Consider the following 51,492-nt stretch of genomic DNA (forward strand, 5'->3'; position numbering starts at 1 on the left):
GCTGTCAAAAGCATATTGTCCAGCAAAAGGGCAGAGATTCTGATTACGACGTTGTTCATGAGTTCAGTATCAGAAGTTTCATTTCTCTGGCTACCTTCTGGATTTTAACTGCAGAAATGCAAGGCAAGGTGAAAGGAAATTTTCATACACATTGGTTGAATAAACAGAAGGATGGATAAATAGATGGACAGACTTAGAAGCCCAGGCCTTGTTTTAATTTTCAAAACCCTTGTTTTAATTCTCAAAACCCTATACAAGCAAGCATTGTTGCTAACCTTGTTTCACAGATGAGGAAATGGAAACTACTACAAAGCAGTTAATATTCTTACTCCAGTCTTTTTTATTCCAAAATCTTTGTGTGTGTGTGTGTGGGGGGGGGGTGTCATGCTCACTCTACTGTTATTCCTCATATTCATCAAGAAATTGAAATAACTAGTCCTAATGGGCCCGAATCTATTCCCAGTGATGTAATAGAGTGAGTAGAGGAGATTAAAAAGCAAAAACATTTTGTCTTTCTGATCCCCAGCCCCAAAGTACTCCTAGGAATAAAGAGAGTGGAGCATCATGGCCAGTATTCCTCTCTGCATCCTGGATTTGGTGTATGTGATATAATAAGAAAAATATTTAAAAATATGGTGCTGGGGTAGGGGTTCTATGTTCAACTTAGATTTTTCCTGTACTCATGATTTAGTCTATTTCAGACTTCATCTCAGTGTAAGCACTGTGTTTATGGACGGTACAAAAGAGTCTCTCTTACCTTAGAAATGACTCAGCTATTTGGGATTCTAGAATCTTTAACTAGAGAGCCAATTCGAGGGAGGGAGGGCAGTACAAGTGAGGAAGTAAAGATAGGAATGCTGAGAAACTGGATGGTTTGATCCGGAGGGGGAAAAAACTCAGGAAACTATAAAAAGTAGTTTCTGGATTCTATGCAATTAATCGTAAGAAAGATGCTGTCAAATCTTTTCACCATTTTTCTTTCATCAGACTGAGAGTGTAAGCTTAGGTTAATACAAGGAACTTCCTACCTGTATCCCTTTGCCACTGGGAAAACTACAATATGTGTCAAGTTCCTGAGCTACAAGACTGATTTAAATCAAGCACGTCTCTCCATCTGCAACCCTTTCCTCCAGGAAGTGTGGGAGTCTGGGGGAGAAGCTCAGTTCCCCTAGATTCAGCCCAGAGAGAGGAGCACTAGCAGCTTTTACCAGGATTCTAGACAATGTTTGAAAAAGAGAGAAACAAAACAGGGACAAACGATACCCACTGAACTCTACTGTAAATGTCACCGGGCAGAATGACAAGGTGGTTGCCACTTATTGACAGTGTCCAGTTAAAACCTCTAATCACATTATCTCATTTACTCTTTATAAGAACCCTACTGGTAGGAGCTCTTTTTATCCTTGTTTCAAGAATAAACAAGAAGGTTCAGAGAGGTTACATAACTTACCCAGGCGTATACAGTATGGGGCAGAACAGTAATTCAGGATGATGAATCCAATGTCTCATCCCAGATACTCACATCTAGGTCTAAATAAATCATTATTCAATCCACCTAAGTTTTCTCTTGATCTATCTTCTTATATTAGAAAGAGCAAAACCAAATCACAAGATAATAGGGATTTAACTCTAAATAGAAATTAAAATACATCTAAGCTGTGTTCTCAGAGTGTTACAAAAGTCAACTGTGTCACTACCTCAGTTCTGCACTCATGCCTTCCACCAGGCAGTCCACACACACTTATTAAGAATTTCTATTTAGCCCTGGTTGGCATAGCTCAGTGGATTGAGCATGGGCCTGCGAACCACAGGATCGTGGTTCGATTCCCAGTCAGGGCACATGCCTGGGTTGCAGGCCAGTTCCCAGTAGGGGACGCATGAGAGGCAACCATACATTTATATTTCTCTCCCTCTCTTCTTCCCTTCCCCTCTAAAGATAAATAAATAAAATCCTTTAAAAAAGAATTTATATTTAGACTGTTTAAACAAATATTCTGAATAGACAAGTAATTTGTCATATATTATATGCTATATGCATATACTATATATGTACTATAGATTTGTTATTTTAATGATAAATAAGAAAGTTATACAAAGAAATTTAAACATAGTATTAAACCAGAGATATGTTTTTAAGGGGGCAAGGGAATATCTGTTTTACCACAGTTTCAATCAATTAACCATTCCTTCACCATTAGAGCTCATTGAGGTTTTACCATAGTGTTTTATATATACCTAGGCGATCTACTAAAACAACTAAGAAAATGTGTAAAGCTAGTTCCCAGAGTTCAGCTAGCTCTAAGCCTCTATTAAAACCCAGTGTTACACCAATCAATATCAAGGCAGGAAGACAGAGGAAGATCCAAAGTGTGCCTTGAGAAGACATCTTCTTTTCGTATGCTGGACAACTACTTTCTACCTCCTATGTAGCTCGTCAGAGAGATGTTTTTGAGGTGTGGAGGCTGCTGAGGAGTGGAGGATGTTTAAGGACATACAACTGGCCACTAGTCAGCTACAATACAACTTCAGGTCCACGCATCAGGCTAGAATAATCAAGCTCCTTCAGCAGAACCCAGGGAGGAATTCCTGGAAACGGCAATCCCATTAGATTTCACATTATCCAACAACATAAAATGGTGTATTAATGTTCTCTCTGAGTTCAAAGTGTTTATTGATTTTTTAAAATCTTAGATAATTTAACTACATTCCATTCGCATTATGTAGTATAAGATAAACATTTCAGGTTATTTCTGCTCACATCACAGACCATGTTGTCCAAAATATTTCCTCGTTGCCTGAATTTACAGTATGAACTGAGGTGGGACAAGTTAAGCAAAGTTAGTTATCCCATATTTATGTGTGTTTGATACTATAGTTATTCAAAGTCAGACTCCAAAATAATTTTTAAACGGGAGCGTGTCTGATAGTCATATCAAATTGAGAGAAGTTTGTACATGATTCCGTGGCATCTGATAACTAAGATGATTCCAATGTTATGTAAAAGACACAGGAAAAAAGTTCTGCATAAATGTCAAGGTGAAGAACGATAGAAAACAAAGAGAGGGAAGCAGAATCTTGGTGGTCTGAGCTGTGACGCTAAAGTATTTGGACTCTCTGTGGGCCAGATATTTTAGACAGGCTGCTGTAATGCAGTGTGGTGGATTGCGTAAACAGGAGCAAGATGGGAGGGAGGAAGTCTAGTCAAGAGACGAGTGCAACCATCTGGTGAAGAGATGATAAGGGGCTGAACAAGGTGCGTCCAGGGACAACTTTGTATCCCTGGTACCTTGTCTAACTCCTGTATAAGGAATGTGCTCAAATAATATTTACTAATTGAGCTAAATGTGTGTTTCCTCATTCACATTTCAACAAACTCTCCATATCTGGGCTTTAAAACCACAGTTCTAGTGGTTTTAAAACCACAGACTCCATGAATATGTCATAAAAAATATAACAGGAGTGTATACTCTTGCAAAGTAAAGCAAGAGTATTGCTAAGTATTTACTTAGCTAGTGTTGCTAAGTAAAACAAATTGGGAAATCTGCCTGTCATGATCCTAATTCATCCCACAAACACTATCAATCCTTCCCCGACTTTGCTTTCCTCTTCCTGAACCACAGGGATGAGGATATGCCTATAGATTATAGATTCTAAAGGATCATTTCAAACATTGCAATAAAGACACTAAAGCCAGGTAGCCAATCAACCAAGCAATGCTTAGTACAGGAAATAAGCAAATCGGCAGCTCTCATTGCCTATAAAAACTCATACTTTTCTGGGTACATGATACACACACAATAAATACTTGCTGATTGGGAAAAAAAAAGTTCTGACAGAAATTTTGAAAAGGAAAAGTGAGACGACAATTTAAGGAAGCGCGTACTAATAATATAACTCTTTCCTGGAAATCACTTTTCCTGGGAGCTCGATTATCAGGAAAGGCAAGAACCAGAATAAGAAAAGACTTCTACACCATCAAATAAATATCAAAAACCATCAGGTCAGACTGGCCTGGCTCAAAGCCAGGCACTGCCAGGTATGGGCTACGGTTCACCACACACGTTACTTCTCCACTTTGAGCCCATCTTCAGGTGCACCTACCTGACGCACAGGGCTGTTAGTAGGGTTAGTGTTAATGGGCATGTCTAGAAAGTGCTGACACATAATAGGCTCCCCATAGGAAGTAATTACTATAGTGTTAGAAGTTGAATTATCTGCCCCACCCGCACACTCCTCTGCCAAAATGCACACACCAAAGGCCTGAACTCCAGCGCATCAGAATGTGACGGTATTTGGAGACAGGACCTTTAAAGAGGTAATTAAGGTAATATGAGGTCATATGTATGGGACCTAACTCCATATGACTAGTGTCCTTGTAAGAGAGGAAATTTAGACACACGGACATCAGGGCATACATGCAAAGAGAAGACTCCATGTGAAGAAGCAGCAAGAAGGCAGCTACCTTCCAGACAGGGAGAAAGGCTTCCAAAGAAACAAAGCAGCCCACACTAGGCTCTTGGGCTTCTAGACTCTAGAACTGTGAGAAGATGTTTGAGCCATCCGGTCTGAAGCTATTTGTTATGGCTGCTGTAGCAAACTAATACATGAAATCATCGCCATTTTCTCTAAAGTAGCTTCATCTGAGGTGGGAGAGAAGTCTGGCATTTGAGTGACATATGATTGGTACTTAAGAGCTTATACCTAAGCTCTTAAGCTTCCAGTTTTGTTTATAGATTCAGCATTTATGCCCACATCTAGTCCAGTGGCCTGGCACACGGTACATTTTTGATAGGCATTTGTTGAATGAATGAATGAATGAATAGTAATAAGATATGCCACTAGCACCAGGTATGCTACAAAAGGCAGCTGACAGATTCACAAGAACAATGGCTAAATGCTTAGTATACGCCAGGCACTGTGCAGCAAAATCTACAAAAAGCAAATGCAAGAACACAAAACCTCAGGAGTCTGGGAGACTTTAGAGTAAGAAAAAATGGTCCATGTTACCACTTCATTATCTGTGCAAAGACAGCTGTGTAATCACTGGTCCAGAGAGGCGATGCTGTTAAAGGGAGGGAGCCCTAGGCTTGGAGTCAGAAGTCTCTTGTTTGCTTTCTTGCTCTGCCAGTTACGAGTGATCCTTCAGAAAGTCACTGAGCTCCTGAGCCTCGGCTCCCTCTTCTGTAAAACAGGAACACTGATACCTACCCCACCTATGGCATAAAGCTGTGATCAAATGAGAAGGTATGTATCTGAGGATGCCCTGTAAACCACTAGGTGTTAGGTAGATTGAAGGCATCCCCTTCATAATGATAACCTTGAATCATTAGTAAATATTAGCTTATGTTCTGCATATTGAAATTTTATATAAAAGAAAGTTTTATATAAAATTTTACATAAATATTTTTAAAGCATCCCATTTAAATTGGTAATCTCCTTTAAAATGTCAGGACACTGAAATGATTTTCTGGAAAATTTATCTGTGTGGCAGAACTCATGCCTGGGAATGCTGGGTAAAGGTGGTCATTCTTCATGTTTTTAAACTGGTATTTCTGATGATAATTATTTAAAAGCTTTCTGATTAGGGCAGTTGTGATTCTTAGAGTCATGATTTTCTAAAGCATTGTAGTACTTCCAATTAGCAGGTTCCAGTGAAAAAATGAAATGTATTCTTTTGAGTAATAAGGATACAGAAAAAATATACAAGATGGATGCAAATAGTGATGTATTTTAGGTTTACTCATTGGTTTATTTTTAATCTATTTATATTTCACATATTACTTTTAAAATTTAATACAGAAAATATAAAACTTTATTCCATATACACAGCCAAAATACACTTTTCTCCTGCATTACACAAAACTAATTGCAAAGAAAACAAGAAACAAGAGAGGAAAGGAAAAAGAAATATAAATAAGTAAAATCAATACTGAGCAAACCCTGAGTTTTAATGATCTAGTCAATGTTTTAAAACATTGCCAACCCTTCCATTTTTCAATAAATGGTAGCAAAAAAACTTAATAAACATTTGTATCTTTGTTTAAATATTGCAAAGCAAATCTCAATTTCTCCTTTATTTTTAGTGGGGGAAGAAAGCTTAGCCTCATGCCTGGGTCCATGGTCTGTTGTATTTGTTCTTACAGAGACAATAGATCAACTTTAATGGAGTCGCATCTTACTGTCATAGTCTACTGAGACACCAGAACTAGTAACTTAAATTCAAGTTGCCTTTTTACAACTATAAGCATAAAAAATTTCAAAATATTTTAGTAATTATATAGAAGATTGGATGACTTTTTCCAAGGTACCTTTGTCCAGTAAAGCTGGTACAAAAATGGCCCTCATTCACCTGAGTGGGAGTGACCATCTGTCCTCGTGACACATTTGCAACCCATGTACCATCATAGATTAAGATTCTTCGTTAACACATTAGGACAGAAATCCTTGACTTGTTTGCCTCCCAGAGTTAATATGTGACTACAGTCAGTGATTGGCTGTATTTGGTGGGGATGCACTGTCCATGCTTTCAAATTAAGAGCATAGGAACGCTCTGCAAATGCAATGTCTGCTGTATATTGCTCCCGAGTTTGCCCCAAAGCATAATTATTTAGATTTGTCTTGAGACCAGTAGAATGACAGGCCAATTTATAAATCTAATAAAACTTGCTGCACTCAAAAAGAAAACTATTTTGTATATTTCCCAGGTGTTTGACAGTCTTTGACCTGTTTCTCTCTCAATCTTATCTCCTTTTGGGATCAGTTTTGTTCCTGTCCTTCTCAACATCAATAGATTAGTCACAATTTTTGTGTTATTATAGATACATTATAGATATTGCTGGTGTTGATATATTAATAATAGCTTATTTTTCATAGATTTATAATTTGAGTATCTTACATATATATCCCTTTTCCCTAACTTATGAAAACTTCGAAACACAATACTAACTCGAAAAAAATAACACAACAAACACTCATATAGATTCCACTTAGAATCAACAATTGTTAGTAGTTTTTCATATTTGCTCTATTATTCTCTCTGTGCAAATATATATGCACATATATGCTAGAGATATTCTCAAATATACATCATTCTTATACCTGAGAAAATTATAAAATTATTATTGAAATTTTATAGAATAAAAACTATTGCATAAATAACATCTATATCCAGTTGATATTCATATTTCTCTAATGGTCCTGAGCCCCACAGAAATGTCATTTTATAGCTTCTTTAACATTGATGTTATTGTTGCTATTTTACATATTTCACCTAGTTGTGATAGTTTCTTATTACCTTTTAATCCAGATCAGTCCCCCTCTTTGCCTTTTTTTTCATGATAGTGAACTACTTTTAAACATCAGATCCAATTGTCTCATATAGAATATACTACGCTCTGGATTTAACTAGTCATTTTCTCATGGTGCGCTCTAACTTGTACCTCCATCTCCCCCCTTAACCCATGAGTCAGATTAGAGGTTTGAATAGATTTACATGTGTCTAGGAGTCATGGGAAAGGTGGTGACCCCCTGACCTTTCCATTGTAAACTTACTTTTTTCCCATTTCATTTGGGCCACGAACACCCCACGCCTCAACATCCCTGCACCCAATGCTTTAGTACCACCGATCGTACCCACCTGAACCAGTTAGGACACTGAGGACCATACAATAGTGGTTTTCTAATCTCATCACTCCTCCACACTTAGTAGTTGACGTTTTTCCCTAAAGAAGAATCTTGCTCTGTTTTGTTTTGTTTCTCCATAATTTATTTTTAATATTTTATATTTAATCCTCATAACTTCTCCAATGTAGATAATACCATCCCTAGTTTATAAGTGAACACTAAAGCAGAAAGTCATTTAGTGACCCGCTCAGTGTGGCTAGTAAGTGTGGCTAGCGGAAACCAATGTGGAATTCAGACCTCTGACCCACATTTCTACACAGGGGCCAATGTATCACAATCGCCTCATAATGTACAGCCTCAGTGGGTGAGAGGCATCTGCACAACCCCTCAGTTACCAATGGTTCCCTCCTGAAGTACCTCTGCTGTGAAACTGTGACTAAGCCCCCCGCTCAGAAAATTCCAGGAACCAGTATCTACATGTCACCAGTATAGGCTGCAGGGTTTGGGCTATTATAAATGAAAACTAGAAAACAGTGGAATATGCTGGCCAGGAATCAAGGTGGCATTTCTCACCCTGCACTTCAGTAACTAAGAACCCCACTGAAAAATCTGGGGAGCTCTTGGGAGGGGCAAGGGTGGGGAGCAGTGTATGGGCTACCAACTCAGCCACAGTTTTTAGACAAAGTCCCTGGAAATCAGCAGTTACATAATTTCCAGATAATTCCTGATTGGTATTGGCCTTCTCAGGGTTTAAAAGAAAGATGATTTTTTTTCTCAACTAAAAGACAACTTTGTTTTGGACACATTTGTGCCTGGGGAACCTGTACAGTCTCCATCTACCTTTTCCATCCCCTTCTGTTCTCTGCCTCTTATTTTTTTATCTACAAAATAGGGTTATTAATAAGAGCATGAGAAGTTATGTTACATCGTGCACGTAACACTTTCCCAACAGCATTCAGACACTCCTCCTTCCTTCAGTTGTTTGCTTTTCTCCTCTTTATCACTCTACTGTTACTACTCCTTTCTGGAAAGAAGCAAAAAGGTTGGCCACTTATTTTTTTAAAGTGACTTAATTTATTCTTTAATAAACAAGCATTTCATACTAACTGGCTATGATTAGACATATGGTGCAAGATCTCTTAGAGACAAAGTAGTAAAAATTTTCCTCGAAGGTGCCAGAGAAAGCATCCATTATGATGTTGTAAATGCAAAAATAAAGGTTCGCGCAGTGGCTTGGGGAGGAGCTCAGGGAAAGAAACATCCTCGGCACCAAGGGTCCAGGAGCCTTTGAAGATCCCCGTCTCCCATAAGCACTGATTAAAGAGGAAGAGTTGCTTCACCTCCTTGTAACAAGAAAAAAAAATGTATGGTGTCCTCTTTATTTTAAATAAAATTCTAAAAGAGGGATTGATAGGAACATAAGCTGATCCCAAAGAATAGGTTTGGAGGAGAAGTTTTCCTGGGAGATTTGTTGGAAACTCAGAGCAAACACCCGGGAACCCTGGAAATTGTCTTCATGCACAGAATGTGCATAATCACAGGCCAGGCCAGGCCAGAGTAGTGCGTTCCCAGGTTACTCTCCCAGTCATGGGGCCACATTCACTTACATCCTCCAGGAGGGGGGATCTTAGTGCTCTTTTCACTAGAAGACCGCAGACCCACATCCAGCCATGTTCAGATTCCAGAGCCCCAAGGTGGGCGGACTCCCCCTGGGAAGACCCCATCCCAAGACTTTCTGAAGTTCAGCCAAGCCTCCTCCTCTGTGAACTTGCTGTGCGATCCTGAGTGAGTCATTTAACACCTCGAGTCGCAGTGTCCTCATTTGTACAATGAGGATGAAGATGCCCACCTTCCTCTGAGGCCCACTTTGAGGAACAGCTCATTAATGATCATAAAGTACTTTGAAAATGTAAATGCTGAATTATAATTTTAACCAACAAATTAACCTTGGTGCTTCTCACTCAATCACTCCTTCCCTCCTGGGTAAATGATCAAAACTGTTGGCTGACCCAGGCGCTTCTGAGCCCAGAATTCAGCCCCGCACAGAACACGCTCCCCCAGAGACCCACAGGGAGCCCTTCCTGCCCCTGTCACCACACTGCAGCTGCTGTCCTCCCACTAATCAAGACACGGAGATCCAAATGGGAAGGACTTTCAAGCCCGAGCTTAACAGACACTTCAACTCCAAGGAAATTCTGATAAAATAATAGGACTAACCCTGGGGACACATGGACTCCATTTTCTCTGTGTTCGTGAAAGTTTTCAATTATGAAAGTATGTGTTTATTAATTTATTTTTAACAAAAATTCGCTGGACACCTAAAATGTGCACATTACAATTAAATTCTTCACAGTTCAGACAGTAGGAATCCCGTAGCAATAAGATCAATGTGCTGTGGGCCAGCAAACCTTGCTAGAGGATTCAACCACAGCCTCAAAGCCAAGTAGTCACCGCACAGACACATCCAACCCCTGATAAGGGCCAGCTGGTGGCCAGGGTGGGGCTGCACACGCACCAAATCTCCAGTTGGCTGCTGACCTTGCCTGGCCCTCAGATCTCTCAAAGCAGTTTGTGTCAAGTGCAGCTTTGTAAAAAATGGCTCCTTGTTCCAGATAAAGCAATCAATCCAGCCCTGGATTGGGTTTTAACTGGACATTCTCCAGTATAGGATAATAAGTGTGCCAATTCCTATAATACTAAATATACTTAGGGCTGAGAGCAGAGATGCTTCCCTTATTACTCGTTGAATGAGTTGGGTCATACATTTAGGTAGAAACAAGCGCCAGGAATATATCCCATTAGCTGAACTTGAATATTTTTACTAAGCTTAATTAATAATTGCATGTAGAGTAAAACAATGCAATCTTAGTTTAAATGGTTACATTTTTTTTCACACTTAATCTGAACCAGAGTTAATACACTTATCTGAGTCATTCAGCATTTCAACGCCTATTATGAGTCATAAACGTGGTAGGATTGTATTTTTTATGAATTTATGAGTAAAACCAACCTGCAGAATGAGCACTGGACTAGGGGTGAATAGACAGATCCAAGTATGCCACATTTTAACCACTTGATTTGGAGACTCACTTAAATTCTCTTAACTTGAGTGTTTTAATTCTCGTAGCTTGAATTACCTCCTCTATAAAATGAAAATAACAACAAATGTCCTTTCTACATCCAGGGTCACTGTGAGGCACTACTAATGGAATGAGGTGTGTGAAAACATTTTGTGAATTAAAAAGCACTGTACAAGTTACGTGCTGATTCCTTCTAGTAAATCTTCATGGAACAAGTAAATTTGGAAACCCATCACTGAATGTATAAAAAGGGCATTCGGTTAGTAGTACAGAGCCTACAGGTAAAAATAAATATATACTGATTAGTATGAGGAAGAGAATAAGATGAAAACTATTTTCTTCTGATTCTGTCTCGGATCAAAAATTATATACCTGATTTCAGTGTGCTTTTCACAGCTACCACTTTATGACCTTTGTAATTAACTTCCTAAATATTCATATTAAAATGGACTGCTATAAAAATAATAGGTTCAGAAAATTATAATATGTAATTACCATATGTGGCAAGAATAAAGAACAAAACATTTCTCTCCATCTCAAGAAGTTCTGCACATTCGATAGTTCAAATTCAATACATTCTCAGTCAGGTCATACAAACAGAATATCATTTAGAAGGTAATTAACTCTCTAGTTTCACCAAAGCCTGAAGAATACTACTATTTACCATGATGAAAGACAAAATACAACAAATGAGGTACAGGCAGGTGAAATGCAATATGGATTCCAATACAGAACCATGAAACAAGGTCACAGATATTAGCAAATATTTGTAATTATCATTATAAGAGAATTAATTAGCCCTGGCTGGTGTAGCTCAGTGGATTGAGCACAGGCCTGTGAAGCAAATGGTCGCCGGTTCGATTCCCAGTCAGGGCACATGCCTGCGTTGCAGGCCAAGTCCCCAGTAGGGGGACACATGAGAGGCAACCGCACATTGATGTTTCTCTTCTACTCTTTCTCCTTCCCTCCCCCTCTCTCTAAAAATAAATAAATATTTTTAAAAAGAAAATTAATTAAAATATTAAATTGACTAAAGAAAATTATGTAATACATGTTATAACAGTGTAACTTTAGTCTTTGTCTCACTTTTTAAACATTTTTACATTTATCTAAATATGTTTTTAAGATTTTATTTATTTACCTTAAGAGGTGAAGGGAAGGAGAGAGGGAGAGAAATATCAATGTATGGTTGCCTCTCATGAATCCCCTGCCGGGAACTGGCCTGCAACCCAAGCATGTGCCCTGACTGGGAATCGAACCGCGATCTTTTGGTTCACAGGCCCGCGCTCAATCCACTGAGCTACACCAGCCAGGGCTATCTAAATATTTTTGAAAATATTCATGCACCATCTGTTATAGATTTAGGATACTATAATTTCTGAATAGTTTTTCTATTATTCTATATAAACAGCCTTCAGATATATGAAGACATATCTGAAAGCAAATACACACTGGATTCTGCTCCGCAAGACTGCTCTCTCAGGAGACTGGGGAGACACGGAGTCGGAGTCCTTGCTGGGGTAGAAAGATGGAGTCACACTCTCTTCGCCCACCTACCCCCTTTGATCTCTCTGACTTCAGGGCCTCAGCAATAAGATCAGTAAAGCTGTTAGGGAAAAAGCAACTCAATATTTTTCAGACATTTTACCCAAGCATTTTTTCTTTTATTTAGCATTTTTTTATTTGATACCTATTGCTACATAACAAGTCACCCCCAAACTTAGTTTCTTAAAATAACAAACAATTATTTTTCATAGTTTCTGAGGGTCAGGCATGTACGTGTGGTTTCAGCTGGGTCTGTCCAGCTCCAGGTCGCACCTGAAGTTGCAATTAAGTGGTCAGCTCTTGTTATTTATGCTCATCCCAAATCCCAACGGGCACTGAAGGGTTAGCTTTTAAATTCACTCACAATGTCCACTCGGGCTGAAGATCCTCACCTGTTGTCAGACTGAGGGCCCCAGCACCTCAACAGGCCATGTGGGCATCTCCACGGGACTGCTCACAGCACGGCTAGGTGCTTCCCTTAGGAAAAGTGAGCCCACGGAGAGGGCAAGACAGAGCCCCAAAGGAGGTCGCAGTCTGTTTGTAACCTAATCTCAGAAATGACATCCCAGCACCCTCGCCATATTCTGTCTCACAGGAGCAAGTCACTACTAGGTCCAGCGCACACTCAAGGGGCTTAAATTGCATTTGCATGTCAGACTTAAGTCACTCAAGGAAACGCAGAGCAGTGACAGATGAATGTATCTTTCATGAGAGGAAATGAAATTAACATGTTCAGCGTGACTGACTCCTCTCATAAAATGCCTTTCATGAATCCAATTTTTCCCCCCCAAAGAAGCTAAGTTAGTCACTTTGAAAATGGTTTCTCATCAAATCTCCAAAGAGTACAGAGTGCCTAACACATGCCAGGCACTGGGCTTGAGGCTGACCGCACAGGGAGACGGCCTCGGCCTTCTAGAGGCTTTTCGTTTTGAACTGTGTTGTTTATTTCCAGGTCTTTGAAAATATTTTTTTTAATTTCTTAGTTATTTGAGATTAACTAAGTTTGGTTTGGTTGAAATAAGGAACAACACCCCACTAGATGAGTATGCACTTACACATGTCCTTCCAAAAAGTTTTGTGGACCTTAGACTCCCTAAACAAATAGGAAGAGACTCAGTTTACAGTTACACAGAGTAACATTAGGTTGCCTGTCCTAGGCCACAAAGGCAAAGGCAGATGATAAAATAAAAGAATCCAGGTTACCGGAGAAACTACCATGTTCGCCAGGGACCATGGCATTTCTCTGTGCTCAGCAAGCCAGTTTAGAATAATCGTTGATTTCACAAACCTACTTATGTAATTCGTTCTTTCTCTTTAACCTGTTAATTGCTTGGTTGACTGGACAAAATCACTGTGCTCTGTAATTCTATTAATATTAATCCCTTGAGCTTTGTCCTGCCCTTGTCCTTGGCATAAAGCTTTGAACCATTTCACCATCCAGTTGTCCCACACCCCCTCTTTGCATTCCGAACACACTGTGCTTAACCCTAAATCTTTGAGCCCATTTTCAAAAACCCACATCAGATGTGTTTTTCCTCTTCGAATTTCTTGTTCTTTAATGGGCGTGGTTTTGAGTAAGTCCTTCTTAGCTGACGACAGCACCCTTCCATCTGAAGGACTTTGAGCTTCATCTCCACGCACCGAGCCAAACCACTTCAGCCATTCACATTAGGATGTCCACCATCTCCTGAAGGCGGTGTGTCCCTGTCTGAAATGAGATAATGGAAGAGTCTGCAAACAGAGTGGAAGTCGAGGAGGCAAGAGACCTGGGTCCTAAGTCAGAGTTCGTTCTTCAAAGTAATTTAAGGAGAATTACAGTAACAGGTGCTGATAGCCCACCTACACACAAGTGAATTCAGTTATGTTCGTATCATAGGATGAAGCGAAGGTTTCAAAGCAAACGATGAAAGAGTACTGCTCCATTGATAATGCTATTTATTCAACATTCCCATGGTGATAAAAAATCCTCGTAAAAGATGCATTTCTGATGTGTGTTAGCATATCTGCCCAAGCCTCTGATATATCAGGTGTAATTTATATGAATAAGTAAGCATAGTAAGCATTATGACACCAGGAACTCTCAAAAACTTAAAATGTAAAACATTTCTGAAGAAAGAAGTATAAAACAAACACAGTTGCTCTCCCAACTGAGTTACAGAAACACGACTGGAACCACGGGTTAGTACCGTGAAATCTAAATGTGCTGTAGCAGTGAGTGGTCACGGGAGCGAAATTGCTGTCGCTGACATCAGGCAATCTGGGACCTGCAGGGAGACTAGATGCGTTCGTGGCTTCTACTGCAGTTAGCAACACGCTGCAGAAAAGCAAAACTGGGCCTCCGGAGGGAATCTGCAAAAGGTTGTAGACAGATGTTGTGAATCTCAGAGTCCAAGAGGAGTGTATTTAGGTCAAGGAATAAGGTTGAACAAGGAGAGAAAGAGCAGAAACAGAATTTGTTGTGTGACCCCTAGAAGCCATTTCCACAGAAAATTGTCTTGATACGTGCTTTCGAAAAGAGAAATGAGACTAGCTCTGAACGACACTTAAACTAACATAAAAAATCTGAATCTAAATGAAACTACACTGAAAATGTCTCAGTATTTGAGAATTCTATAGCATGGTCTATAGAAAAATAAATTATTTTAATACAGAATTCGAGGTACCAGACAACAGTATGGTTTTCTTATATGAGGCTTGTTTTCTATCAGTCACTCAGTTAAATTAAACTTTCTTAGAAAAGTCATTTCAATTCTTCTACATAGCCTTTCTCTTTCTAATATTCAGATTAAAGTATAAAATTGATGTATTCAATAAGAACTTAAACCACACTGAAGTTACTGGGATTTCTTTTTTCATATATGTATACATAATTATATTTATTTAGTATATATTTTATATAATATATGCCAATCTTATCTCTAGTTTATTTATTTATATTTATTATGTTTTATATCTTTTTCCATATATACATGTAAAATCAAAATTATATTTGATTCTTCAATAAGAACAAGAAAGACAAGAAAAGTAGAATCCTATGTCAACTCAGCCTGTATCCTAGGTGTAATCTTGCTATTCCTGTATTTTCTTCCACCTTCAACATTAAAATGGCTACATGAAAATTCACCAGTTTTGCTAAGTTTTTAAAAAATGCACGCTGATATGACAGCTGTCACAACACAATCTAACAAAATTGTTTCAAGTGAAGTTAAAGACGACTAAGGGCTACTAGTGCCATCTTATGGGAAAAGGCCAATTTTTTGGCCTACCCAATATGTCTACACATGTATGCTACATTCCCACTTCTGTGTTTGGAGCCCTGGAATTCAGGAAGATAAAGAATCATTTAATATATCATTAAAATATAAAATGATGGCAAAAATAATAATCAAGAAGGGCTGCTTACGTCTCTTTTTTACAATGAGTTTAATAACTTAGTTTTTACTTGGAATTTTTCTAAAAGAGTGGCAACCAAAAATGCATCAAATCATATGAACATGTTTAAAGTATGAAATATTTGTAATTTAGATATAAAGCTAAGGACCACAAAATCTTTGAACATTTAAGAGAAAATGAATTTAGCCCTGGTGGTGTAGCTCAATGGAATGAGTGCTGGCCTGTGAACTTAAGTGTTGTCAGTTCAATTCCCGGTGGTCAGGGCACATCCCTGGGTTGAGGGCTAGGTCACCATTTGGGGATGGGCAAGAGGCAACCAACAGATGTATCTCTCACACATTCATGTTTCTCTCCCTCTCTTTCTCCCTCCCTTCCCCTCTCTCTAAAAATAAATGAATGAAATCTTTTTTTAAAAGAAAGAAAATAGCCCTGGCTGGTGTGGCTTAGTGGATTGAGTGCTAGCCTGCGAACCAAAAGGTTGCTGGTTTGGTTCCCAGTTAGGGCACATGACTGGGTTGTGGGCCAGATCCCAGTAGGGTGTGCAGGAGGCAACCACGCATTGATATATCAATGCCTGTCTTTCTCCCTCCTTTTCCCTCTCTAAAAAAAATAAGAAGAAGAAATAAATTATTTTTACAAAAAGAGAAAAAATGAATTTAAAAAAACTATTCCCATTAAACACCAGAGCTGAGTTTGTCCTACTTACATTGCACACCCCCTTTCATGGTCCTTGTTTGCATCTTCTGTTCATCTAGTTTACAAAATAGTTTCTTTTCTTTGGTAATAAGAAGAAAGCCCAAAATAAAAACCAGAGCTGAGCGGGTGCTGCATCACCCCATCTGGTGGGCAGGGTGGGTTGTGGACAAAAACTCTGTGTCTCCGAAACAGTGAGTTGTGCACTCGCTCATTTTCCTGCTGAATTTGTCTTGGGCATAAGGATGTTCAGAAGGTTCCGATACACTCTTCTTAGTCTAACTCTTGGACTGACATTCACAGAGAATTTTTCTTGCCACGTAATACATTAAAGGAGACATTTTAATTTAATTGGCACAATCAATCCATAAGCAAGTGGTTAAATGCATCTTTGCTCTAAGTTCACCTTTGGCACCGTTGAGATAGCTAAAGAGAATAAAGATGACCTTTGCTTTTCTATTGTTTAACATATGACTAAACAAAAAGTACAAAACACAAATTATGACAAACACATGGTACTTATTCTAAATATGCCCCATACTAAGTGTTTTAATGGGATTAATATATTAATCCCATTAAATTCTCCTACCACGCGAGGAAGTAGAATGCATTACCTCCATTTTACTGATGGGGAAAGTGGAGCACAGACAATTTACATAACTTCCCTCCCCAAGGTTACACGGCTAATAAATTGCAGAGCCAAAATACAAACCTAGGCATTCTGGTTTCCCAGTCTACGCTCTACCAATATGTCCAGTATTATACGAATTCACAGAAATTCATTAATTTATAAATAATAATGGCTGAAGAGGTTGCAGAAGGCTTCATGGAGAAGGTGGGATAGACTTGGAACTTGGCAAATGAAGATACCATGGCCAAGCCAGGAGCCAGGGTTTCTGGCAAGAAGATGAACCAGGAGTGTGGAGCATCGGTGGGGAAGAGAGAAGCCATCCTGGCCAGAGCGAGTGGGAATAAGGAGAATACAGATGAGATCATTAGGACAAGGAAGATAATGGGACTCCAGACTGAGTCAAAACTGAGTTCCTAATGGTAAAGTTAAAATTGGGTTAAAAGACATCATGTAGAAAATGAATCTGATTATGTCCCAACAGAAACAAAGCTTCTCAGTGGTGTACAGGTGTCTAAATGCTTGTCTCACTAGTGGCAGATTTGAGCAGGGAGATACCGACTCAGGGGTGTAGATCAAAGTTGATTTTTAGGCAGCACCGGCGAATGGTATCCAGAAGGCCAGAGTTTCCAGTGCTGACTGACAGTCCATTCTCGCTTTGTTCTCCGTCTTTGTGATCTGTCTACTAGAGATGTACATCAAACTGGCACTCAGCTGAAAGGTGGTTAGAGCCAGGAGGGCCGCCGGGAGGAAGAGCAGACTGAAGGGAATTTTCTCAGTGCCACCTCCTCCTTGGAAGATCTCTTGGAAGATCCTTAAAGGAAACTAATCAGGGAAGTGAGGGAGAGGAAATGGAAACACTGTCATTCCCCATGGGGAAATGTGATACTAAGGATGAGCTGGCCAAAAACAGAGTGACACTGGAGAAATCAGGGTGTCTGAATTATGTCACCAGCAAAGTTAAGAAAGTGGGTGAAGTAGGCTAGCTCAGGAACATGGCAACTTACTGGAAGAAGCACAGGGAGAAATTTTATAACCTCTTAATCTTTCCAGCTCCTTACAGTGTTCCAGAAAAGAGAAAATGTGCTTGATGAGAATGATTTATTGAGCAATTATCTCCTTCCACCCTCAGCCCTCTGGAACTGGACAGCAGACAAGTCTGGTGAGTTATAATTGTGCAGTCGGCGGAACAGCTTCCTCACAAGGCGGCCCATCTTTCCCATCCGTCCTGAGGCAGCTCTGCCTTCTTCAGTTTCTGTTTCTTTCATGTTCCCTGCTCCGTTCCTTTCTCTGGCCCGGCTCATTCCCCACTGATTAGGATTGCTTACTGGCACTTGTCACTCTATCATTGTTTCTAACCCCTGGATTTTTATGCAAATCCTCCCTCCTTTTTCTTATCCTCTCTCCTTCCTTCGTGCTGGTCCTTCTCTGGACTGTGCTGCCTGAGCAAACGTGACCTTTACGTGCTGCTGCATCCTCCCTCGCTCCTTCTCCAGCCATGTTATCTTGGTTTCCCCATTTGCCAATACACTGCAAGAGAGATTTTCTCTCCTCCACTAGCAGGACTCTTTGCTCCCCAGCATCCCAAGTCTCCTCTTACTCCTGTCCTTGTGACTGCTGTGGTCACCACAGACAATCATGAGACAGAAGATCTGAGGGAAAATTGTGCCTCGGGTAAAGTAATTTTTCAGATTCTATGTGGGTAGCCTGAGAGTGCTGAAAAGTCCTTTTCAACTGAACATCCTTTGGTCCCCAGTGTGGTAAACTGGTCTCCTTTCTCCTCTGTTGTGGATAACTGGCAACCTTCAGGCATGGGAGTGAGGGTCTGGCATGCAAGCACACTGGAGCAGACAATTACATGCAGAATGCCAACAGATCACAGAGCGGTGAGTCACATTTTCCAGAGTTCTTCCAGCAGGAAATATGTATCAGTATCTTAGAGCAATTTTGGCACCGTGTTTATTTTTGAAGCTTTGTTCCAGAGCTACTGGACACCTGATTATTCCAGTGCTTTCTGCATTACAAAGCCAAAGAGAAAACAAGTTTGGGCCCTGCTCCGCTGGCTCAGTAGATTGGAGCGTTGTCCCATACACCAAAGCGGTTTTGGGCTAGATCCCCGGCTAGGGGACCTACCTAGGTTTTAGTTGTATCCTCAGTCAGGGTGCATTGGGGAGGCAACCAATCAACAGATCGATGTTTCTCTCTCACATCAATGACTGTCTGTCTCTTTCTCCCTTTCTCATCAATAATCAGATCCTTAGCTGAAGATTTAAAAAAAAAAGTTTGGGGCTGAGTGTTTTCACTGACTTGGTGGAAAACAGCTTTCAACTCATTTCACTCAAGACTGTAAATTGAACTCAAATTGAGGTCTCTTGGGGACGGGGGAAGACAGGTCCTTTACTCAGTACGTTAAAGAAAGCATTTTTATTTCTATCAAACACCCATAAAAGGACGAATCGTGCAACAGCTGGAAGAGCACTGCAAATATCAGGGCTACCAGGAGTCACCCAGAAACCTTTAAAGTAATTTAAAGTGCTGATGGAACAAGTAACACTGGGCTTCCGCCGACGCAGCGCCCCCTAACCGCGGAGCCTCACTCGCACCCGTCCTTGCCTAACGAAGTCGGTGCGGCTGTTCCTAGTTGATCCGCCCAGGCAGTTAGTTGCCTGTGGTCTGATTGATTGGGAATGGCGCTGGTGATTTTCTTTTAAAGTATCCACAAAACACTAAAAGCATGCGACTCTCTGCTGAAATTACTCTTCTATGGGAAAAAAAAAGGAAAACTACTTTTTAGAAATTATTTACAAAGAATAAATGGATCAAGACAATATCGCGCTTCGAGATCCAAATGCGTCAGAGATAAGTGGAGATCCCAGAACTATGAATTCTTCAGCTCTCTGCAATGTAACCAAAGCAGCCCCAAGAAGCTTTAGTTGATTAGAAATCGGATTTCTTAAGTATTATCTATCCTAAATTTACAGTGTGAGTAGACAGCTACCTTAGACGTGAGGTTATGAAAGTAAAATTCAAAGGTCTAAAAATAAATAAAGGAGAAGCAACATACTTTAAATCATTAACAAATGATCATCACTACACATGCACAGAGAGATACGAAAACAGCTGAAGAAGCAGGGACACAATTAAACAGCAGTGACGACTTACGGCTACATACTCGAAGACATGGCAGAAGTCTCAGTACACCAAAAGGAAAATCTTGTTTGCTCAAATTATTTGTTTCCTCCGTCTAATGAATGCAATTCTAATGTACAAGCGATAACACTGACATTTCTTTGAAATGTTGATTCAGTTTAATTATGAAAATCACCAAGGTATTTTCTAGCTGCCGCATCACTCCCTGTACTAGGATTAATCACATCAACATCATTCATTTAATCTTCAAAGAGGAAGCAGTTGTCCACAAAAGCCTTCAAATAGCTTCATTAGTGCAATTTTTCAGTCTCGAACACTTAGCTGGCAGCTTATGATTGAGAGTAAGGTCATTATATTCATCTATTTCCTAATCTAATTTTTAATGTTTCTGCATTTACTGTAGAAATGTGTAAGTATGAAGTTTTCCCTTCTCTTTGCCTGGCAATCAGTCCAAAACAAGAAGCACATATGGACTGTGATTAACAAAATATTTGTTCTCTTTGGTGGCAATTCATGAAATATACAGGGTCATAACTGATGTATTTCCCTTTTGGGGTTTGTTCAACGTGAAAAGAACTGGACCTAAAAACTGTCTTTTCTTGTCTCTGTAGGAGACAAAGAAATATTTGGAGCATGAGAAACATCCCCTCCGTTTAGGAACTAGAATTAAAACAGTGGTATTTGCAACACTGCAAATATAAAATATATTTGGTGTTTTAAAATGCAAGATGGATTTGATATTTGAAAACAGAAATGGTCAACCTCTCTTATGTTTCTTCACTAAGGCCACGTTCAGCACCCTTCCCTTCGTTAACGGTGTTAATACTCCCTTCCAATATTGACAATTAGTAAGTATCAAAGTCCTATAAAATACAACTGGAATGGAGTTGATGCCCTGGTTAAATCTCAGTATGAACCATTAAAAATCATTTAGTAGCACCCTCAGAAACACATAGAACAGGGCCCGGCACAACAGGGTGTGGTGGTGGTAGACTCATTTATAATTACTGTACCTATGCTGAAGTGTTATAAACTATGTCCGAAAGTAAAATTTGCTGAGCGTCAGTACCAAGACGTAAAACTTGCTAGCTGGTGCTTTAAACTTTGCATCTGATGAAGGAATGATTTAGTTGACTTTTGACTGGTCCACTTGCAGAAATCATTGCTTTGCAACACTCAGTGACTGCGCAAAGGGGACAGAACGGGTAAATCAGGCAAAGGCATTCTCACGTTCATGTCTGGTGACCATAAAATGCCAAATCTGAAAGACAAGATCTGACCATGACAGGGCAGGTAATGGGTATGCTGAGGGTTTAGGCAAAGGACCGGGGCTTTTGGTCATAGCAACAGTCCATAACCAATTGCATTTATATAAAGCAAGTTTACAAATTTTGTTTCCACAAATTATATAAAGACAATTACAACATATAAAACACAAGGTTTTTTAAAGTTGCTTTAAAACAAACTGTAATGAGTTTTTGTGGGGCTGAATTCTAATTGATACAACGTAATTTTAACATAAAATATAAAGATGACAATAACCCCAGCTAGAAGAGGTCAGTATTGCCATTTGTCCAGCTCCATGTGAAATCAGCAGGGTAAATGAGACTATACTGAAGAGGAGCCAGAAACTGCATTATTTACATAGGTGTTCAATATGGTAATGAGGGGAGGGGACTTTGTGCATACTCTAATTCATGTATTCATGAACTTTTACTATCTGCTTTATGTAATATGATGTTAGACATTCTGAAAAATATAAAGACACCAATAGATTATCTTCTCTTGAGAAGCCTGCACTACAGCAGAAGGCAGGGGCATAAGCATGCCTTTACAATAAAGGGCAATGTGAGGTAAATGACAAAGGAAAGGAGGAAGGAACATGCCCAGGATTTGACCGGTAGGTTTCCTTCCTGCCCAGGGCACCAGGATGGCTTCACACCATGACAACACCCAGGCATCGGAGGATGGGTGAGGTGTTGAAAGGTAAATGTTGGTAAAGAGAGGATTAAATTTTTACAATTTAAAATATTTTATCCATTATTCCCAATATTTAATGTATTTTGTGTCCCCTGCCGAGAATGGTAGAAGTTCTTTTATTTCCAGAAGTGCCAAAATAATTTTTGTAATAATAAACAAATAAATTGAGGAAGACTCAATGCTCGTTCCAGTTAGCATTTTTGGAATTAAGCCTAAATACCCCGTTGATGGTTCATTTCAGGCATTTAATACAAAGTGAAAATAAAAATTTTAAAAAACAATAAACCCGAGCGAGTGTAAACATATTCTGAAAAAAAGAAGTCTACTTTTCAAATAACAAAATAAGTTTATTTCTATTCATGTAAAATCTGGCTGGAAAAAAATGGTCATAAATTGCAGAAAGTGTTGAAAACTATGAATCATGTAATTTAGTGACTTTCATATATGTATATGTATATATACATATAAATGGGTATGTGTGCATATATATGTGTGTGTATGTGTATATGTATTATTGCACATATATTAATATTTTTTCCAATGCCTGCCTGGGATGGAAGGTGGAAATTTGGTAGTGGCTAAAAGTGAATCTCAGCAAAACACCTGTAGTAATATAAATATTCAAATAGTATTTAATAAAGGGTAGAAAACAAAACAAATCATTCATACAGCGTACTGAATTCATCTAATTCACAAACACTTCCGATCCGCCTCTGGTTTCAATTATCTTACAGAACCTGTCAGGCAGTACTAGATAATATTGGGAAATCAACAAACTAAATCAGTCCCAGGAATAATGAATGTGTATTGCTGTTTGCAAGCATATAAGGGAGATATACAGGTGCCTTGAGGAAATGGGAAGAATTCAGGAAACAAAAATGATCGTGTGCAAACTAATGCCTAACCTGGGTCCTATTCTGAGTGCCTGGCTGTGTCCCACTAAATGCAACCATATGCAGTGGCTCTTTTAACTGTGACTGAGCAGCCTCCCTCACAGAACTCCAAGGAGCTTAGAATCACCTTTCTGACCATCTTTCCTGTCTCCTATATATCCTCATAAAATATTTACTGTTCTTCTGAATGACCACTCTGATTATCCTCACACTCCTTTCAGATTCCCTGATGATGTCATGGAAATGTTAAACCCATTATGCTAAGTTAGGACCTCCATCTGCAGTGACCTCTTGGCACAAGCTTCGAGGACAGCATGATATTTTACATAAAAGTTAGTCTTCATTCAAATCCTCCAGGTCTGATCCTGAAAAAAGACTGACAGCTCAATCAACCCTAATAAATACTTAACAAGGTCCATGGAAAAAAATAATAGTACCATCCCCCCCAAAGAAAATCCATTACACATTCACAATTGAGCCATAAACCGTCTATTAAGTGTACAATTATTTTATTACATTTTTATTGAAAAACAAGCATCTATCCTAATTTACAAGTTTAACCCAAAGGTGGTACATGACATTCATTTTCATTAAGCTATTAGGGAAGTGAGAAGTGATGGCGGCCAGCTCTAATTATCTTTAATGTAGTGTTTCAAATTGATCATGCATAATGCAATTACAGATCATAATTAAATTAATTTGTATTGATTTAAGATTTTATAAGTTGTTCATAAATGCAGTGCAGTGCATCTATTTCCACAAGCTAACATTAATATTTTTAAAGTACCAAAGCCCTTTCTCCTTCTTACTCCTTTTATTCTCATTTAAAAGTTCACAAACTTGTAACTACTTTATGCAGATGAAGGTGAATTTCAAACCCCTATAGGTGGATGTTTTCAGTATTTAAATAAGATTTCTCCAAGAAATTATGTCTAATGCATTTGGATATTTATGGTCATCTAAGTTTAAAAATCTCTGTACCTCTGAAACACCCAGTCCTCCTCCAGCTCCTATCCCACCAGCCACAACTGCCATCCTGACTACCTAGCACAGTCCTTGCACAGAACGCCAGCTTGCAGCTAAGTGACTGACTCCAGAAAACCAAAGGAAAGCCATGTGAACGCAGAAGTCCTTCCCTCAACACAATGGGGGCGGGAGCTGGGGAAGAAGATGAATCTTGAAGCCAAGAAAGGACCCAAGCAAACTGCTGGGAAACAAAGCCCAGGGAGTCGGATTTCCCTAGACACTTCCCATCTCTCCTCATCTGCATTAATGGAATAAGGAATACGGTTCCCCCAGAAATCCCCACCTCTGAAGGCAAAGTGGAGAATCAGCCAGTAGCAAGTCCAGGGAGTCCAGGATGCCTCCTCCCCCTGCTTCTCTGGAGAACTGAAGGCAAAGGTAGGAGGAGAGGAATGAGACAAGAGAACAGGTGGAGTAACGACTTCGAAAGCCCCACCAGTATGTTTCTGCAACAGAAACAATATTGGTCAAACTTGCCAATTCAGTCTAACTGCCTTTATCACATGGTAAAGAATTGTCCCTCCACCTCTTCCTACTTGAACTGGAAATCCAGCCAGACCCACGGCATAAACCACGAAGAGACATAATCCGGTCCTTCCACCTCCACAGGCCTTGGAACTAGAAGTAACGTCGTGTGGATGGCTGTTCCCACACAGAAAGGTGGGCCTAGAGTTGAGGTTTTATGTTGTTTTTTTCCCCCCAGTCTTTCTCTAAATGTATTAAATGCCTTAAGGTGCTATGAGGAGGAGGTGCAATAATCCGATTTGGAAGAACCAGTTTGGAAATGGAAATGAAATGTTAATGCGAAAGGCTTAGAAATTAATGTTTGGGGTAGAGCTTCCCAGATTCGGCAGCCTTCCCGTGGGATTGGTCAGTCACAGGTGCTTTAGGGGTTGCAGGTCCACAGCAAGTTGGGGCAGGAACTCCGCCTCCTCCTCTCGCGCCTCTGCAGCGCTTGAAGTCTGCTGCTCACTAGCGACCCCTCCAGGTCTCAGGGGGCCAACGAGCTGACGCAGAAGCTCACGCTTGACTCACCAGGGAGAGGGGAGCTTCTTTCAGAAGGTCGCCCCGGGACGTCCCATCACCAAGCGGGGAAAGCCGCTCCCCAGGTCTGCGCTGCCTAGACCCAAGGATCAGTGCCCTGCTCAGGCATCAAGCTCGCGGGTGGCCCCGGCAGTGGACTGCGGAGACGGCGGAGAGAGCACCCCTTTCACTACTACCCTAAAAAAGCCGAAGTTTCCGGCATCCGAGCATAAACTGGGCAGGAGACTAAAATCACACGAACACCAAACTTAGGTGGAATGGACGCGGGGCTCCCAGGGAGTGAAACCCAGCTCAGAGGGCAGAGACAGCGGGGACTCAGGGACCCTCCCCTTTTATTGGCCACCTTGGGCTTAACATCTATCGGATATGAAGTCGAACCACCGAGACAGTTTCAGATACGAATAACCTTAACACTTTTTTTTACATATTCCCCAGTTATCAAATAGCGGGCGCGCGGGCGCGCACTAGCACACATACGCGCGCGCGCGCGCACGGGCCCTCCAGCAAGAAAGCAAAAGCAAAAACTAAGCGAGGAGTTGGCTTGCCTTGACCGCCAGGGCCTGCTCCTCCCGCAGCCAAGGCGCTACCCGTCTACACCCACGCACCCAGCCTACCGACAGGGACCGCATCCACAGGACATACCTTGCAGGAAAAAGCAAGTGCGTTCAGTTGTTTAGGTCTCTGAGGCCTCAGTTAGCCCAGTCACACCACCAGCGGACAGAATTAGCTCTCCAGCCTTGACTTCTGACAACGTCTTTTTAAGCATTTGCCACAACCTATGAGGATCCTTGTCGTGTCTCCTTCTCCCCACCACTAAACAGAGCAACTCTCACATGGACCCTTCCCTTGGCCAAAGATTTCAGAAAGATTCCTGAGTTGCGAAAGGATATCCACACCCAACGGTACAAGAAGTGTAGGACAAAGAGTTTCAAGTAATCTCCAAACACACTGTTACAGTAGAGAATAAAACGAATTCCCTCCAACATAACACATTATTTCCCTTAATCATCTAATACTCAGGATGATGATATGCATTTCCTTGGACTTGAGTTACAGTTTGGCAGTTAGACTCAGCACTGCAGTCCTAAGACTGAAGTGCCAGCCATGATTTCTCTTGTGTGTGTTTTTCCTGGGACCCAGATAAAAAGTACTGCCCACTAGGAACTAGAATACTGTGTGTGTTGGGGGAGGGGGGGGAGCCCATCCATGAAGGAAGTCTTTTAAGGTTTTTTTTTAAAGAGTGGTTTTAATAAAGCATTACAATTGAGGCTAAATTTAAGTGTTTGTTTCAAAAGAGGGAGTTTGGTATTTTGTGAGTTGTCTGTCTGTCTGTCTGTCTCTCTCTCTCTCTCTTTTAAATTCGTGACTAGCAGTTCAGGTTGTTAAGTTTCCAAGCAGGAATCAGCTTAAAATGCATGGATTCTATTATACGTCCAATTTAATCACAAGGTATTTAAAATAGACATTTCCATCTAAAATCCAATCAGAAATCAACACAGTTCCTCCAGGCATTAGATGAGCATCTCCATTTTGCATTTGTAAACTGGGAGAAATAAATGTGGCTTGTGGATACCAAGAGGTCAAGTACGGCTGCTCAAATATTTTTCTTACAAAATGACGGATTTATTAGACAAATAAGTAGCCCGGCTGATGCAAAACCCCCAGTGATTGAATTTTGACGTTAAGTCAACAACAACTCGAACTGCATCAGTGCTTCACGATTTAGTTATGATGGTAGAGATTACTGAACAAATAAGAGCCAGAAATGAATACAAATTTCCGAGGATCTGCCCCTGGCACCCTCGTCTTGACATTCTCTCCATATGCTCTCCCTTTTCAGACTGTATTATAATTAAAGGACTTGCCTATGCCTGGCAATTGGAAGAGAACTTTCAAATAATTAGGCATATTTTCCTCTTTAAAAAAATAGGACAGGCTCAGGGAGAAAGCCAATTGAGTTTCATTATAAATTCCTTCGTGGCCTGAAAGTCATCCACTCTTACAAGGGAAGGAGCACGCAGTGGGTGTTTAGTTTAGTTTTTTAAAGATCTTACTTTCATTAAGAGTCTTTGGTAACCTCTTCTCCTATCTTTCTTCTCCCTTTTCCTTTAAAACACCTCTTTTGAAAAGATTAGAGGACTTTGACCAACTTAGGATCCCATGGTGGGAGAGGGGATGTGGACCCATTGCTGAATAATTAAATAGCCCATAGAATTTCAGGAGTATTTAGGTTTCACTTTCCCTGGATCACAAACTCCCCTCCTCCCCACTGCCAGGAGCCCCCAACCTTCTGTGGAGCTGGCCGTGGTGCTGAAAATCCTGCTTGAATCTTGTGAAAAGAGGGCATCACTTGTGGAGGCTTTTTGCTTCTCATGAAAAGGGGCTTACATGATCGAGATTACATTTAAGCATAAAGCAGTTCGTTTTTCACATTTCCATGGATAAAGGGGCTAATCTGCTTCTAGAGTGCCTTTATTTATTCTATGTGTGACTTCCTTACTGTGGTGGAATGGTGACTCAATGTACATTTAAGTCTTGTTGAGTGAGCCATGAAATCATTGCTTCCACCTTTTTCTCTTATCCGCGATTTTCGGCTATAATTTAGTTCCTCCCCTAATCTATGGAAATGTTTATTTTGCTATATCTGATTTTAAGTCTTAAGCTGATCAAAGGCTTCAGACAATTTATCTTTGTAGCTAGAGATTTGCTTTCTGGGTAACCAGGCACAGGCCCCTAGAGGCAATAAAATGGTACTAGATTTTATTTTATCCCAGGTTTTATTTAAGTGTAGTAATAATTGAACTCTGTAAAATAAGTTGCCCATCGGGGCTTCTCACCCCCTTTCTCATATTCCCCTCTCATGTTTGTATATACCCATAATTTCTATAGATGTTTTCAGCATGCTGGTTTTTAAATCATTTATTGTATTAGTTGTTTTCCTTCTGAAATACAAAATTGCTAATGCTAAAATAAGCAGTAGAATTCATAGGTAGAAAGAGATGTTTCATAATCAGTTTGCCACTCCCCAGAATTAAATAATAAGTTGTGCAACTGGAGTCCTTCTACCAAGGAGGGGGGTGTATTTCTCTACTTTTCTTCCTTTTTAGATAATGAATAGTACTTTCAGTCCAACAATGCCTCTGTTTACAGTTTGCCTAGATTTGTTTCTGGATTTATATTTCAATGTGCTCTTTAGGATGCAAAATTCCTGTCAAATTAAAGAGTGTTCATGTCTTGCCCGCTTCCAGCAAATCACTTGCAACACCTAATAAATCCAGCTGGGGTTCTTTCCATAGCCCGATGCTGCTGAAATCATTATTGTCCTGCCTTGCTTCATGTCAGAGGCCTCTTCGCCTCATCTGTCATGAAACCAATTTCACTTTATTTACATCCATTTGCTAGTTTAATTACTGTGCTGATGAATTGCCTGAAGGAATTAAGTTACGAGTCTTTGGAAACCCAAAGCGACAGATATATGGGCTACCTTTTAACTACAGGGGAAGAAATGCAGGCTAGTGCGGCATGCACCAAAATTTAAATATAATAAGTGTTTCTCTCTACCCACCTACTCTTGAAATTCAGGATGACCCTATCCTTATGCATTCATCACCTCCTGGACAAAATATAGTACTTCGGGACCCCTCATATTTACAGATTGGCTGCTGTTCTCTACGGCACAATTCTTCATTTTCAAAAAGCATTTTGTGTTACTAAAAGAGTGACAGATGATTTTCTAACCAAATCAAGTAATCTAATGCACTGGTGTTTGTAATTACAGGTACCTACCAATATTAACCTTTCCTCATAACTGAGAACTTCTATGTAAACACAAATAGATGTGTTTGTGAAAGTAAAGAATATTTAATAGATACAATCTAACATACAGTACAAAATACTCCACTTCTTTACTATAAATAATGTAACAGAAGTCAGTTATATAATTTTTGTCACTGAGCACAGTTTCACAATTATCTTCTTTAATGTATTTTTAAATCACAAATAAGAACATTCTGCTGCCTCTCTTGTTTACAAGCCCAGCACAATAGAGCACTGTGAATCTATGTTAATGACAGAAGGTTTGTGATGTGGTTGAATAAACTACATCATATGTGCTCTCATATGTAAGTAGTCAATCATCTGCATATATGTTTTTAAGCCTAATGTCAATAAATTTTCAATCATCCCTGTATCCTACAAATGAACTACTGTGATGTAAGCCTATTAATCATGACACTATTAAAATCACACCTACTAATCATGACATTAAAAATATCATGTTCAAATTTCCTAAACGTTGTTAGTTCTAGACTTTGAGACTGATCATTGATAACCAGAAGTTACATTTTTACGTGGTTCATCATTACTGACTACCAATTAAAATGACAATAAACCTGAGTTCACACTGGTTTCATCTTTTCTCTGTCCTCAGGTAGCACCAGCGTGAAACAAATGCAACTTTTAAATCTAAGTGCTACATATTTTCCTTTCATGGTTGTTTCTGAGAGTTTCTGTTATTTGAAAATCAGCACTTTCATTTGATTTTCCTAAAATGGTGAGTTTAAGGCACATGACAAATAGATTGAACATTTCAAGAAAGAATCTAAATCTTTTCCCCCCATGTGTCCAAGGCATGAACCAGGCATGTGCACAGACCAAAAGCCAGTCTGGGATAAACAAGGAGTTACTTTTTCCCTGGCTGATATGAGCCAAGCACCACCAAGCCAGGTGCAACTGTACCCAGATCAGGGACATAAATCTTTTTTTATAGACTTAATGTACTTATTTATACCATGTTGAGCACATAATTACTCCTAAGGTTGTGCAAACTTTCTAAACTATTATCTAATGGAATATTTTTTTACACATTCAGGAAAGAGCAATAAATACTTCTAAACAAAACAGAAATCAGAAATATAGATTTTTAAAAATGTTTTCTAATACCCTTTCCTCCTAAAAGAATTAAATACTTTTTCACCCTGTGGACTCTGCAATTTCATTCATAAAACCAAGGTTAAAGAAAGGGACAAAAATGTAAACAGTTTACATTTACCATCAGAAGAACTGAAGGCGCTGAGAACTCTACTGTCAACGTAGCTCTATATTAATAAATTATATTTTCATTACAAATCCTCCAGGTGCCTCCCTCCACACCCTCCTTGCATCCTCTAAAAACACATGTGCCCCACCCCCACTACTTTTAATAAAACTCATGTACAAAACAACCTTCCTTACAACAAGGATTTTTTTCCCTTGTATCAAAGAGTCTTGCTTATAAAAGTTTTACAATAAAGGAGCCCCAAACAGGAACCTCCAGGTAAAATTTCCTTCTATTTTAATAGAACCAGACATTATTTCAATTCTTTAGCAGACACTTATGAACAGTCTTTAACTTGATAGAAGAGAAATCTGTATTGGTTGAGTCTTTTTAGCTATTTTTATTCACTTATTGAATAAATAAATGAGAATGATGGGGGTTTCAAATGCTTTTTCTTTCTTTCTCTCTCTCCCCCATTGCTCTCATTCTCCCCCCTTTCTAAGACCCTCTTCTCCCTCTCCAGCTCTTTTTGATTAATAGATCCATGTGGCTAACGGCCTGACATATGGTGTGCGAAGCAGCTTGAGATAGTACCTTAGGCATCCCCTACGGCCATTAACATATTAGGGGCTTCTGTGCAGTCAGACGGCCAGACCTCATCGAGAGCAGGGTGTTTTCAGCACCCCAGCGCTGTTTGATGGAGGGTTTCAATAATGCACCCGTCTTCCATTTTAAGGGAGCTGCTTCTGGTGCTGAAACGCTGCGACAGAACTGGAACGAAGTTGAGAGAGACTCAGCTCCCTTCACTAGCAACATTAAAACAATGTGCTTACATCTGTTTGTGTGTGGAGGTGCAGCCTCAAGCTCACACACACACACACACACACACACACGCCAGCTCCTGAGTATTATCAGTAAACAACTAAAGTCAGCTGCCTGGATTTATTTTGTTTAAAATTTTATTTTGTTTAAAGTCCTCTTTATACGGGGAATACTAACAGTACAATACAGTACAGTTACTGATAGAGATCATTCAAAAGCAAAAACAAAGTACAACATTACATTTAAGAAAGAAACTGCTCTGAATCATGTAGCCTGTTTTTCCCTCGTGGACAAAATTAAGTGCATTTTTACCTCTGTAGCCTCGAAATAAGAAAAAGAGGAAGAAAATAATGAGAAGTTTAACTTTAAAAGATTTTATCATATTCTAGATACATTGGCAGATGAAATCCCTGGAGAGTTTTCTGGTTTTGAACTACAAAACCTGAAAGTTTCCAAACAAATAAAACTCTTGACAACAACTCAGAAAAGTGAGGAAAGCCTTTCGTGTGTACACACACGCATGTGTGTGTATGCATAAACTTTGGCGGGGGAGATGATAATTTAAAATCAAAGCAGACATCCCACTTGAAGCTTATTAATTCATTTTAACGTCGTGACTGAAGCTGGAAACTCACTTTTCCCAGCGTTCTTCTCCTTCCAGCCTCCTGCTGATAAACCACTGTATCCCCTTTTGAACTATACTCTGGCTGTTTGCTTGGCAAATAAATGATGTTCCGCCCTATTAAACCTTTTAGGCAGTTTCATCTTCCGGATTTCTCAAATACAGAACTAATAAGGAGGTGCTTTGATGCTGTTTTACTTTCAAACTATAGCCTCGAGGCGTTAAAACGCGCAAAAGGTAAGCGGGAAAAGTAAATTGCCACGAGCAAGGCGCACCCTCCCTTTCAAAATCGCTCCGACCCTCTGCAGCGCACTGCGTGGCAGCCGAAAATCGCCTGTTCCTGTGCAGAACTGCATCCCGTTGGCAGCCTCTGGGGTTCTGAACCGGTGCCACGTTACCAGGGGGATGAAGAGAGAGGAGGCACTTTTAAGTTTAAAAGCCCTGGGATCCCTTGGGGGCGGGTAAAGACCGGAGGTCTAGAGAAGGCGAAGCTTCCCAAAAGTTGATTCTAGGCAAACAAGCATCAGATAGAATGTGAGGATTAAGAAATGGCAACTTGTTTAAGCAGCCAATAATAAAACTTCTGCATAAGGCGTGGCGGCGGTGCGGTACAGATGCTCCCCAATTGAGAGCTGATTTCAAACCTCTGGCTCAGGTTACACTTTCGGAGGGACGACCCTGGCGCTGCGCGCAATCCTGCGGTGCACACGCTGGATCTCTCCTCCCCGCAGCCCTTCTCCGCTCCCCGTCTGCCCCTCCACACACACATACCCTTAGTTGAACATAAGCAAATGAAACCACTGAAACGTCTGCTTTCCTTAAAACTGGGATAAGAGAGTCTCCCGCTCATAGGCGTCAAATTTCCTCTCTAGGTACATTTTCAGAAGAAATGCAAAACCCCGGGAGATACCTCTGCCCAGCATCATATGGATCCTACCTGCTTTAAAAAAAATAAACGCCTGTGTTTACATTGCTAACTCATAAAACACATTTTAAGTATGATAGTTGCGCTCCAGTCTCAGCCTCAGAGCTCCTTGTCACGTTCTACTTCTCTCTCTTTCCCTTTCATCACAACGCTTTGGGAAAGTCGCATAAGTGATCAAAATTAACATAAATCATTATTAGTTATTAGGATTTGCTCTAAATTACACTGAATATCGCACCAGCCCCATCTGCCGCCCCTGCTCTCGCAGCAATAGATTGCAGATAAAATAAATGTCCTTACCCCATTAGAAGGTTCCTGTCCCTGTAGCCAAAAGCCAAACAAAAGCAATAAATACCGGGCTTTTCCTCTCCACTATTCAGCTGTGACTCTTTTCATCAGCTCTTCCTCTAGAAAAACTCGATAGCTGCCTGAAAATATTGCATTTTATATCACCAAAGGGCGATTAATATTGCATTAACTGTATTTAACATTTTTAAGCGCGAGTAATCTACAATGAGTTTGTTTCTATTATTAAGTACAGGGGATATCAGAACCACTGCAAGCCACTTAACATATCTGTATGATCATATTATTTGTCTCACACTTTGCATTTTTAAAAATATATATATAATGTTAGAGGGTAGCGCGCCACGTTTGAAGTGGCAGCAGCCCCGCTAATGGTCTGCTTAAACTATTCTGACACTGACTGGAGACAGCCAGGTCCCTGCCTTCATTAAATGTTTATTGTCAACACTGGAGGAGGGGGGATGGGGAGGGGGAACTGGTGTAAGTGAATTTCCGCGGCTGGAAATTGTCAACACTTTGTTTAATTCTGTTCCTCGCGCACAAAAGTTTGTTTGCGTTACGCTGCACTGAAGCCAGTAGTCAGAGCTACCAAACTTTTGTTTGCAATTCATTTTACACACTCAGTGCAAGGAATCTGCTTCTCTTCCTCCCCCATCCCCGCCTTTCCCACTTTTCTTTCCAAGCTCTTTTTCAGCTTCCTTTCCTCTCTTCTCTCAGCTGGAGAGAAGTGACTTCCGGGGGCCTTCCGGCCGGGAGCGACGGATAGACGCGGGTGCTTTCCGCCCCACCACCCCTGGGTGTGCTGGAGCTGGATGCTGGTCTCAGTGCTTGTGCGTTACCAGCTTCTCTCTGACCAAGATACCCCATCTGCGTTTTGCGATCCAGGATTCTATTGAATTTTGAGGGACGAAAGCCCTGTGATCACCCTCCCCCCGCCTGGGGTATAAATCCTTGCTTGATAAATTCCAATCCACAGCATGGCTTTGGTGGCGTGCACCTTAACCGCAAGACTATTATTGCTACAAATTTCTTTTTAAAAATGTAAACCACTTTCGAAAGTTTTGTGGTGTTTAAGGTGTCTGTTGATTCGGGCAAACTGCCGGGAGAGGAGTATTTTCAACCTCTCTGCGACATTAGTCCCTGCACGCTTCTCTCAGGACATGCTCATAGGCACTCACAGAGTGGGAGGTGACCTCCGCGAGCGCCTAATTAGCAGCTGCGGAACCCAGGCTCACCTCTTGGAGGGGACTCGGCGCACACAAGGCGCATGTGCGGGCTCGGCGCGCTCCCTGCTCTCCGTGCGCGCCCCAGCCGCCCAGCGCCCGGCAGGTCCGCGCTCCACTGGCCACACCTGCGCACGCGCGGGAAGCCGGACCGGGGCGCGTGGACCAGCAAAGGTCGTTGGAGGCCCCGCGGAGTCCTGGCTGAGCCCACAGCCGGGTGGCTGCCTCGCGGGTGGTGAGGAGCTGCCTCCTGGAGCAGCCGAAGCCTCCTAACCCGGAGCTTCTGGGCGACAGCGGAGGGGCGCAAAGCGAGCACAGCAACGCCGCTTGGCCGTGATTCAGGCTCTTGGGGCTTTGGGATTCCCCGAGTGGACGGCCCCGAGTGAGTGGGGGTTCCCGTGTCCAAACGAGCGCCCTGCGTGGGTCGGAGGAGGGCGGGTCTCCTCCTGGCTGCAAATTCTGACCCAATCAGCTCTGCCTGTGGTTTGAAACGGCACCCGCCAACCCACCCGCCCCCAAGCACTCAGACTCGCTGGGGAGACTAGCGACCTACAGACGGCAGCGGCAGCAGGGCAAGCAGCAGACCCACGAGGCTGCCTCCGAAATAACTCCCGGAGTCCGAGCACGGCTGGGCCGCTCGAGTTGCGAGACCCTTCCGGGCCAGCATCCAGCCTTGTAGGTGCCCCAGATTTCGGGGAGGTGGAAAGAGAGGGCGCCAGCCCCCCAATCACGGAGACTTGGAAACAATTAGTAAACTTTTTAATTAGTTTCTTGTTATCATTCATTTTATTAATTTCCAGAAGTCTCAGGCCATGAATTATTCAAAGGGCAAGCCAACCTGAGCCGTGTGGCCGCGCGCCTCGCCTCTCGTTCCAGGCCCGCCCCAGGCCGAGCCTCCCGCCCGCGGCCCCGGAGGGTGGGAACCAGCCGCCGCCAGCGGTGGTGGCGCAAAGGTTTGATCAAATATTAAATAACGTAATTATTGCGACAAGGCTTATCTTGCAGGTGGAAATAATCCCCCGCCCACACACACACACACACACACAGCCCGTGAGAATTCGAATTTGAATGCGATTTTTTTAAAAATCAATTAAGCGCGCGGTCTCCTCTGAAACCGCTCAGACTTACTTGGGTGGCTGTCACCGAGCGGGTGAGACCACGGCGGCGATAACACGGATAAGCAGAACCATACGAGATGCTCGTGGTCGTCACCTTTATCATCCCGCTGGCTACCAAGGCCAGTTTGAACGGGGGTGGGAGAGTGCTTTGCGCCAGGGTCAGAAGTCGCGTGTCCAACCCATGGCCTGGACTATGAAAGCCCATTCACGTGAGAGCTGGAGCAGAGACGCTTCGCGCCGGGTTGGCGGGGGAGGCTGGGGCCAAGGGGGGGTGCTGGTCAAGACAGTCCCGGGGCTCAGGGCGACCGGCCCTGTCCAGGCGTGGGCACTTGCAGGAACAGGACCAAAGTACTTTTCACAAGAAAGTAAAAATCGATACAATCACGGCAGTGGGTGCCTACGGTTTATTTACGAGAGTGTAATCGAAATTGAGAGGACTTTCAGAACATGCATGAGACAAAAATCTATTCAGAAGTTCGCTGATGTGTGTCGAGGACACCATTCCTTAGACACACAGGAAGAGCAGGACCCGGAGTGAGGACTGGGGAGAGGAGAAAATTTAAAACGAATGGCGGGCACAAACGTGGCAGGAGTCTTTCAAGTGTCTTATCTTTCTTTTGGCTTTCCTACTCTAGCACCGCCTGGGTTTCCTGAGAAGCTGAAATGCAGACGGAAAATAATTCTCCCACTTTCTCCAATTTATTTTGAGATTGTTGTTTAAAATAACCGGGGGCACACATCGCAGCATTTCCACCCACTGCCTGGTGCTGCGAATCCGCTTAGAGTGTAATTCCACTCTTCAGCACCTGAAAACTTCGAAAGCCTGACTACCGCTGCGTGGCCAGCCTTCACCTCCAGGAGGACGTCTGTGTGCTCGTCTGTTTGTTCACGGACTGACGGCGTTGCCTTGACAGACCAGTCTTACTACTCCTGCCGGCAGCATACAGATTCACTCACCAGATAGTAAAGCATTTCCTGTTTTGCACAGTTTCCTACTACAGAAAATAGGAAACTCTGCAAAGCATGTATTATCATAATCTGTTTTATTGACATAATGCTGTCTTCTTTTCATTGGGTAAGGGTTGTACTTAATACAGAACAAATGTTTACATTCTTATTACATACAGTGGTCGTCATTATATAATACAAAAGTATTTGCAACATTTCGTTTGGGGCGTATTCTTTTCTAAGCGGCCTTTGTAAATCTTTTCATCTGTTTATTCGTGGTTCTCAAGCAATGAAATTGGTCATACTCTTCTATAAAATAACGTGGGGTGTTTTTTTACAAATACATTTTATTAAAAATTTTGATGACATTTTGAGTCAACAGAAAAAGTCAATTTCGATGGAAGAGATCTATTTTTTAAAATACCTCTAAATGCTTTTTTTAAAAAAAACATTAACACCTTTAAAATCACAGCTTTTTAAATGCACTATTCTTTTTTGAACATCCAGTGTTTGTTTCACAGATTTGCCGGTGAAATTAAAAGGGTCTGGCTAGTGTGACATGACTTCAGAAGGTGCACTCCCAGCTCTGAAGAGACTTCAGACACTTGGCATGTGACCCAGGCCCCAGCCACCACAGAATGAATCTCTGGTCCCTTTGGAGCAATAGGTGGCACACGACCTGATCCAGATAACACAGGCATTTGTCATGGGGGTGGGACAGATTAGTGGGTGGTGTCTGCGTTTATTAACTTCCAGAGAAAAGTCATTTACTTACATTTTTTAAAGGAAAGTTTTTAGGCCAGACAAAACATATAAACCTCCAAAGGTCTCTGTCCCTGAACCTCAATTTAAATATTTTGGGGGGTGCCTGGTTATTTACGAGCTTCCACCACTCTGAATGAAGGCTGTGGTTTAAGAGTTTCTGCAGTTAGAAAAAATGTTTCTGATAAACACAGGCCACTAATATAGAATTCATTTTTTATTCAGAGCACCACTTTTCACATGAGTCGTCTGAAAGTGAATTCTGATTCAGCAGAAAAAATACATCATTCTCACCCTTTCCCCTCTTTTCACCCTCCTTTTAACATCCCCCCCCCCCGCCTGTATTTTTGGTTGAAGGCTGAAGTGAGTCTCCTTTGCAGACCAGCTCTACCAGGACTTGGCCTAACAGACACAAAAATGCACCCAAATGATAAAACTGCTCTTCTTTCAGTTATGTTTTATTTGGAAGTGTACTGGGACACATCCCCCTGTTGTATTTTGGCTCACAGAGATGGTTCTGGTAGAAGTGGGAAGGGGGAAAGGTGATAGAGCAAAGACGTCGTAACCCAGGAGAAAGCTCAGCAGACACACAGGGACAGGTGGGTCGATCCATGAGACATTTCAGGAGTAACACTGGTGGTCTGTGACCACCGTGTGTGTGAAAGAAAATATTTACAAGAATCTTCCTTTTTATTTTTCCTCTAAATACAAGAATAGGACAAGAATGCTGTGTTGTTGGTGAAAACAGGCAGTAGACTGTGAAATCACACTATCCACGAAACGGTCTATCAGAAAGCTGGCCCAGTTTAGTGCTCGGTTTCAAATGCATAGAATGTTTGCGCTGCAAACAATGAGATACAACGTAATTAAATAAACAATGTCTAACCAGAGTGAGACCTAATTGTGTATCTTTCCACACTCTTCAGATCATGCATGATTTTAGTATTGTTAAATGGCAGGGGGTTTTTTTCCTGCCATTTCTTCTGTTTTCAATTTTTTAGTTCTTATTAAAGGATGGTAATAAACCATCTCCACATGAGATCAAAAGAGTATCTTGTGCACCACGCAGGCATTTTACCTAGCCACCTTCGACTGTCTTTCTCATTTTTTAATCCATCAGCAGTTCATAAAGTACCTTGATTATAACTATGAAATACTATACATGATTTTCTATTAGGGAGACTGGTAGTGCAAATTAAAGTTCTTGCTACCCAACATTTATCCCCAGCAATAAATTACTTTTGAATAATAATAATATTAATAATAACAATAATGATAATGAAATACAGTTATTCTGCTTTTCCCCCCAACATGCAGACCCCTTTGAAACAATGGAGGACTTTAAATCTTTCTCTCCTGTGGGACTTAGTTGACTTTCCACACAGTCGAGCCCTGCTCCAGCTGAAAGCAGAAACTTCTCCAGGTGTCAACAATTTCATGTTCTCCAAGGGAGAAGGAAAAGGGACCTAGAAGCGCTAGATGGGCCTTGTTCTGTGGAGTAAAAGGGGCAGACTATCTCTCCTAGTTTTTTCCGCCCATCAGTCTATTTGAATCAATAGGAAATAAAGTTCAGTAGGTAGTTTAAAATAAATGACACTTAGAGAAATAAATGAAAGGGTAAGCAAGTGCTATGAGTGTGGGAGGGGAGCTGGTTTTGAAGTACTTTTCTAGATCTTAGATACAAGAGCAAAAATAAAAAGAAGAAAAAAACCTTGTTAAGAAGTGTCTTTTTCTCCTAGAATAAAATGCTTCTTTTGAAGCTCTTAAATTCTGCCTTTTAGTCAACTCAAAGACTATGCCTCCCTCTCCCTAAACACCCACCCAGCTGGACTCAGGCCCAGGAACATAGGCCAAGTCACTGGGAAAGGTGGGCTCCACCTAACAGGTAGTTAAGCGCCCCACCCCCTTTCAGCTGTCTTCCCCACACTCCCTTTCTGGCAACGGGGAGAGCAGCCATCCAGTCTCTTTGGAACCCAGAAAATAAATCAGAGAGGACGTGGGGAGGGTAGAGATGAGGCTCAGAGGGGAAAATTAAACACACAAGAACTAACTGCACTCCCCAGCATCTCACCTTCCATTGGTTCGGGATTTCGTTTCTCAGCTCATGTGTGTGGGGTTGGGTCAGTGGCAATAATGGTGGTGGCTCTTGTCTTTCTTCCTTAGGGGAGGAATGAAGCTGCAGAATACTGCTCCCTGGAGTTAAATTCTAAAGCATGTTTTATTTGCTTTTGTTCTGTTTTGTTTTAGTTTGTCTTTATGTGTTTAGTTTTTGGTGGTTGGTAGGTTTGTTTTTGTACATAGTTCCTTGGTCCCCGGGAGATTTTGATAAATGTCTCTGGTCCGAAACAGTCCATTTCCCTACCCTTTCCGAGTCTCCCCCTCCCACCCCAACCCCCAGAATCATCCTGCTCCTCAAAACCCTCCTCCAGTCTCGCTTTCCTTCCCCCTAATCCCTGCTCACCCAGATGCTCCCTCTTTTCCCGCTATCCTCTCCGGTGTCCACACCCAGCACCCCAGTGCTCGAGGCTGGAGGAGGGTGAGCGCAGGAAGAGCATAAAGAGAACGCTGGAAGAGGGATTCTCCAAATGCAAGCAGGATAACGGACACTCCAAATCCGGGGGTTGGGGGAAGTAGGCCCGCGAAAAGCCCCCCTCCCTGACCCCGCAAGGCCCCTTCAGCTCCCCGATCTGCCCCGCCGGCACCTCCCACTCCCCTCAGTAAGTGGCGGAGAATTTCATCCGCTTCTGCTTCTGTCTCTGGTTGCAAAACCACACCCGCACCACGTTCTTTTTGAGGTCCAGTTTCTCGGCGATGGCAGCGATCTTCTCTGAAGAGGGCCGCGGCTGTACTGCGAAGTAGGCCTCGAGGGAGCGCTTCTCCGGCGCTGCGATGGAAGTCCGCTTGCGTTTCTTCTCACCGCCGTTGAAGAGCTCGGGCTTGTTCATTTTCTCCCGCTGCGCACCCTCGGCCTCCTCGAGCCAAGCCTGCAGGATGGGCTTGAGCGCAATCATGTTGTTGTGCGAGAGCGTGAGCGACTCGAACCTGCAGATGGTGCTCTGGCTGAGCGAGCCCACGCCCGGGATCTTGAGGTTGGCCAGCGCCGAGCCCACGTCGGCCTGCGTCACGCCCAGCTTGATGCGCCGCTGCTTGAAGCGCTCCGCGAACGCCTCGAGCTCGCGCGGGTCCGTGTCTGAGTCGCAGATGGACGCCAGGCCCGCTGCGCCCACCACCGCCGCCGCCGCCGACGCCGCCGCCACCTGCCCGGCCGCCGCCGCCGCTGCCGCCGCCGCCGCGCCGTGGTGTGCGGCCGCCGCCACCAGCCCGGGGTGCGGCAGCCCCGACGGCATGTTCATGGCGGCCGCGGCCGCCGGGTGCGACAGGTGGCCCAGGCCGTGCATGTGCGGATGCGGGTGCGCGGAGCCGCCCAGCAGCCCGCCGCCCGGGCCGCCGCCTCCACCCCCTGGGCCACCGCCGCCTCCGCCGCCACCCGGGCCGCCACCACCTGGGCCGCCGCCTCCCGGGCCGCCGCCACCCCCCGGGCCGTCGTGGGCGCCACCACCGCCGCCCGCCGAGCCTGCGCCGCCCGCGCCGGCCATGAGCGCGAGCGAGGGGGACGAGATGTGGTCCAGCAGGTCGCCGGGTTCGAGCGCCTGGTGGTGGTGGTGGTGGTGGTGGTGGTGCGCCAGCGGCACGGTGGACGTGGACGTGCACGGCACGCTGTTCATCGTGTGGTACGTGGCGTCCGGCTTGAACGGGTGGCTCTTGCCCTGGGACACAGCGATGTCCACAGCCGCCAGCGCCTCGGCCCGCGCCAGCAGCGTTTCGTCTAGGCTGGCGAAGAGGTTGCTCTGCAGCTGCAGGCGACACAAACCAAACCAAAAAGAAAAACCACAAAACCGAAAAGCAAAACACAGAACAAAACAAAACCACACACAAGCCGGAAAGCACAACAAGTAAAGAACAACACAAAGCAACCAAAACAACAACAACGGGGGTGGGGGTGGTAGAAACCGGGAGAGACGGAATGGGGACACGTTGGGGACGAAGATGGGGACAGAGGAGAAGGGCAGGGAGCGTGGCGAGGAGCACAGACGTGGGGAGAGGGAAACACAGGGACACATTCCGGGAACGGAAAAGGAAGGGAAAGAAGAAGAAATGGAGATGTAACTCGCATCCGGAACCCGCGTCGCGCACCGAGCACGCAGAGATCGCCTCTCCGAGGCGTGAAATTAACAGAGAAAGTGGAACAAAGTCGAGAGTCGTGGCCCCACCGATCCCCACTTTGACCGCAGGTGCCCGACACGGAGGCGGGGGCGACAGGAACACGACATTAAGTGCCACTGTACGGAATGCGCCAAGCAGCGGGATTCCTCTAAAAACCCCTGCCCGCAAGTGCCCGCACCGGGACCTTTGCACACACCAGCACCCGACATGCAGCGTCTCGGAGGCAGGGAGGGGGCGAGTCTGCGGGCTGGGGCCGCGAGCGCGGGGCGCTTACCGGCGGCGTAGGCAGGCAGGCCCGCCGGATGGCCTCGGAGCTGGAGTGCAGCGAAGGGTACTTGTGCTCAGGGAGGGTGGGATGCATGGCAAAGTGAGGCTGCTTGCTGTTCATGGACATCATCTTGATGGCTTGGCTTGTAAATCCACAAACACTCCGAAAGTCCCCGGGAAAGTGCGCGCGCCGGCTCCCCCGGCCTCCCTTCGGAGGCTGCAGCCGCGGCGGCTGACGGCGCGGAGGCGGTGGCCGCGCGGGGGCTGCTGCTGCCGCCGCTGCCTCCTGGCGCTCCCTCCGGCCGCGCAGAGCGCCGCGCACCGGCCTCGCGATCCCACTTCTCCAAGAGCTCTAGCCCCGCGCGCGGACGGGATGTACTCCTCTTACACCTGAGCCCCACTTCTCGCGGCCGGCCCGGGGAGCTCTCGCGAGAGCTCGCGGCCCCGCCGCGCTGACGGGCATCAGTTGTCCTCGCCGGTGTGACGCGCGCCCTCCCGCTCGGCGGCGCCGGGCGACTGCGCGCGCGCGCGCGCGCCAGCCCGGCAGCGACCGGCGCGTGGGAGCCGCTCTTATAGTGACCACCAGCAAGGACAGCGCAGGTGATGCACCTGTAGCTGGCCGGGCATGCGCAGTGCGCGCCGCACCTTTCCCACCGCGGGTCGGAAGAGATCAAAAGGGCCAGCTATTGTCTGCGGGTTGGCACCTCTGCAGCCGAGCGCGGCGAGCGGTTCGCACGCAGCCGCTCGAGTGCCCCTCTCCTCCCGGACCCCGCCCCAGCGCGAGCCCGGAATATAAGCGCGCTGCTTTGGCACACCTCCTCCCTGGGATGTCTAACAAGCTGTTATATAATGTATACAGCGGGGCATTTGTATGTTAAATTATGCCCGCGCATTCCTCTGTATACAGTATAAATCACAGCACGGGAATGCAGAAGGTGCTGTCTTTTGCTGCAAGAACCTGTTTCTTTCAAGGTTTATAAACACGTTCCCGAAGAATAATCGCGGTGACAGACGTTCGTTTGAAGCAGTCAGACGCTATTGATTTCCATATAATTTAATTTCCTCCGCGCACTTCGTGGCTGTTGTTTCGGTGACTGGAGCCGTGTCAGGCGCCGACAGTGACAGCCACTTAGGAGCCGCAAGGAGCGCGCGCTTCCTCCTCAGGAATGGCTGTTAAAATGAAAATGTGCTTTTCTCTCATTCTTTGTCTCCTTTAACCGAGTACAAACCCGCGTTTCGAACGAGCTCTGGGTGATCTGAGGCTTCTAGCAAACAAAAGGAGAAACAGTTAACAGGGTGTTGGGATCCTTTCCTCTCCCCCGCGTATAAACACACACGCACACACGCACACACTTTATCCTGAAAACTCCAGGAAAAGGAAACCGCTTCAAAGAAAAGGGAATAAGATGCGGAACAGATAACTTTCTTTTCCTTCCATCGTTTTGGCTTCTCGGCCATGGATGTCATTTTCTTCAGTAGGAGACAGGAGTAAGCCAGTTTATAGAAAAGCGTGATTAAAACATGTATTCAAACCAATTGGAAACAACGGGCCCAAGCTCTGGTCCTGCTTTCACAGTATTTATTTTTGTTGTTGTAAAATCAAACCCTACGAAGAAGAAGAAATCAATTACCCATTCTATTACCCGGCCCTCAAGTGGCGGGCAGATCAAGCGCCTCCCCGAGGACCACGGTTGAGACGCCCGAGTCCCCGGGGAGGCAGCGCCAGCCCGGGGTGATAATAACCGCCCAGATGTTGTCACATCTGGGGCGGGAGAGCTGCAGAGCGGCGAGGCGCTGCTTATGGGAGGCAGAGATCAGACAGATAATTTTTCTGGTCTCTCCCACACCAAAGAGATCTGCATTTCAACCAAAGAGCAGATCTCATTTCTACAAACCTAAATTTGCGTTGGCGTTTATTTTATCTTTTCTTTGGACAAACCGCCTGTGTAGTTAGTATACCCACTCGCTACTCAAATTCCAAGAAGAGCCCACAGGCATCACCAGGCCTTTTCCTTCCTTTCTTTTCTTCTCTCTCTGGCCCCCACCCCCACCCCCTGCAGCCAGAGAGGGGAGTAAGAGGGATGTTCATTTGCTGGTGCAAGAAGGAGCCGCGTTGCCATCCATTACGCGGTCCCCTGGGAGTGCTAAATGCAACTTTATCTCTACGAGGAATGGACGGCGGGCAGGACATCGCTGGAGGGAGCGAGTGTGTCCTACGTAGTCCTCGCAGCGAGTGCCCAGGCTTAACCTAATCCTTCCTGACACCCTTCTCGGCAGTTCCCTGAGCTCTCCCTCGGGAGAAGAAAGGGCCGCGCTGAGGGTGAGCGAGCGGCTGGATGCTGTGGACCGCCCCAGCCCCCAAGGGAAACGCTGGCCTTTAGGGACCTGAAGAGTGCAGAGGGACAAAAACGCAAACAGCACAGATTCCGGCCTTGGGACCTCCAGAGAGCCAGGCGAAGCCCAGAGTACCGGAAGCTCGTCTCGGTTTACCTTCCACCGCTTGGAGGGCACCAGTGGACCCTGCGGGGAGGCACCTGGCTTAAGGTCAGGAATTTACTGACTCGAGGAGACTCCCACCTTAGCTTATTGGACATGGGATCCCTTCTTTTTGCCCAGAATATCTCGCTTTTTCTGGGGCTAGACGTGTGAGGGCTATGAGTATAGTGTTCAGCTCACTCCCCAACCAATTGATTGGAAGTCCATTTAGGTAGGGCACATCTGTGTTCATCATGAGGCTTAGCAAGGGACTTGTCACCCCGTTAACACACTCCGTAAGACAATGCTCATGTATAGGAAGAGAAGGCAGATGGGGAGGGTCAGAAGCAAAACCAAAGAGTTCAACAAGCCAAGGCTAATGGGGAGGGGACACGCAGGAAAATCACCGAACGGGGATCTCCTTTCGCCCCACAAAGGAAATGGAGACAGGGCCAGAGGGTGTGCTGTCCTCACAGAGAGCCGTACATCTTCCATCTAGCCTGTTCTCTTTCCAAAGTCAATGATTTCATCCTTCCCTCATTTACTTCCTACCTTACCCTGCTTCCTGAAATGCATGCTGGGCAATTTCATACCTCTGGGCCAGGGCAAGATACTGGAGTTAAAAAAGAGGTATAAAATGTGGGTATCTGTCCTTCCAGAGGTGGCAGACCCTGAGAGTGAGGGAGCTACAGGTGAAGAGGTGTTTGTGGTGCAGCGTGACAGGTGCAATGAGGGAGTTGTGTAGAAATATGGAGTGGGGTGGGCATGATGCTTGGAGAACTATTCTGCCATATCCCTGCTGGGCCTCAGACCCAGGCTAGAGAGTGTAGCACTGTGGTGGGTCCGAAGGCCGCTCCTCGGACCCTCCCCAGTACTTACCCCCAAGGCAGTGCTGAAAGGACCAGGGCTCGGCCCACCAGTGTGTCACTGCTTTGTGCTCCCAGTTTGGCAAGTGCGGTAACTTGGTGGCCCCTGACTATACTAATGATGCCCACATGGGGTCTGAGCCTTGGCATAGATTCCTGGGCAGGTTTCCCCCTCCTTTTCCTTGTTTAATGACCAACCCAGATCCCTCTCTCCCTCCAATTCCTAGCTTTGCATTTTATCAAGAGGAGGATAATGAATGCACAGCTATTGATTTCCAAGGAATTCCCGCCCCCCAGGGATAGAGTCTATCATCTGGATCAGAGACACATCTCTCCCTCATTAATTAATTCTCTCCTCCTTCGGCAGGCCCACTTAACATTTCCTTTGGCAGAACCTCTTTCACGAGTTCAGGGTACAGGCACTGGGGGGTCGGAGGGAGGACCAGAGACGGGGACGCTGTGCAAGGGCCCGCACTGTTGGGGGTGAAGTCTCCTCGTCTTTGACCGTCGAACCTCCCAACCAACACACACGTACACACGTACACGCACTTCGGTAGAGCGTTTCTGACAGCTGCTGGTCTCCGACTCTGCCTTTCCCCTTCCAGAGGGACTAGGGGAAAAGTGAACTCTGGACTCTGGAGCCGCTCCCTCACGTTCCAGACTCGCGACGCCAGGTTCCCCTCTGGCAGTTGCGGGGGGGGGGGCGGGGGTCGAAACTAGGCATTCACTGCGAGCAGCTGAAGCCCCCGGAGCCCAGAGTCAGCAGGCTTTAGAAGAGGCTAGGTTGTGTTAGGTAGTGGACGGGGGAGAGCAGGAAAGAGGGAGTCTGTGGGAAACGGGGCTCAGTTCTCGGGAGAGGGGCTGCACCCAGGCGGCCCCCGTGCGCACCCCGGTGGACTCTGTCCCAGGGTGCGCTAGCGGAGGGGTTGGTGCGGCACTTTCGTTTCGACCCCGGGCCACAGGGCTGCTTTGATCCTTAGTCTCTACACTACCCCTTTCTCACCCAGGCCCAGTCCTTCCCTAGGCGAAAAGACTGGGCCCCTCGTCGACCCTGCTGGGGGCCCTCGGACCTCCTTACACAACCCATAAGGCGGCAGCGCCCACACTGTCTGGTTCTGGGCAGTGGCCCTGCCTTCTGCCACCCGCAGGGCCCAGCTCAGCCCAAGACGCGCGTCCAGAGTCACGCTCTTGCCGGCAGGGGGTCAGAGATGTCCTGGAGGCCGCTGTCCTTCCTTTCTACCCCGTCCCTCCCGCCCTTCCCGGGCCCCCCTGGGCTCGCTGGTCTCCCGGTCTCCGTCCGTCCCCAAGGTCCGGGACGGGGCAATGAGTTACTGGGGGGAGGTGGTGGTCCCATGTAAGACTCTTAGCCCCGTATTCAGACTGAGTTCCGGCGAGTGGGAAAAACACTGTTGTCCTCCTTCGGTCCGTTTAATCCAAATGCAACTCCCTGACTGATGCCCTTGCAACACCGACGGTGCATCCCAGTCAAGTTCACTGTGGGTCATTATCCCTCTTGGCGCCGCATGCGTAGAATTCTACGTGCAGAGCTGGACAAAAGTAAACTTACAGCCGTTGCTATGGGAAATAACGAAATAATTAATAAATAATAACACAAGAATAAGCTGTGTTTCGAGTGCTCAAAACTGTAAACCTAGTATTGCCCACCCCTCCATAGATCTCCAGCCTAATCCCTCCCTGCACTTGAGACCCACCCACCTCGTGAAACCCCTACGGGTGATAACAGGGCCACTGTAGCTGCTGCCTAATAGGGGCACGCCTCCCCCGCTGGCTCGTCCCAGCAAGCCTCGCCCTAGCACGAAACTACGCGGCCACAGGCCCTGGTGGGTCAGGTCCCGAGAGGAGCAGAGCCGCCCCTGCCCCGACCAGGCACCTTCAAAACTGCCAGAGCGCGCTGGTCCGAGGCCAGGTTTCGAGCTCCGCGAGACAACGACCACGAGCACACCGACTCGCCACCAGACGCTTCCGCGCGACGAGATCGAAGTTCTGTCCCCTCCCTGCCCCCCCTTCCCGCCCCAGAGCCGCCCGCCAGCCGCGGCGACCCGGACGAGCGCGCGCCCTGGTGGGAGACGCTCCGCTGGCGCGCGGACAGCAGAGGACCCCCGCCCCGAACTCCGCCGCCCACCCCGCCCCCGGAGCGCAGTTCCCCGGAGAGAGGGGCGGGCTCGTCGCCCTCCGCGGGCTCAGCTCTGCCTGTAGGAGTAGGGTCCCCAAAGGGTCCAGAAGCCGCGGAGGAGAGCGCGGAGCCGCGAGTCCCGGCGTCGAAGCGCGGAGCGGTCCGGTTGCCGCCGCCAGCCGCCCCTCCCGCCGCCGCCCGCACAATTCAAAGCCCNGCGGACAGCAGAGGACCCCCGCCCCGAACTCCGCCGCCCACCCCGCCCCCGGAGCGCAGTTCCCCGGAGAGAGGGGCGGGCTCGTCGCCCTCCGCGGGCTCAGCTCTGCCTGTAGGAGTAGGGTCCCCAAAGGGTCCAGAAGCCGCGGAGGAGAGCGCGGAGCCGCGAGTCCCGGCGTCGAAGCGCGGAACGGTCCGGTCGCCGCCGCCAGCCGCCCCTCCCGCCGCCGCCCGCACAATTCAAAGCCCCTTGCGAGGGACTGGGAAATAGTTGCCTTGTCATGTAACACATTGCCCTGATTTATTATAAAATTTTAACGAAATCATGCATATTTTAACAGCCTTTAATCACTGCATGAAAATTTAATTCATGGACTGTAGCGCGTTTAAATAAATGAAGTGTTAATTCATTAGGATTAATTAATTTGTTAAAGGATTGTGTGCAAGGTTAAGGTGGAGAGAAAACTCTTTGTTGGTTTCGCGTCTTAATCGCCAGGTTCGTGAGTGGCAATAAAATAAAAAGAAACCGCGGAGTCAGTCGTTTCTTCCGGTGGGGACTGGGCGGGACCAACTGAGACCCCCCCCCCGGCCCCCCAAACGCTGGAAACTCCGGCCACGGGGGCACCGGGCGGGTCTGCGCTCCTGGCCAACCGGTCGGGGGGAGGCGGGAGCGGCGCTGGCGGCGGGACTAGGGGAGGGCTCGGGTCGCTGCCGGGGGCGGGCCAGCCCTCAGCCGCTCTCCCCAGCCCCCACTCGGGCACAGAGATGACCCCGGAGTGAGGCAGGTCGTGCCTTCTGGCCTCCCGAGCGCCGAGCCTCGGCTTAATGGACAGATGATGGGCCAGTCCTGCCACCTCCCGCTCCTCGCAGCGCCCAGGGAGTCGCTGTCTCGCCAGCAGGCCGCCGGCCCCCGGCGCGGGGGGGGCCTGGAGGCCCCGGGGACGCTCTGAGGGGGGAGGCGGGGCAAAGGCGAACTCGCGGGCTCGGGCTGGAGCCTCGCGGAACCTTTTCCCACCGCGTCCGGACCTTAGGGAGTCGTTCCTTTCGCACCTCCTCCAAGAGCAGGACGAACAGGCGCCCAAGGCGGCGCGGCGGCCCCGCGGGAGAGAGGCCCTCCCCCGCGCCGAACTCGCATTCCTCCTCAAAGACCCGATGGGAATGGAAGCCCGGGCTTCCACACACTTGGCTAATCCAACGAACATTTATTAGTGGGGGTCTGCTCGCGTGGAAACCCAGCAGACCTAGGAACCCACCGTCTTTGAAGCAGCTGCGCTTCGATTTAGGCATTTCAGCCTCTCGTCTAAAACTGAAAACCACCCCAGCCGGAGTTCCAGATGAATTCTTAAAAGAATGCCGCATTTAATAGATGCTTCCTCGCTCGGAGCTGGGTTCCGAGAATTAGGCAATAAAACGTTCACTAGGCACTCTGAGATCACTGCTTAAAAGGTTTTCTCTCTGCCAAGTATTATTAGAAGGATCAGGTTACATTGTGAGAGGCGAAGGCTGGGTTTTCGGACTCCCACAAATAGGAAGGGAAACCCTTCTAATCTAATAGGCCACATCCAATAAAGTTAAACTGTTAATCTCAGTTTGATGTTCTCTACAATATCATTAACAGGGGCAAAAGCAAGGGAAACATGTAATGCATGTATTACTGTGAAAAACTGGTACCATGTAAGTATATGCTAAGAAGTTCCTGCAGCAGTTAGGGTTCAAGGCCAAAGTTCTCTCGTTCCGTGTTAACTTTGGTTGTTTCAAACCGAGGGAAACACAGAAGAGATGACAGGGAAACAACGCAGATTTGAAACTGAGGGGCTATAAATCTTTAAAAGTCTACCATTTTGAGTTTGGGTCTCTCTACGAAATAAAACAGGAGACTTGTTTTGGATGGGATGATGAATTTGAAAATGAAAAGATAAAGAATAAAGGCCATGCCAAAAATTAGCATATGTCGTTAGCCATCACATTTTAGAAAGTGGTCAACAGATACTGTTTTTATTTATAAAGACATGAGTTGTTGAGTGTTCGCTTCCTTCGTCACTAGCGCATCCTAGCCTAACAGGGCCTTGGTGCTGTTTTCCAATCCATCTGAATGTTGGTTAATGTGGATCTTGTTAAAAAGTGGCGCATACTCACTCCCGTCCCTGAGCTTCCACTTGGTAAATAAATGTTACTTGGAAAAGAAACATGCTAGTATTTCCAAAATATGCTTAAAAGGATCTTTGGAAACTTCCTACCCACTCACTCCCTGGCCTAGACACATGAGCACTCGTGGGAGTGTGTAAAGCAGGCAGAGGCCCAGGCCCGACACAGCTCTGGGCCAGTCCAGCTGTGCCTGGGATGGCAAACCCTCAGCTCGCTCATCTGCGAACTAGGGGTGTGGTTGGTTCGCAGCATTTGAAGAGGATTGTGAGACAGGGGCTAGCAAAGGACTTGGTTTCAGTAAAAGATAGGGTATTTTTAGTGTATGTATATAATAGATATTTTTTTCAAATGTGAGAACACTGTATTTTTCATGATACAGATTATGCTAAAGACAAATGAGGATGTGTGATTAAAATCCTGAACAGGTTATTCAGAATTACAAGTTGGACTAATTTAGCATAGGAAGTACTGTTTGGCGGGCGGGGCGCTACAGCAGTGTTTCTGGAGCGGATGGGAAATACGTGGGTCCTATATAGATGCTCTTGCCACAGGCAGGCATTAGGAAATCAGGGTATGTGCACTGGATCTCATGGCAGTGTCAAAATATACCTGGATTAAAAACTGATACACTCATGGTACAGAAGAGTTTATACACAGAGTACAATAAAAAGCTTACCCTCAAATTTATTCTATTCAGAAAAAACTGAGATTTTTACATTTAATAAAATTTCAAATGTATAACATTGTCAAAGATGTTTAAACTGCGTATGTCCCTAAAAGAACCCATTAGTTTTTAACATATCAGAGCTAAAACGACACACAAATATTTATTGAAAAATATGTATGACTAAACAAAAAATGTTTTATTAACTTTTTAAAATTTTTATTTTGGCTTGATTAGTGGAGGGCACGATTCCCCAAATCATAAAAATGATTTGTTATACTCCTATGGTTTTGTTGACTCCTTGAAGTCTATTAAAACAGGGGTCAGCAAATGTTTCTCTATTTTAGGCTTTGTGAGACACACGGTCTCTGTTGCAACTAGTCCACTATGCAACCGCAGTGCAAAAGCAGCCACAGATAGTATGAGTGCAGTAGCTACGTTCTAATAAGACTTCACTCAGAAACAATGAAATCTGAGTTACTTGTTGTTTTCCTGTGCTATGGAATATTCCTAGCATTAAAAAAAACAATTAAAAAGTATATAAACTAGTTTTAGTTCATAGGCCTTTTACAAAAACAGGTGTAAGCCAGATTTGGTCCATGAGTCATAGTTTGTCAATTCTTTTTATTTTTTTTTATTGTTAAGTACAGTTTCATGCCTCCCCCCCACCCGTCAATTCTTATAAGATCAATAAAAAAATGGTAAGTTTGACTGGTCTTTATACGCTAAGTCAGTATCTGAGACAACATCAAGGATTACAGTGCTTATGACACCCTTTATTCAGTTCCCACAGAAAAGCATGCAGTATTCATGTAAAACAGTACGGCATTAACGTAAAATGCTCAGTGCACATTTGCTAAACAAGTCATTCCCATACAAATCATTTTTAAAAGCCTGCATAGGCGTACCAAACACATGTTTGGTAATACACTTTTTCAAAGCCTACATTATAAATTGTGCTTAGCTCACCTCTTCTCACCCCCCAAAACTCTTCATGAAAAAAAATTTGTCCTACGTAAAAGATATACTATTAGCCAATTGAAACTTCTTTTTCTTATATAAGAAAGACAGTGCAAGCAAGAATGCTACCATGCATAGTTTCCACATGCAAACAAGGACCCAATCACTCCAAAAGAGCTTCCCTGGTGGACCCGCAGAAGTGGAGCCAGGACTTGTGAGTGAGTGCTTTTGCGCATGTCTATCTGGAACCATAAAGCTACCATGTTGAGGCCCCTCCAGAACCCAACTGTTCCATGTCTTCCTTCCAAAGGAAGGAAGACTCAATTTTTGACTTTTCTCTATACTGCACACAAAAAGATGAGCAAATGAACGTTATCTCACGTAAAACAAATATTTTCATATAGAAATGTAATCTTTCATAATAGCAAAAATGTTTGTTTACAAAAACTGAACAAAACACAACATTAAGAATGCAAACATACACATAAAACCAAAAAAGAAGTGAATATTGGTCTAAGGTTAGAACGCTGTTTCTCCACGGTGGCCTTGCATAAAAGTTAGGCCACTACTACATTTAAAGAAAAGGGGGCAGGCAAAATAATGCCCAACCTAGGAAAAGCTTTAAAGAAACTCAAGTGTCTCCTGGGCAGTGTGTAGACAACACTTACAGTGTTATTTAAGCAATCCTAGTTCTGAAGACAACTGAGGCTCATTAATAGGCCGTATGT

At 44.5% G+C, this 51,492-nt stretch overlaps 1 protein-coding gene and 1 non-coding gene across 2 annotated transcripts; both read right to left on the minus strand.

Annotated features, from left to right (window-relative positions):
* Positions 1-29,667: 29,667 nt before the first annotated feature.
* Positions 29,668-29,803, minus strand: LOC118996136 (small nucleolar RNA SNORA48). The gene has a single exon (XR_005068429.1). It is a non-coding gene; the product is annotated as a small nucleolar RNA SNORA48 (small nucleolar RNA).
* Positions 29,804-36,059: 6,256 nt separating this feature from the next.
* Positions 36,060-41,674, minus strand: POU4F1 (POU class 4 homeobox 1). Its single transcript, XM_037059382.1, has 2 exons — positions 41,312-41,674; positions 36,060-40,667 (listed from the first exon to the last, which is right to left on the minus strand). The coding sequence occupies exons 1-2, from the start codon at positions 41,432-41,434 to the stop codon at positions 39,528-39,530; spliced, it is 1,263 nt and encodes a 420-aa protein (XP_036915277.1). The 5' UTR covers positions 41,435-41,674; the 3' UTR covers positions 36,060-39,527.
* Positions 41,675-51,492: the final 9,818 nt, after the last annotated feature.

Source organism: Sturnira hondurensis, unplaced genomic scaffold (genome assembly GCF_014824575.4).
Source record: "Sturnira hondurensis isolate 20B ecotype Veracruz unplaced genomic scaffold, ASM1482457v3 Scaffold0010812, whole genome shotgun sequence".
Classification (NCBI taxonomy): domain Eukaryota; kingdom Metazoa; phylum Chordata; class Mammalia; order Chiroptera; family Phyllostomidae; genus Sturnira; species Sturnira hondurensis.

Coding starts and splice junctions, on each gene's coding strand:
- POU4F1 (XM_037059382.1), bottom strand. CDS start 41,434: ATGATGTCCATGAACAGCAAGCAGCCTCACTTTGCCATGCATCCCACC. Junction 40,668..41,311: donor CCTGCCTGCCTACGCCGCCG/GTAAGCGCCCCG, acceptor TGTCGCCTGCAG/CTGCAGAGCAACCTCTTCGC.